General features: G+C 36.8%; 5 protein-coding genes across 5 annotated transcripts in view; 1 reads left to right on the top strand and 4 right to left on the bottom strand.

Annotated features, from left to right (window-relative positions):
- Positions 1-8,020: 8,020 nt before the first annotated feature.
- On the bottom strand, positions 8,021-10,411 carry LOC133871444 (pleiotropic drug resistance protein 1-like). The gene is made up of 3 exons (XM_062308895.1): positions 10,136-10,411; positions 8,539-8,793; positions 8,021-8,461 (listed from the first exon to the last, which is right to left on the bottom strand). Exons 1-3 carry the CDS (start codon positions 10,409-10,411, stop codon positions 8,204-8,206), a joined length of 789 nt encoding a protein of 262 aa, XP_062164879.1. The 3' UTR covers positions 8,021-8,203.
- An 8,562-nt stretch (positions 10,412-18,973) lies between these two features.
- Positions 18,974-24,761, top strand: LOC133870262 (putative wall-associated receptor kinase-like 16). The gene is made up of 3 exons (XM_062307347.1): positions 18,974-19,847; positions 19,932-20,096; positions 23,390-24,761. The coding sequence occupies exons 1-3, from the start codon at positions 18,983-18,985 to the stop codon at positions 24,592-24,594; spliced, it is 2,235 nt and encodes a 744-aa protein (XP_062163331.1). The 5' UTR covers positions 18,974-18,982; the 3' UTR covers positions 24,595-24,761.
- An 8,452-nt stretch (positions 24,762-33,213) lies between these two features.
- Positions 33,214-45,073, bottom strand: LOC133870264 (pleiotropic drug resistance protein 1-like). Its single transcript, XM_062307350.1, has 23 exons — positions 44,745-45,073; positions 44,324-44,444; positions 44,126-44,214; positions 43,955-44,039; positions 43,555-43,714; positions 43,383-43,459; positions 43,196-43,249; positions 43,026-43,116; positions 42,246-42,547; positions 41,841-42,122; positions 40,878-41,194; positions 40,630-40,790; positions 40,180-40,283; positions 39,915-40,071; positions 39,572-39,837; positions 38,693-39,025; positions 37,365-37,655; positions 36,518-36,601; positions 36,274-36,407; positions 35,378-35,605; positions 34,962-35,133; positions 34,014-34,268; positions 33,214-33,471 (listed from the first exon to the last, which is right to left on the bottom strand). The coding sequence occupies exons 1-23, from the start codon at positions 45,071-45,073 to the stop codon at positions 33,214-33,216; spliced, it is 4,350 nt and encodes a 1,449-aa protein (XP_062163334.1).
- Positions 45,074-49,877: 4,804 nt separating this feature from the next.
- LOC133870263 (probable xyloglucan endotransglucosylase/hydrolase protein 23) lies at positions 49,878-51,120 on the bottom strand. The gene is made up of 3 exons (XM_062307348.1): positions 50,811-51,120; positions 50,523-50,716; positions 49,878-50,421 (listed from the first exon to the last, which is right to left on the bottom strand). The coding sequence occupies exons 1-3, from the start codon at positions 51,090-51,092 to the stop codon at positions 50,031-50,033; spliced, it is 867 nt and encodes a 288-aa protein (XP_062163332.1). The 5' UTR covers positions 51,093-51,120; the 3' UTR covers positions 49,878-50,030.
- Positions 51,121-65,065: 13,945 nt separating this feature from the next.
- Positions 65,066-71,789, bottom strand: part of LOC133871390 (probable protein phosphatase 2C 57) — a 7,565-nt gene continuing 841 nt past the window's right edge. The window contains exons 2-4 of the mRNA XM_062308838.1: positions 67,805-68,011; positions 66,506-66,717; positions 65,066-65,818 (exon numbers count right to left, since the gene is read on the bottom strand). Coding sequence (XP_062164822.1) covers positions 65,254-65,818; positions 66,506-66,717; positions 67,805-68,011 — 984 coding nt within the window. The 3' untranslated portion in view covers positions 65,066-65,253. The remainder of the gene's footprint in view (positions 65,819-66,505; positions 66,718-67,804; positions 68,012-71,789) is intronic.

Raw genomic sequence — 71,789 nt, forward strand, 5'->3', positions numbered from 1 at the left:
ACATCTCGGGCTCGGACGAAAAGGTCTGACGACTTTGTGGATCTCTCTCCCCTGAAGAGTAGGGTGGAAACAGCCCTTTTTGCGAAGCATGAGGGTGTCCTTCGTCTGAACTACGAGATTCCTCCAACGGTGACGATGTTCTATCAAGCGCCTGGAGCTCGGATTATCAACGGTGGCGACGTTACCTTGTATGAGAGGATGTTTCTCGCTGGGCTACGGTTACCGTTCCTGGAGATTGCTCGGGATTTTGTCCTCTTCCTGATGGTTGCCCCCAGTCAGATTATGCCCAACGCCTGGAGGTATCTGTTCGCTTCTTACATCCTTTGGAGGCTTGTGTTGAAGAAGGAGATGGATATCTTGCAATTCTTCAACATCTACAGACGGAGGCAAACTTCAGAGGGGATGATTGAACTCTGTGTTCGTCACCCACCCGTCTTCATCAAGCTCAAGAGCGGGCTAACGAACAACAAATTCTGGGAAATGCAATTTTTTAGAGTTTCTGGAGAGTGGGAATGCCCTGAAGGCACTCTTCTGCCTGAAGACCGTAGGATGCCTCGGACTTGGCAATTGTTGCTACCTGACCGAAGCGACCCCCCTTCACTCAGTGTATCCGACCTGGTGGATGTCAAGGAAATAAGTGGGTGGTCTGCTGCTAGGGTCAAGGCTGACAAGTTTGAAGAAGTTGATTTTGATAACCTTGACACCGAGGAGAATTTAAGGCAGTTTCTCGGATATAACATCCCGAGAGACAAACAGCTAATTACCAAGAGAGGGGCTATTAAGAAGAGGAATGACGCCCCTCCCTCTCCGAGGCCTGTTACTAAGAAGAGGACATTCAAGGGTTCCGAAGAAGTTCCCAAGGATGTCCCTTTGCGGAAGAAACAGAACATCCCTCTGGCTGCCTTGGGTGCCAGGAGAACTCCCCCCTCGGTTCCGTCATCTGGAATGAACGTTGAAAAGGGATCTGCAAGTTTTCGGGGTTTCATTCCAGAAGTTTCTCCTTCACCAGAAGCTAGTGCTGCTCCTTCCATTGTTTTAAGGGATGAGTTTGGCTCCGAGGCCTCATATCAGGGTGAACAGGGTGCAGAAACTTCTTTTGCGGAACCTCCTCTCGGAGCTTCGATAGCGGATCCCTCGGAACCTGAGAGATTTGGAGAAGGAGATGAGACTGTTCCTGAGGCCCAAGACATACAAGTCACGCGCAGAGTGAAACATCCGGCCCGGAAGCGGAAGTTCACAGCCCAGGACCGAATTGCTGCGAAGCTCTTGGAGGCCGAGCGGATGTGGGGCAAGGCGTTTATAAGACCTTCTGATGCCGAGGAAGTGCGTCAGGAGCCTGTTGCTTCGTATGATGAATATTTTGAAGAGAGGGATGAGGAAGCTAGCACCCCCCCCAGCTGAGCCTCTTGTTGGGGAGTTTGAAGTCGAAGCTACTCCCCGAACTCCTTCTTCGGAACGTCTAGAGACTCCCTCACCTCCCGAGGAAAATCGTGAGACGGGGCATAGCACCCCTCAAGCTCCATGTTCTGCAGCCGTACCACTTGAAACCCGCAGCGGAGTACCTGAGGTTAAAAATATTGAAGAACCTAGAACTTCTCGAGAAGTGGTTGATCAGGAGATGCCGGGCTCTGCCTCTGAAGTTCAGGGTGTAAGCCAACCCGAAGTGGCTCCCAATCTCGGAGTGCCTGAGGAGTCTCGGATCGACTCCGAGAATGCCATTCCTGAAGTGAGTGTGCTTCCTGAGTCTTCCACTAGGAGTAGGTCTCGTGTTGAGGCCAGCCCTTCTAGATTAAGATCTGATGGGTCCGAAGCGGCTCCGAGTGCAGGGGATGTTCCTCCTGTGGGTCCTAGCTCCTCTTCTAGGGTCTTAGCTGGTTTCGAGGTCTTGGGCAGAGGCCTTCTGGGTCATCCAATGGAAGCTATAAAGAACCTGATTCCCGAGGGGTATCTGGAAAATGCAGGGGCGTCTTCTCCCGAGAAGATTGCTCAAGGCATTCTTATTTCTCATTATCAGGTAAGTTTCTAAAACCAGGCTTTTCATTCTATCCGTATCTTGATTCTGACTTTGCTTACTTTTCTCTTTAGCTTCTTGTGAAGATGACCGCCCTTTGGCAGAAGTATGAAAATCGTCCGGCGCCCCCACCTGCTCCTGCTCCCGAAGTGCAAGCTCGCCTCTCGGGCTTAGAGAATGAAGTTACGGCACTGAAGGCCCTTCTTCAATCTAAGGATGAAGAACTCGCGTCTCGGGACTCGACTATATCCGAGATGCGTTCTGCCAATGCTCGTTTGAAGAAAGAAATTCTGGAGGCCAATGAAAGGTACACACGTTTTGTTGCAAGTCTTTCTACCGAGTTAGATCGTGCAGATTAGTTGTCCCTTCGCTTGTCAGCCGTGCAAAACGAATGCTCCGAAGCGTGCAAAAATGCTATGAATGCCGAAGCTGAAAAGGACAAACTGAAAGATGAGGTTGAAAGACTTGAGGCCGAGAGGAATAAAGCTGTTAAGGCGCAGGATCACTTGGAGAGTCTCTTAATTAGGCTCAGGCCTAGATATGACACAGATCGGGCAAAGCTCAAGCGTTATCTGAAGCAGTTGAGCTATGCACCCTACCTTCGGGATCAGAGTTGGGCTCGGGGTTGCCATTGGGGTTTCGAAAATTTTCGAACCTTGGTAACAAACCCTCAATATAAATTCAACCCCGAGACGGTTGGGACGATGCTTGTGGGCTTTCCTGACGAAGCCATCTTAGAGATGGAAGAATTCGGTAAGAACTTCTTGCCTGATGTCCCGAGTTGGGGCGATGACGCGCCAGATCCTTGAGAAGATCCCCTTGATGGTGCCGCGAGCTAAAAGCTTCTCGGGCTAATGCCGGAATTTTTCTTTCTTTCTATCAACCTGTAATATGAAATGAAATCTTTTGAATGAAACTTTTACCTTTTAAATCTCTTTTTTCTGATCATAGCATTTGGAGGGGCCTTTTACTTTGATATTCTTTCCAAGTCATCTGAGGAATAGACTATCTTGAATGCTCTTTTCCTTTTCTTGTTCTCGGCTTTGGACTAACCGAGTGGCTTTTCATGCTCTCGGTGTTGGACTAACCGAGAGGCTTTTCCTGCTCTCGGCGTTGGACTAACCGAGAGGCTTTTCCTGCTCTCAGTGTTGGACTAACCGAGAGGCTTTTCCTGCTCTCGGTGTTGGACTAACCGAGAGGCTTTTCCTACTCCCGGTGTTGGACTAACCGAGAGGCTTTTCCTGCTCTCGGTGTTGGACTAACCGAGAGCTTTTCCTGCTCTCGGCGTTGGACTAACCGAGAGGCTTTTCCTGCTCTCGGCGTTGGACTAACCGAGAGCTTTTCCTGCTCTCGGCGTTGGACTAACCGAGAGGCTTTTCCTGCTCTCGGCGTTGGACTAACCGAGAGGCTTTTCCTGCTCTCGGCGTTGGACTAACCGAGAGGCTTTTTCTTTTAACCCCTAATCGAGGGATTTCTTTCTATCGCAACCTTTCCAGGACCATCTTGGGTTGTTTGAGGAAAGGATGCGAGTGAGTTCTTTTCTGAGTATAATTCAGATTGATTCTCGTATTTCTGCAATTGTCAATATATATTGGAAGTAGAAATTCTTTATTGAATATGAAATTGTTTGAAAAAAGCTAGAAAAAGCAATAAATTACATAAAATATTTCTTCAGGTGCTCGGCGTTCCATGATCTCAGGAGTATTTTCCCTGTCTCGGTCATTAAGCGATAAGCTGATGACATCCTATTACCTTATAGGGACCTTCCCATCCGGGTCCCATTTTGCCTTCCGATGGATCTTTCGTCATTAAGCTCACCTTCCTGAGTACCCAATCTCCGAGCTGGAACTTTCTGGGCACCACCTGTTTGTTAAAGTACCGAGCCGTTCGATTCTGATATGCCGCCCATGTGACATGAGCGTCGTCTCTTTTCTCCTGTAAAAGATCTAGGTGTACCTTAACATTTTCGTCGTTGAGTCCTAGATTATAGTGAGCCACACGGAAGCTTGGAGATCCTACTTCCACAGGTATCACCGCCTCGGTTCCATACGTAAGTGAGAATGGTGTCTCGCCCGTTGGAGTTCTTCTGGTGGTTCGGTATGACCACAGCACCTCTGGAACATATTCTACCCATGCTCCTTTCTTCTTATCAAGCTTTTTCTTCAGAGTCTTTACCAGGGTCTTGTTCGTTGCCTCTACCTGACCGTTCGCCTTTGGGTATAGCACTGAAGCATAATGGTTTCGGATACGGAGCTCCGAACACCACTTCCGAAATGGTTCACAGTCAAACTGCTTCCCATTATCTGTGACGAAAGCATGAGGAATCCCAAACCGGCACACCACCGACTTCCAGAGGAAGGTTATAACATTCGCCGTAGTTATAGCTGCTAATGCTTCTGCTTCCGCCCATTTAGTAAAATAATCTACAGCTACAACCAAGAACTTCCGTCCACCTTTCCCTACCAGCATTGGACCAACTATATCCACCCCCCATTTCGCAAATGGCCATGGAGAAGTGAGGGGGGTGAGCTTCTCGGGGCTTGCTTTCATGATTCTTGCGAACCTCTGGCACTTGTCACAGGTTCTGACGAGAAGAGCTGAATCTCTCTTGATCGTAGGCTAATAGTAGCCTGCTCGGATGGTTTTTTGTGCCAGCATCCTTCCTCCTGAGTGGTCTCCGCACACACCTTCATGAATTTCCCTGAGAACATAATTCGACTCGGCCTTGGAGAGGCATTTGAGCAGGGGTTCGGAATATCCTCTTTTATACAGTGTCTCCCCGAGAAGGCAGAACCGTGCTGCTTGTATCTTCACCCTCCGAGCCGCGACCTTATCTTCGGGCAGCAACCCATTTCTAAGGAACTGGATGATGTCCCTTGCCCATTCTGGCTCATCTGGTGCTGAATCTACTTCCATAACCTTGGTCCTCGGGGCTATCGAAGGCTCGGTCAGAACAATAATTTGCCTTCTTGATGCTTCAATCTCTTCTTCCGTTCCTGATGCAATCTTTGAGAACCCATCGGCTCGGATGTTTTCCTCCCGAGGTATCTTTGTGATGATGAACCTTTCGAAATAGGATTGGAATCGCTGTACCTCTTCCAAATACCTGGCCATTCTATCTTCTTGTGCTTCGAATTGCCCTTGGACTTGGCCTACGACCACCTGAGAGTCACTCCGGATTTCGACATTAGTTGCCCCCATTTCTCGGGATAATGCCAAACCCGCTATCACCGCTTCTTACTCAGCTTCATTGTTCGTTGTAACGAAGTCCAGTTTTACAGCAAAACCGAACTCTTGTCCTTCAGGATTCCTGAGGAGGACTCCTACTCCGCTTCTGCCCTGTGTGGAAGAGCCATCTACAAACACAACCCAAGTTGACTCCTTAGGAAGTTCTTCTGCTTCAGGAACGTTGCAGAATTCTACCAGGAAATCTGCTAGAACCTGTCCTTTGATAGCCGTCCGAGGATGAAACTCGATATCAAATTGTCTGAGTTCCACCGCCCAGTTGACTAATCTTCCCGAGAGGTCAGGTTTTTGCAACACCTTCTTCATCGGATACTCGGTTAGAACTCTGATAGCGTGAGCCTGAAAATATGGCCTCAATCTTCTGGCTGAAATAATCAAAGCGAACGCCAACTTCTCGATCCGAGGATACCTCCCTTTCGCGCCATGCAGTGCTTTACTTGTAAAGTAAACCGGTTTCTGAACCCCTGAATCTTCTCGGACTAGCACCGAGCTTACTGCTGAGGGAGAGACTGCCAAATAGAGATAAAGAATCTCTCCTTCGGTTGGGCGGCTCAACAGTGGTGGGTTGGCTAGATATTCCTTCAACTTCCTGAAAGCCTCCTCACACTCCTCACTCCACATAAATGCTTTTCGTAGAATTTTAAAGAAGGGAAGGCACTTATCTGTCGACCGTGATATGAATCGTTTCAGGGCCGCGATTCTTCCTGTCAGTCGTTGGAGTTGTTTCGTTGTTCTCGGGGCTTCCATCTCGAGGACAGCTCTGACCTTCTCTGGATTAGCTTCAATGCCCCTCTGCGACACCATAAACCCCAGAAACTTGCTTGAAGAAACTCCGAAAGCACACTTCGCGGGGTTGAGCTTCATGTTGTATTTTCTTAGAGTCCGAAAAGTTTCTCGGAGGTCTTCTATGTGTTTGTTTGCCCTAACACTTTTAACCAGCAGGTCATCTACATATACTTCAACGTTTCGGCCAATTTGACTTTGAAACATCCGGTTCACAAGTCGCTGATACGTGGCTCCCACATTCTTCAGTCCGAAGGTCATCATCTTATAGCAGTAAAGTCCTCGGTCTGTGATGAAAGCATTTTTTTCTTGGTCTGCTTCCTCCATGTAGATCTGATTGTATCCCGAGAAGGCATCCATGAAGCTTAAGAGCTCGTGTCCGGCCGTTGAGTCAACCAATAAATCTATTCGAGGCAGAGGAAAGCTATCTTTCGGGCATGCTTTATTCAGGTCGGTGAAATCTACGCACATCCTCCACTTGCCGTTAGACTTCTTCACCAGCACCACATTGGCCAGCCACTCGGGATAATCTACCTCTCGGATGAATCCAGCTTTCAGCAACTTCTGTACTTCCTCCGCTACAGCCGCGTTTCGTTCGGCAGCAAAAGCTCTCATTCTCTGCTTCACAGGGCGATAATTTGGGTCCACATTTAGCTTATGGACAATAACCGAGGGATCAATCCCCGGCATATCTTCATGGCTCCAGGCAAATACATCTTTGTTGCGCCTCAAAAATGCCACCAGATCTTCCTTCGTAGGTTGAGAGAGTTGTGAGCCTATGTGAACTTTCTTTCCCGAGTCACCTATCTCGAACTCCTCCAAGGCTTCCACAGGCTCCCCCAACGGTGATTGCTATTTTCCATCTTCCTTGGTTTTCTCCCCCCGACTGTGCTGCCTCGGGGTGTCTTTTAAGGACAGATTGTAGCATCGCCTGGCTTCCCTCTAGTCTCCCTTCACCTCTCCAACTCCTTCTTCGGTCGGGAACTTCATGCTTAGATGCGGTGTTGAAGTCACAGCTTTGAAGTCGTTGAGAGCTGTCCGTCCGATAATAGCATTGTAGGCCGAGACTTTATCAACTATCAGGAACTTCACCATTATGACTTTCTGCCTCGGATAGGTCCCTGCCGTCACAGGAAGATCAATAGAACAGAGAGGCAACACCTTTTCTCCAGCAAAACCCTGTAACTGGCATGAGACCGAGACCCATTCCAGGAGATCCGCCCACGCGTTTGGCTCACAAATACTGTGCCTTTCATGACTCATTCGGTCATCTGACCGAGCAGTGTGTATCATTGAGGCAGTTGATTGAGAAGTTCATCGAGAATGGGAAATTAGTCCGATTTCTTGCCAATGAGAGGAATCATCAGGAGCGAGACCATTATCCCCAGCCTTGGAGGGAAAAGGATCGGAATGAAAGGAGGAATTATCAACCGAGACAAGAAGACAGAAGAGGAAGAAGCCGAGAGCCAGCACCTCGACCTCGGAGGGATGAAGGAAGGGAAAGAAGTAGGAGCAGACCTCGGGTGGCGCAGCAAGGTAATCTTAACTGTTAGGGATAAAATCAACCCTAGAGACACGTGGATTCGAGGACATCTCGGAGTTATGTCTCGGACATTTGGTGGATTCAAAGACATCTCGGAGTTATGTCTCGGACATTTATTCCGCCCAGCAAAGAAAGATCGTCTAGGTATAAAGACTTCTCGGACATATAAAGACATCCCGGAGGTATAATGACGTCTCGGTCTTCGCATTCCAGGCAACGGTATATCCCGGGATCTCCTAGTCTAGATGGAGCAAACATATCTCGTGTCTCGGAGTAATAACGCTTCGGGGTAATAGCGCCTCGGGGTAATAACGCCTATTGATTTGTTTATTTACTTCATTCTTTCTCTTAGACAAATAAACTTTGTAACAAATGAAGTCCCTAAGAAATTTTCACCAAGTCAAGCATATTCATGACTTAGATCAACTGGAACTAGAACCATTAGTCCATTGATTGGTCTCATCACTTCTCTTTGCATTTTACAGCCTAATATGCTTTGAAGTGTCTTTTTGCTTGAGTAAATGATCATCTCATTGTATAAGAAAACAAGTAACATTTTACTCTTAGAATATGCATTTAGTATGAATGAAGTTTTGCGAAATTATGACCACCTTCCTCGATCACCTTTTCTGGAAGTTGAATGCCTTGATAGAAAAGGCAAAGCTGACTCCGAAGAAAACTGTTATCCCAACAGTCACAATGGAAACCACTCCTAGGAAGTCATGTCTAAACCCAAAAAAACTCGTAATAAATTCTTCCACTGTTTGACCAGACTCAAGCTTGTCTTTGAGGTCTCCATACTGTGAAGCAACCAATCCATACAAGGTCCAAGCAAAAGGACATGCCCAGTAACACCATCTCCACCACACCGGCATATACTGCAAAAACAAGGAACCTTTAGTCGTCCTTATGACATTGCTTTGTAGATAAGTGGATAGGGTCCATACATACTTACCATTCGTGGAAGGACATAGCCTGAGAAGAGGTTCCAAATTCCATAGAAGGATGAGGCAACTACAGCAGCTATGTTTTGGTATGGAGTGATGGCCACTGTCATCATCCCAAAGAAAGTGAAGTATAAGAAAGTGAAGAACGTGAAGAAGAGACTCCAGAAGAACTTGGTAACTATCCACTCGTATCCAATCATGGCATATATCATTCCTCCATATATGACAGCCTGAATGAGAATGTAAGCGACCTCAATCATGAGCTGCAGATGAAACACAATAAAATCTTTGAGAGTTGTTTTGAGTAATATCTCCAGATCTTGCATAAGTAATCAATCTTCATGAGATCAATTCAAGCATTCTCTGATACAAAGATTAGTATTGCCGATCTTCTAGTGACAGAGCTGATTGTGGGACTGACTGGAAAGCATAGTAATTGTTTTATCTTATACCTTGATTTTGACTACAAGTCCATACTGTCAATCATTTTTCAAGTTTTCCCCATATCCCCTTACCTTCATGACTATCAGTTAAGCTGCCATTATTGTCACGCCCCCAATTTGGGAAAATTAACAGGGAATGAAACTCAAGCGTTCGTTATCAGAGTATAGAAATCTTAAATAAATATTCTCACGACAATAAGAGTACATCTGGAAACTTTTTATGTATATTATATTCTTTTATACATAGTGGTCTTGACGGACTATCGTAGTCTCATCATGTGGTCGTAGGAGCTGCCAGCAGTGGAATTTCCTGGGTAAATGCCACTCGGCTGATAGCCCACACATGCAATAAAGTGTGGTTTGCTGAGCTATATGTGAATCATACTTATAGTCAACTTGTAACATGAAATCCGATTCTGGTCATAAACATCATATCATAGCTCGGCAAAACATGTCGTGGGTAAACGTGGTGCACATGCTCTTTCATAAGCGTAACATGATTGAGCTCATAATCTTCTTCAATGCTCTTTCATAAACATCATAATTGAGCTCATAATCTTTGGTGCATATCATTGCATGTAAATTTTCATGAATCATTATAAAAATGTTCATGGTATCACAACATTTTCATAAAATATCGAAGCATGTAAGAAAAATTTTTCATAACGTCATATCATCATCTTTAAAATAACACGACGTATTCGTGTAATTAATTGTGACTTTAAAAATATGAAAGAAAGCATTAAAAATGCATGCATCAATTACAAAATTTTCCAATATTTTAAAAATCATTAATTTATGCTTCGTTTGTTTCGACGTAAAATGGTTTTCGTCGTAAAATGGTTTCAGGGAAGTCATTTTTCTAAAAAATATTTTTCGCCGAAAGCATTATTCTGTGTTTAGCGCGTACGAAAAATCACAAATATTTTTTTATATTTTTATTCAATCATATTAACCTATAAAAATCAATTTTTATTCAAAACATATTAATATTAATGTAAAATAATATAAAAATTACCGGTGACAAAATTTTGTCATTAACCGACAGGATTCCGGCCACTTTTACCGAATTTCAGCTACTATAGCCCAAATCCGGACAGTTTTGTCGGAATTTGGGTTGGCCAGATTCCGACAAAAGTGGCTGAATTCCGACAAAAGTGACCGGATTCCGGCCAAAACCGCAAGAATTCGGCATAGAACGGCCGGATTCCGGCCGTTCTAGCCAGATCCCAGCTAGTTGGTAAGGATCCGGTTGTTCTGGCCAGGATTTTCTGGCCAGATCCATCCAGTCATTTTGGCCAGATTCCGGCCAGATAGCCGGAATACGACCAGTTTGGTCGCTGGATTCCGGCGACATTAACCGGATGTTGTCAGATTTTGGAACCGGCAAGATTTCGGTGATGGTCGGCTGCTTGAACGCAAAGGTCGACTGTGTCATTTGAAAATGGTCGAATACGTCTGGCGTCTTCGGAAAATGATTTACCCTTTTAAAAAGCGTAAATCATTTTTCGAAATTTACTAAGCATTTTTGGTAAAAGCGTAAATCTTTTTCCGAAGACGCTAGACGTATTCGACCCCTTTTAAACGACACAGTCGACCTTCACGTTCAAGCAGTCAACCATCACCGAAATCTTGCCGGTACCGAAATTCGACAACATCTTATCAATGTTGTTGGAATCCGGCTATGGAATTCGGCCATCTTCTCCGGAATCTGGTCAGCCCAGATTCCGGCGACCAAACTGGTCGTATGCCAGCCGGCTAGTCGAATCTGGCCAGAATGGCCCGGCTGGCCGGACAAATCTGGCCAGAATATGTTCTGGCCGGCCGGACAAATCTGGCCAGAAAATCCCGGCCAAAACGGCCGGATCCCTGCTGACTTGCCAGGATCTAGCCAAAACGGCCGAATTCCAGGGGTTCTGGCGGGATTTCGGCCAGTGGGCCGAAGTCCGGCAATTTTGGCCGCAATCCGGTCACTTTTGCCGAAATCCGGCCACTTTCGTCGGAATCCGACCACTTTCACCAGAATTCGGCCAACCCAAATTTCGACAAAACTGTTCAAATTTTGGCTATAGTAGCCGGAATCCTATAAAAGTAGTCAGAATCTTGTCGATCAGTGACAGAATTTCGTCACCAGTGATTTTTATATTATTTTATATTAATATTTATATATTTTGAATAAAAATTGATTTTTATAGGCTAATATGATTGAATAAAAATATAAAAAATATTTGTGATTTTTCGTGGGCGCCAAACACTAAAAAATGCTTTTGGTTAAAAAATATTTTTCAAAAAAATTATTTTCCTGAAATCATTTTACGGCAAAAACCATTTTGGGAGTTTTAAAGTACGTGTTCACTTACCTTGTTGCCCGCACGTGGAGAACTGTTGCTTCACTTGGACCCCACAATATATCACATAACTTTGTTTAGAAAAGCTCTTCATTAATCTAAAACTCTTCAAAAATTAACTAATGACTACTATATATGTCCAAAATTCTATTTTTCTAAATGCTAAAGTGACCAAGATTGCAATCTTTGGACAGTACCTTTTTTTTATTTTTTATTTTATGGAAATCTTCAAATGCCACATTAGCACTATTAATAAGATTATGACATGTGTTTTACCCATAATAATAATAATCAAATATAAACACACACAGACATATATATATATATAAACTACAGTGTCATTCTTTTTTGGTTGTCCACTATTATTAATAATAATAATTAAAAAAAATGCTTTTTATATAAACTAGCATATAGTTCGGGTTTTTTTTTTTTTTTTTTAATTATAATTTACTCAAAAGTTCTTTAAATCAATTAACTAAATATTGGCTACCAAGAATGAAAGGTATTCCTAAGATCATTTTTGAACCATATTTCTTTACTCAATAGCATAAAACCCACATATCAAATGAATTTAGAAATTCATAAAGTTTAATCCTTAATCCTTTAAATATTTGTTCCCAAACATATATGTAGTTTAAAATGGAAGGAAATATAAAGGATTTTTTTTTTTTTAATCAAAATGAAAACCTGGATTAATCAAAAATAGAAAATGAACAAAGTCACAAAAACCCAACCTACCAGAATCCTACATATCCCAACAGTAATAGCACTTCAATTCCCCTCTATAGTACTTTCTTTCTTTCTTTCTTTCTTTTTTTTTTTTTTTCTCTCGAATATTAATATGGTAAATCTTTGAATTTCAACAGTTGAACTTTCTCCTCATCAACAAATGCTTTTAGGAAATATTTCTACTACACTCACAAAAATAAATAAGTGTACTAAAAAAATATGAGAATGTTGATTAGCTTACTCAGTTAGCTTACTCCGTTACTAAACAAAAAGAATGTAGCTAGTTGGGAGAAGTACTATAACTGAAGGACAATTAAACAGGAAAAAAGAAAAAAGTGTAAATTTAAAAATTGTCATACCTCATACCAAAATTAATGACAGAAAACTCTCTCTCTCACACACACATTATCATTTTCTTGAATTCAACGTGAAACTTACAAAAGAAAAAACAATCAATTTGAATAAAAATAATATATAAATTAAAACATCTAATAAGGACAAAAAACGAAAACAAAAGAACAAACCACACACAAAAAAAACGAAAATGAAAAATAGTAATATAATAGAAAAGAACAATCTCTTTTTGTGTACTCTTCCCATTTCCAATATTGTTCATCAATTAAGCACAAAAACAATATGTATTATGCACAACAATCTCTTTTTGTGTACTCTTCTTGTCTCTCTATACTGTTTTTCGGATCCAATGAAATTCATAGGTATAGAAAGAAGTCCAGTCAAATAGAGAATTTTTCTTTTAAACATCATTCGCATATATAACGTAAAAATAGAATAAATTACTTCTAGAATAAAAAAAAGAAAAAAAGAAACTTACTCAATGAACAATAGCGTAAAGTAAGAAATTATCATACCTCTCACAAAAAATGACAATAGAAAACTCTTTTTTTCTCTCTCTCTCTCACTATCATTTTCTTGAATTCAATATAAATTAACAAAAGAAAAAAAAAAAAAAAACCAATTGGAATATATATATATATATATAACAAAAATAAGGACAAAAAATTGAAACGGAAGAACAGATCACAAAAAAGAAAAAGAAGAAGAAGAAGATTAAAAACGGAAAATAAAAAATACTAATATGATAGAAAGAAGTGTCTTTTCTTTATACCTTTTCCGGTTCCAATAAAACCTTGAAAGCTAGTGTTCTCCATCAATTAAACATGTAAACAATGTGCATTATGCACGGAAAAAACTACTCAATGAACAACATAAACTAAAAAATCATACCTCGTACCAAAAAAAAGAAAAGATTAGAAGCTCTCTCACACCATTATTTCCCTGAATTAAATGTAAAATTTACAAAAGAAAAATTAGCACTTTGAATAAAAAAATATATATAAATTAGAACAGAAAATAAGGACAAAAAAAACGAAAACGAAAGGACAAAGCTACAGGAAATAAAGACAAAAAACAAAAAATAAAAAATACTAATATAATAGAAAAGAACATTCTTTTCTCCATACTTTTATTGTTTCCAATAAAATTCATAGGTATAGGAAGTAGACCTATCAAATAGAGATTTTCTTTTACCATCCTTTAATTTGCATATATATAGTAAAACAAGCTATTTTAGGACGGAGACCCAAAAAAAAAAAAAAATAAATAAAAAAAAATCCTATTCAATGAACTACCATGTCAACTAAAAAAATCTTTATATCTTATACCAAAACCATCTTTTCCCTAAATTCAATGTAAAATTTAAAAAAGAAAAATAAGCAATTTAAATAAAAAATAATATATAAATTAGAAAAGAAAATAAATAATATTTGCAAGGCAATGCTAATCTTCTAATCGTGTAATTAATCAAGAAATAACTTTTTAAATCAGAAAATAATACACTGTTTTTTAATCAAGAAATATCTAGTTAAGAAAAAAATTAAACCAAAAATAAGAGAATCGAAGTGATGATCCGGATTTAAAAAATATCTAGTTTATGAAGCAGACCGATCAATGGTTCATTGCGACTCATGCTATCAACACCTCTGTCATTGACTCTTACAAGTCTTACGAAGGAGGCGTGCTTGCTGTGTGAAGATGGTGAAGTGAAAAGAAGATGCTGCTAGGGTTTTGGATGGTTGGACGCGGCTTGGACCTAAAGAGGCTTAAAAAAAAAAATTCAAAAAATCGTGTGATAATCATGTCATAATCGGGTTGACTTGAACCCGATTATCCCAAACCCAAACCCTGTATTTTGATGTAGTGTTCATGCCGGATTCACGAGTCATGTCAAAAATTGCCAACCCTACTCGGCTCATTTAAATTTATCACAAGCTCAAATCGAGCTCGAGCTCATTTATCACGAGTTCAAGTCGAGCTCATTTATCACGAGCTTGAGCCGAACTCGAGCTCATAACGAGTTTTAAAATTAAGCTCGGCTCGGGTCGCAAAAAAGAAATACTGATTTTTTGTGATAAAGTGATCCAGTTACCACAAGTTCCTAAATTTTATAGTTTACGTTACTATGAATTATATACTTATGAATTAGAATTTAAAAATTGTGTGACATTACATGGAGGGCTGATATATAGAGGATGGTTGTTTATCCCCACAAATCATTTTCCCATTATATGACTATAGTTTATAGAGAATACCTTCTATTCGGACCATCTGTTAAACTGGTATTTTACAACATTCCATAAAGATTTGACACATCATTTAAAACACACTAAATATACTATAGCCTAATACACCAGACTATCATTTTTCTTATTTCTATTTTCCTTTTAAGCTTAGGCCTGGTGAACCAATCACATACCACCCCACCTCTCCCAGCCGAATGCCACCGCCAAAATCCACAGATTCACCGCTTGAGGAGGATTTTATTGGAGACGATAGTAATCCACGAAGTCACTGCAATGAGAGATCCGTCAAGCGACAGACCCCTACCCCAACCACCGACCACTGGCGATGTGAAGCGAGCTCCCGACCCTGACCCAAATCCAGACCCCAACCATCGGTGAGCTTCCGACATCGACAAAAACCCAAGCACATCAACCACCAAACCCACGCCGGTGTGCGTGGGTTTCCAGCCAGATCTTGCCTAGATCTGGCCAAACCAGTGGTGGGTGGCTTCGTTTGGTTTTCATTGCGAAAATGGTGATTGTTGGGCCGATCACTCCTAGACAAGTACGACAACATTTTGAGCTGTCTGTGAGCGTGTTTTCAGATCTTGCTCTTGGTGTTTTGTGCTCCAGCAGTGGCTACTGAACAATGCTTTAGATTGTTGTTGATAATCATCGCGCTAAATTATTGTGAAATTTGTTCTTAATTAGTAATGGTTTTGAAGATATTTGTAGTAGGAGTAATTGTAGTGCTACGTGCGGTGGTCGACGTTGTCCCGGTGGTTGAGCGGGACGGTGTGGCAGTGCTCCTTTGGTGGGTGTTGGCAACAAGTCCTGGTGGTCAACATTGCAGTTACCGGTGGTTGAGAACGGTCAGAGTGTTCATATCTGGCTAGAACATGAAGGAAAAAGACGAAAATATGCCAATTAACTAGGTGAAGGATTGGCTGCATTCATCTCTATTCTATATGTTGGTTGTAGTTGATATGGCAAAGTTTAAGTGGAAGCTATAAAATATTACTTTTATAGTTTACCCTTATAAAAGGAGTTCTCTAATTTATAATAAGTTTATTGTGCGAGGTGTTTGTAATCTAATAAGTCATTGTGCTAGGTGTTTGTCATCATGTGTAGCGTCATGAACATCACGTGCAGCGTGGTCATGACGATAGGAGGAGACTTTCACCATAATTGAAAAGGCCCCACCGTCATTGGCTGTTGTTGAAAAATCGAGGCATCACGACGAACTTATCAACAGAAGATTAGAATTAGACCAAGCATACATTCAAGTAGGATTGAACTATCATATCTACCGAAAAGAAAAGAAAAAAACACACACCCACACATCACACTTGGATGAATATCTCTCTCAAATCTGTGACCATAACTTATGGGGTTAACTAATCTAAATCTTTGCCATAACACTTGGATGAATATCTCTCCCAAATCTGTGACCGTAACCTACGGGGTTAACTAATTTAAGTCTTTACCATCACATGTAGACCGTGACTAATTTTATTAGTACTTTAAATGTCCATTAAGTATCTATAAAAATTAAGATAACTTTTAAAATTATTATTTGATCAAAATAATCATTTGATTAACATATGTCCAATAGTGATTTTAAAAGCCATCTTATTTTTTGATGGACACTTAATAGACAATTAATATACTAAGAGAACTTGATGTCATAAGGTTATCCTATGGGTCGATTTGGTGTATATATATATATAAAATACATGGAGAACTTTGACTTTGTCACCATCCACATTTCGTCTTTTTGCCTTTGTATTGTTTTTACTTCTAATCTATTACTTATAAAATAAAATAAAAAATCTCATAAATATAAATATATAGAAAACAGAATCATATAAAAAAAAAAAAAAAAAACCTTGGTAGACGTACTAAGGGTGCGTTGTGATTTCAGTTTCGTAAATAAAAAGTGAGATCTTAAACCAAATTATAGAAAATGAATCATTTAGGAATTGAATTTTTTAAAAGTTGCGATTTGAAAATGCAGAAAAATTCTTTTTTCAAATTGCAGGCAAGTGGGTGTTTTTTTGAAAACATAAAATTTTAAAGACCAACCTACAATTTTAAAAGCCAAACGGCCATCACTTTTTCAAATCACATATTTTTAAACCGTACATTTTGAAATTGCAAACTCAAACGGACCCTAAAGTAGAAAAAGGAAAAAAAAAAAGTGGGCAATAAATAGCAGCTCCCTTAAAATGATTCATTGTTTTAGGTTAAATCTAATCATTCCTGTTGGTAAAGAAATTGCATGTTGAGGTTTAACAGTCTCATTTTTCTTACATAAACGGCTTTTAGCATATGCTTTGTGGGATGCAATTATGAATGTCATAAAAAACTTTGGATTTCTTCATTGGATACCAATTGATTTTTAAAATAAGATAGTCAAAAAGCTCAATCCAACAAAAGTAATCATCATGAGTTCTCCAAAGAGTCACTCCCTCACTCAAGCATATCCTATTGAGGTTAAGTAAAATGGAAAAATTACCTCTATACATTTATCATTTTAAAGGAAAATAATTTCTTTAAGACACAATATTTTTACAAAATTAGGTTTTAAGAATCCTCCCAACTCAATTTTTAAAAGTATCACGTATTTTTTAAGATGTAAAAAACATATATAGGACTTTGTCTCATAGTTTCATCCAGGACTTATAGTTATAGCCTCATATATATATAAAGTTAAAGAAATTGAAAAATTAAAGAATTAAATTAAATTTTTTTAATTAAAGAAAAAAAGAAGAAGAAAAAGAGTGACTTGGCAGCCACCCTTAAATGTGGCTGGGGTGGTCCGCCTCTACCCTCATCCCACGACAACTATTGACACAATTATTGACTTTTGTTATTTTATTTTTTATTAAACAAAAAATTACAAAATCATGTAAATGAGTTGGGCCTGGTTTTGTGTTTTTCATTTTTTTTAAAAAAAATAAATAGAAAATTTAGAAATAAAAAATAAAAAATATTAATAGTTGTGTTAATAATTGTGTATTTTGCTGGTAAAATACAATTTCTCTTTGACAAAAATAACTTTTTTAGTTCACTTTAGTAGTTGGAACTTATAAATTCAAGAGACTATTTTTTTTTTTTTGAACATAAAGCTCGACTTCTTCATAGATAGAATAAAAACTGATCACAACATTACAACAAAATTAGGATCTAAGGACTTGAAAGTCCCTAGTAATAGTCTCCAAAATACAAGGAGGAATTTCTTCTAACCAAACATCATCAACAACATTAGTAATCGCAGTCTTAGCTAGAATATGAGCAGCTTCATTGAGACCTCTGGCTACATGGACAAAAGAATATGTTATCAAAAAACCCACCTCATTTCGAATGCCTTCAACCAAATGACCAACGCTCGAAAGAAAAGGTGAATTAGAATTCACCTCCTTAATAACATTCAGTGCATCGCCTTCAAAAATCACTTCAAAAAAACCTACCTCATTACTAAAAGATACTGCATATGTTGCTGTCAGCACTTCTGCTGTACGAGGATCAATAAATATATGGATAGAAAAACATTTAGCACCCAATAGGAAGCTCATTGAGTACCTTGCCACCACACCAATCCCCACCATTCCTTTCTCTTAATTTAGTTTAGGGACTAAATTATAATTTTTTCATATTTATTTTTTGAATTAAATATCTTTTCGCTCCTTGAGTTTTAATAACTTTATTTTTTTTCACTTTGGTTTCATTTCCGGTTATAAGTGATATCTTGCTTATAGGCATGTACAGAAATACCATTTCCGTCCATCTCCGGTCATGAAATCGAGTTGAAAAATATATATATATATATATATATATATATATAGTTAAGGGCAAAAAGATATTTAATTTTTTTACTATTTAGCAGCCACCAAACCGTCACATGCACGGCCACATGTGTTATGGCACATCACATCACATTACTTTTCTAAGAAAAAAAAAAAATTAATACAAACAAAAACAGCAACGATGATAAAAAAATAAAAAAAATAAAAAAAATAAAAAAAAAAACAGAAAATTGCAAGTGAAGTAACAACGAGCATGGGAGAAGCTTTAATCTAATCATTCAGTTGGTCCAAAAATTACCATCACGAGTGGTCGCCGCCAAAGATTCACACTCAAGAAGCATTCTATTGAGTACGTATGACTTTAGAAGACTTTTCGCTCAAAAAAAGAAAAGATAAGGACTTGATATAATTTCATGACTGAGTCTTGCCCAAAAAGAAAAAGAAAAAGACCGACTCTCATTTAAGAGGTATTTCCCCTCTATAAAGAGGAGGTCATTCAAGCATTAACTTATACAAAAGAAGAGAAACACAGAAAAGACAAGCCATGGCTTTGCATGGAATGCTTTTGCCACAAAAATTGCTACTCGGGGCCTTAATTTTAGTAGCAACAGCCGCATCTCAACCCGATTCAAGCTGCAACAACACATGTGGAAATCTTAGCATCCCTTACCCATTTGGAACAAGCAAGGGCTGTTATCTTGATCATTCTTTTCTCATCACTTGTAACCACTCGTCCGGGACTCCAAAACCATTTCTGCGCAGTAGTACTATACCTGTCCTCAACATATCATTATTGGATGGTGAATTGCGAGTCCCAAGCCTGGTAGCCCATGATTGCCATAGTGAGTCAGGGCTCCGTGTCGACGATTTCTATACCTGGTTCAGAATGTCAAATTTCACCTTCTCATATACGAAGAACAAGTTCACTGTCGTCGGTTGCGACACTTATGGGTTTATTTACGGTTCAGGGAAAAAAAACTACTCGACTGGATGTACTGCATACTGTGACCGCGTTGACAGTGTGGTTAACGGGTCTTGCTCCGGCATGGGCTGTTGCCAGACTCCTATCACAGAAGGCATACATAATTTTAATCTTAATGTGTATAGCTACAAGAACTACTCCGCAGTACGCGACTTCAACCCATGTGGTTTTGCTTTTCTAGTGGAAGAAGAAGCATACAAGTTTTCCTCCTTAGATCTTAAACAATTGCAGAACAGAAAGTATGTTCCCGTGGTGCTTGATTGGGCAATCGGAAATCAGACATGCGAAGAAGCTCAGAAAAATATGACAGGCTATGCATGTAAGGCGAAGTATAGTTATTGTTACAACTCCACCAATGGTGCTGGGTATCGTTGCAATTGCTCCACTGGTTTTCAGGGGAACCCATATCTTCCTCATGGTTGCACAGGTAATTAAATACCTTTCCTTGTTAAATGAGCATAAAGGTTGTACGTAGTATCGCTACCTTGTGACGGGCTGCACTGTGTTTCAGACATTGATGAGTGTAAAACTCCAAACCGCTGCGATTATACTCAAACATGCAACAACTTTCTTGGGGGTTTCAATTGTTCTTGTCTCCAAGGGTACGAATACGACGGGAGAGGAACAAGTTGCCGTGCTAAAGTGAACCAATCTAAGGTTATCACTTTTGCACTGGGTAAGTAATTAAGACTTTCATTATTTATTTTCTTTTTGCTTGGTAATTTATTCAAGTGTTCCATCTAGCTAGCTAGTATATCCCATATATATGCGAGTTTTATTAGGTTTATTGAATTTCATAAATATTTAGATAGCATAAGAGAAGAGAGTTTAATTTGAAGCTCACCTTCACCGGACACATGCATATGTTTCACGTCCTAATTAAACTATGAATAAGATATTCTCAGTTTCAAATAAAGTGTATCGTATTTATTTAATGATCAGGATTTAAAGTTGGTAGATATAACATTGTGATTTATGCTAATGCTGACATGTCTTTTAAAAATTTTAAATATTTAAATGCATGAAATTTCATATATACTATTAGATGCATTAAATCTAAATTTTTTACTACAAAGTAGATATTATTCATTTTAGATGAATTTGAGAGAACCTGTTCCTACAAAATGAATTGGAGAGGATACTATTTGGGATAGATCAATTTTGTAGGATTATGATCCCTTAATTACAATTTTAAAGAAATGGTATATTTTAAAATTATGTAAATTTAGGCGTTCTTTGCATCAAACGGCACGAAAAATGCTACCTATTAAAAAGATGACATGTTAAGAATGCAGCGAAAACGAATTTTCCTTACAAAATGTTTTTTCTTCACTTTTGAAGAGGTGTTTCTTCTTTAGAAAACCAAAAAATAACTTTTGATTCAAAGCTTTTCTACAACATAAAAGCACAAAAACCTGATAAAATATACTCAATTCTCATTGATAACATGCCACTTTTTTAATAAGTAATATTTTTTAAATTATTTGATACAAAAAATAACATGAATTTAAATAATTTTAAAATCTATAATTCCTTTAAAATCAAGATCTATAATTCCTTTAAAATTAAGGGAGATCCTTATCTCATTTTAAAAATTCCAGCAGCCTAATAACACCCCATCTTCGTCCATCCTTGCTGGCGTACGTGGAAGTATGGTTTGGTTCAAAATTGTTGACTTTAAGACCAATCATAGAGGAAGTATCGTTTGGTTCAAAATTGTTGACTTTAAGACCAATCGTAGAGGCTAACTAATTAGCTAGATGTATATGAGGTGGAGATGCACTCTACCGTAGGCTCGTCCTCTGGCCCTTGATGTATATGTGGTGGAAATTTAATACTAGCTAGACTTGAGGTCTTTACTCGCAGAAAGGTCACCAATCTCATGTTTTATTTATTTCCCCTTTTTTTTTTTCTTTTTTTTTCTTTTTTTTTCTTTTTTTTTTTTTAATTCACCGTAATAGATTAAGGCAAAATATTTACAAAGTTCATTAAATGAACATATATATATATATATATACATGGTTAATTACTACTTAATTTAAAATTTTAAGCTTTTAAAATAAGTGATGATTTAATTCGAAGTGAAGATTTTAACTTTGAACCTTGTCTTTATCACTTACATCACATTTCAATTAAATATTTCACGTGTCATGTTTCACTTATTAAGGGAGAGTGTTAAAAATTATTAATTAAATGTTTAAGTTTACTCTTTCCTATCAGTTTAAGCTTTTGAAATAAGTGGTGATTTAATATAAAACAAGAGCAAAGATCTCAAGTTTGAACATTATCCCTATCATTCACCTCACATTTCAATATTTTATATGTTGAACCTTACTTAAGGATAGTTTAACCCTACATGCATGTGAGGGATTTAAGAATTTGGTACAAGTGTTTATTTAACAAGATCTTACAGTTGATAGCAAAACAAGGAGACACTACAAAAAAAAAAAAAATTGCAGACAGGTTTTCCAAAACTGTCTGTAAAAAATTTATTATGGACGGTTTTATTAAACTGTCCATAAAATTCCAGACGGTTTTGGATGAAACCGTCTATAAATGTTATTCTTAGAGAATTTTATAGACGGTTTTTACCAAACCGTCCATAAAATTTAAGTTCTAGACGGTTTCAAAAAGAAACCGTCTGAACATTTTTTTTTCCCACGCCATGTCATCAATCCGCGTGATGCCCCCAAATTTCACCACATCGATCCAATTTTTTTTCCAACCAAAATCACAACTGTTCGTTTCTTTTCACAGCCAAAATATTTGTATAAAGAAATAACCCAGAAACATCACAGCCATCCAAGACCTAGCTAACCCTTAATCACTTCTGGCCCTTTTGAATCAAGCCGATCAAAGCAACCGCCTCAGATCTCTGGTGGCAGAGTCGTCAACGCTCGGAGCTTGAGGCGCATGAGGTTGCGACATTTAAGCGAGATGAGGATGAGTGCGTCGTCGCCGATGCTCGCGGATCTGCGATCGTGTTTCAGGGCGAGTTTGGTGACGGCATCGAATCGGGAGAAGAGGGAAGGAATCATAGGGAGGAGATCTGATTGGGCGTTGAGGGAGAGACGGTGACGGCTCTGTCCTCGATTCAGATCCACCGGCAATAGACGAGAAAGCAGTGTTTGCAGTCGTCGGAGCTGAGAGACTGGCAAATGCAAGTCGGGCTCTGTCCCTCGATTCGGATCCACCGGCTATAGACGATCCACTCGTAGTCTTCAATGACGTCGCCCGTCAATCGACCCTACGGCATCGTTGGCACCGTAGACAAAAATTAACTCGAAGGCACCTAAACCCTAAACAAAATAATATCATTATATAATTAATTATATTAATATAAGAAAAAAGGGGACCGAAAGCAAAAGAAAAAGAAAAAGAAACAGAAAAAAAAATAAAAATAAAAATAAAAATGAAAATCTGGATGGTTTGGTTCCAATCCGTCTGGAATTCCAGACGGTTTTGCCTAAACCGTCCAAAAATTCATTTAACGACATTATATTCTAGACGGTATTAAACCGTCTGTAATTGATTCCAGAAGGTTTTCTGCATTTCTGGACGGTTTAAAAACGTCCAGAATTTGCTTCTTCTTCTTTTCTTTTTTTTCTTTTTTTTTTTTGTAGTGAGATAACGTCGTATTACGTACTATTAGTAGTATCTTTGGCTCATTTCTCTATTTATTTTTTTTTTCCCTTCCTATTTAGTATCGGTATCGGGGTAGAACACCTCAAAACTTGGTTCACCACAACTACTTTGGTAAACTTCTATTTTATAAACTATGTATGTTTTACTTTGATATATAAAATTCGACATGAACCACATTAACTATTCGCTCATGGTAGTCTAGTAGATGTATGCTTATGCGGCTTCACTAGATACGCTTTAGAACAAATTTTGATTGAGTCATTTTCATATAATACACATTTCGTTTTCATTGATCAAAATGCATGCATGTTTGAACATATGCAGGTATCAGCATAGGCCTCTTAGCACTGGTCGTGGGAGGTTCGTGGATATCTTGGGCACTTAAAAGAAGAAAGCTTCTCAAGCTCAAAGAGAGATTTTTCAAACAAAATGGTGGATTAATGTTACAACAAAAACTCTTGAGTCATAGAGGGTCTAGAGAGACGGATAAAATCTTTAGCGTAGAAGAGCTTGAAAAGGCCACCAACAACTACGACAAGAGTAAAGTCCTTGGCCAAGGAGGTTATGGAACCGTTTACAAAGGAGTGTTGCCAAATAATAAAGTGGTTGCCATTAAGAAGTCTAAAATCAGTGATCAGAGACAGATTGAGCAATTCATAAACGAGGTGATTGTGCTTACCCAAATTAACCATAGGAATGTGGTTAAGCTACTAGGTTGTTGTTTAGAAACAGAAGTTCCCTTACTAGTTTATGAATTCATCACAAACGGAACTCTTTCTGACCACATCCATAACAAAAGCCTAGCATCATCACTCTCATGGGAAAAGCGTTTGAAGATAGCAACAGAAACTGCAGGAGCACTTGCATACTTACACTTTTCAACTTCTATGCCAATTATACACAGGGATGTGAAAACTTCAAATATACTTTTAGATGATAACTACATAGCAAAAGTGTCTGACTTTGGAGCTTCGAGACTGGTACCTCTTGATAAAAAACAATTAACCACTTTGGTGCAAGGAACTTTTGGGTACTTGGATCCGGAATACTTCTATACTAACCAACTAACAGAAAAAAGTGATGTCTATAGCTTTGGTGTTGTTCTTGCAGAGCTATTAACGGGAAATGAGGCACTATCTTTCAATAGGCCCGAAAGTGATAGAAATCTCGCATTGTACTTTGTTTCTGCAATAGAAGAGGATCGCCTACTTCAAATTCTTGAGGATAACATTGTGAATGAGGGCAATATTCAAGAACTAAAGGAAGTTGCTAATCTTGCAAAAAAGTGCTTAAGTATCAGAGGGGAAGATAGGCCGACTATGAAAGAAGTGGCAATGGAGTTGGAGGGATTGACAATTATGGTGAAGCATCCATGGGAAAAGGTTGATCTCCACACAGAAGAGACTGAGTTCTTCCTCGACGGCAATACACGCTCTTTCAACATTGATGTTGACATTGGTTGTTCTTCTACTACTAGGTACGATAGCATGATGAACCAGGTACTGGAACCACTGGATGATGGTAGATAATTTATAAGTCCATGGTGATGCGGACAATAAGAGTTAATTGGGTCTTATAATTTTATTTTGGTTTTATTAGTTCTAATTTGTGTTTATTTTAATTTTCAAAAGTCAAAGATATTTTGTGATTCAATAAATGGAAACAAATGTCAACGTTTCCTAGAGTGTTGCCTTAAGGTTTAGTCGAGAGTCTATATAAGCATATGTACTTTAATTTGTGCTCCAATGGAGACAAACTTCACTCCAAAAAAGTTGGCATTTAGCCACCTACATTTAGAGAGGTGGATGAGTGTGAACCACGTGGCTAACAGTTCGTCATGTGTCATTAGTGACGTGGGGCCCACGTAGTGAATCAAGGTGTTGCAAAATGCAATTTAGCCAAGCGACATTCGAAAAACGTGGTTATTTAGCGACGTGGGATTTAGCCATGTGCCATTGACATTTGGCTAAATGCAATTTTAATTTTTTTTAAAAAGGAAAATAAATGCAATTAGCCACGTACCCCTAACCCACGTCTCTAAAAACATAATTTTTTTTTTGTTCCCTTGTCGGATAACGTCGGGATCCCAGTGTTATTGCTTTTTTTCTTTTTTTCTTTTTTTTCTCTCTCCCTCGCCGGAAACTTCTTCAAGGGCCGATGAAATCTTCCCCTTCCTCCCCCCATGAAATCCAACCCAAAATTAAAATCTAACTCCCTGGAGAGACCTCAATCCTTCAACTCTGTCACCGATAGAAAGGACCAAAAATCACCCAAAAAACACCAACTTCGGTGACCAACAAAAAGGTCCAAAAAGGAGCAAAAATCACCATAAAAAAGGCCTCCTTTGTCCTCGGATCTCCTCCCTCTCTCGATCTCGATCTCTACTTCTCTGAGTCGCCCGATCTCCCCGGATCTCCTCCCTTTCTTGTGTGGCCGGGCCGGTGGGGGTGAGTGGTCGATCGTCTTACGGAAAAAAAAAATGCAAACAACAAAATAAGATCAGAAGATAGTGAGATCAATCATAGAGACGAGAGAGAGAGAAGAGAGTTTCTTTTTTCTTTTTTCTTTTTTGATTTAGGGGAGAAGAGTCTGAAGAGAGTTGAGAGAGAGAGAGAGAGAGTAAATGCATTAAATGTGAGGCCAGGTGACAACTTTTAGGAAGAAAAAAAATGAAAAAAATTAATAAAAAAAGTCAAATTTGAAATTCCAATACTAGTGCGCGTGTCCACGTACACCAATTGTTTTTTAATTAATTTTTTTAATATATATAGGCAAATGGAGACGTAGGTTGTTTGCCATGTGGCTAATTGGCGACGTAGCAAATAATCTACGTGGCTAAAATTTTAAATTCTTAAAAGAATTAATAAATTAGCCACGTGGTTGATTTGCCACGTGGTCAATTGGCGACATGGCTAATCAAGCACGTGGCTAAAATTTCAAATCTTAAAAAAAAAATTGAAAAAAATTTCAATTCCTGAAAAAATTGAAAAAAAATATGAATATTTTAGCCACGTGGCATAATTGGCGACGCGAAAATAATCCACATAGCTAATTACACACACCAAACATTTCGCTATGTGGTGGATTACCCACGTGGTGAAATTGTGACGTGAGTAATCTACCACATAGCGAATCGCCGCGTGGCTACAGTACCGATTACTGTAGTCACGTAGTGAAACTACTTGTTTTTTTGTAGTGTTTGGAGACACCAAAGACAAGCTTGAGTCTAGCCAAACAGTGGAAGAATTTATTATGATTTATTTTGGGTTTAGAAATGACTTCCTAGGAGTGGTTTCCGTTGTGATTGTTGGGATAACACTTCTCTTCGGAGTCAGCTTTGTCTTTTCCATCAAGGCATTCAACTTCATTGATACCAATGTAACCTAAGATATTATCCTCAACCTATATAATATACTATATTTAATAAATAAATAATATATACAATATTATGGTTAACCTAGCTTATAAATAGAGTCTGTATACATCATCAGTACAACAATACAGTAAGACATAGGTTAGAAGACGCCTAACTGAAAGTAAGCCAAAATCTTCCTTTTAATTTTCCATTGTTATAATGTTGTTATTAGCATAATAATATTGTTCAAATGCTGCCGTTTTGCTTAGAGTTATTTTTGCTATGCATTATCAATGTTGAATCCTGTATTTTATTTTGTGAATATAATTAAATTTGTTGTTCACTTAGTGTTGAGAAACCATGAACTTTGATATGGGTATTTTTCCATTATCAATATGCTGTGTATTCTGTGATATATTGTCTATTTCGAATTGCTGTGAAATATGGTATGGATATTTTTTATGTATTTACTGTTTTGCCCTTGTATGCTCAAGAAACCCATGGAGACCACCGTGAAAAACACCTCTTAAAATGCCAGCCACCCTACTCCCTGTCACCGGCGGAGGATACGCAGCTGGGCACGGCGGAGGATACGCAGCTGGGCACAGCGGCGTCGACACCACACGAAGAAAGGCCGCTCCCTGCGGCCTCTACTCGTCGCTGTAACAGGCGGCCCGCAAGGACCGCCAGTTATATTAGCGCCGGCCCTCTTCAGACATCTAAAAATGGAGCAAGCTGTGGGTGGTCGTTGGTCGCCGAGCAGTTGCCAAGAGTGGCCGCCGAATGAGGTCTCGGTTGGGGTTCAATGGGTGGCGGCAGCTAGGGTTAGGGGATTTTTGGGTTGAATATATTAGGAACCGGGTAGGATTTCAACCCATTAAGTCTTCGGGTCGGGTTTTTTTTTTTTGTTTTTCCTTGGTTATTGCAACTATACTTGCTGGATTATTTGATGGTACTTTTCATGTTCCGAATCTTAATGCTAATAATTTTAATGAATGGAAAGAGAACTTTCTCTTTACATTGGGGTATTTAGAATTAGACCTGGCACTCCGGACGGATGAACTACCCGCTATCATAGCTACAACTACTACACTAGAGATTGCTAAACATGAAAGGTAGGAGCGATCTAATCGCCTCAACTTAATGTACATGAAATCTCATATTGCCAAAAGCATTAAGGGTTCCATCCTTGAATGTTCTAAGTCTAAGGATGTTTTGAAAGTCGTTGAATCACAGTTTGTGAGTTCAACTAAGGTCATGGCCAGCACCCTAATGAAGAGACTATCAAGCCAAACCTTTGATAGTTCCAAAAATGTGTGTGAGCACATCATAGAAATGAAGGATATTAAAGCTCAATTAAAATCCCTAGAGGTTGAGATTTTTTATTCCTTCTTGGTCCATTTGATTCTCAACTCTCTTCCTCCTCAGTATGGTCCCTTTAAAAATATCATACAACACTAGCTCTCTATTTATAGGCTAGGTTAGGGACCCTTATATTTGGTAAACTCTGTATTATTCCTCCCATCAAGAAAATAGTAATTAAATTGATTTCTAATCAATTTTTCTAGTCCTATATGTAGATGACATTTTACTTGCAAGCAATGATTTAGGTTGCTGCATGAAACTAAGCAGTTACTCTCTCAAAGCTTTGAAATGAAGGATTTTGGTGAATCCTTTTATGTCATTGCGTAGAGATTCAGAGAGATAGACAACATAAAATATTAAGATTGTCTCAGAGGACCTACATTGAAAAGGTTTTAGATACATTCAGAATGAGTGACTCTAAGTCTAGTGTTGCACCAATCACTAAAACAGAAAAATTCAGTAAAGACTAGTATCCTAAAAATGTATTGGAACAACAACAAATGAAAAGTATCCCATATGCATCTGCAATAGGAAGCTTGATTTATGCTCAAGTCTGCACCAGACCTGATATTGCATTAGCAGTTGGAATGCTTGGACGATACCAAAGTAATCCAGGATTAGAGCATTGGAAAGCTGCCAAGAGGGTCATGAGATACTTGCAAGGAACCAAGGGTTACAGTTTGACTTTCAAATACACCAATCGTTTGGAGGTCTTTGGGTATACAGATTCAAACTTTGCTGGGTGTGTAGATAGAAGAAAGTCTACTTCAAGATATATCTTTCTTCTTGTTGGAGGGGCTATATCCTAGAGAAGTAGGAAGCAAACTATAGTTGCTACATGTACTATGGAGGTAGAGTTCATTGCATGCTATGAAGCCACTACACATGCATTATGGTTGAAAATTTTCATTGGTGGACTAAAGATTGTCGATTCAATAGAAAAACCCATTAAGATTTTTTGCGATAATTCTGCAATTTTCTTTTACAAGAATAACAAAAGGAGAAGCAAAAGTAAGCACATCGACATCAAGTACCTTAGTGTTAGAGATCACATTAAGAGACATGAAGTTTTCATTGAGCATATTAGTACTGAATCAATGGTTGCGGACACCATGACAAAATGTTTACCAGTAAAACAATTTAAAGGTCATGTGGATCATATGGGACTTGTTGATTCATTTTGTACTCAGTTTTGATCTATAGACATAAAGTTATTATAATAAAGGATTATTGTACACATTTCTTTTATCTATGAAGATAAATAAAGTTCGACCTAAATGATTTATAAAAAGTTCATTCATAAAGCTTGATTATCTATAAGGTACTCATGTAATGAGTGTTTTATATTGTGATAGATGAAAGGGACGACCTATTTTATAATGGTTTTATTGCTACGATTCATGTGAAATATTTTCTTATCTGAGTGGGAGGATTTCATAAGTGATTAGCCAAACTAAAGAACCTATACCATAAGGACATATGTCATAAAGGCCAAGTGAGAGAATGTAAGATATTATCTCCATAAATGGCCTCTATGCCACATATACAATATTTATTATATTTAATAAATAAATAGCATATACGGTATTACGGTTAGGTAATTTAAATTTATTAAACTATTGTAATGGAATCATTAAATTGATTTCAAATCAATTTAATTATTGTTTCCTTGATGGGAAGAACAATACGGTGTTTACCAAATATAAAGGTCCCTAACCTAGCCTATAAATAGAGAGCCTTTGTTGTATGATATTTTAAAGGGACCATACTGATGAGGAAGAGAGTTGAGAATCAAATGGACCAGGAAGGAATTGGAAATCTCAACCTCTAGGGATTTTAATTGAGATGCAATATCCCTCATTTCCATGATGTGCTCAAGCACACTTTTAGAACTATCGAAGGTTTGGCTTGATAGTCTCTTCATTAGGGTGTTGGCCATGGCTTTAGTTGAACTCACAAACTGTGCTTCAACGGCTTTCAAAAAATTCTTAGCCTTAGAACATTCAAGGATGAAACCCCTAATGCATTTGGCAATATGAGACTGCATGTACATTAAGCTGAGGCGATTAGATCGTTCCTACCTTTCATGTTTAGCAATTTCTAGTGTAGTACAAATAGTTGTGATAGTGGGTGGTTCATCTGTTCGGAGTGCCAGGCCTAATTCCAAACACCCCAATATAAAGAGCTAGTTCTCTTTCGATTCAGTAAAATTATTACCATTAAGGTTCGGAACATGAAAAGTACCATTAAATAATCCAGCAGGTATAGCTGCAATAACCAAGGAAAAACAAAACTACTTAAGTGCTATGAAGTAACTATATTTAAATTAGCCAATGCCAATTTAATAGTAAATTTCAACCTACTTTTGGGCAAATGTTGCATTACGCATAAATTTTACTCTTTATTATTAATAAGACTAATAAAAATTTAATTATTAATAAATAAAATTCTCCATACCTTTGGGCCTAAAAGAAATTTACTTTTAATACTAAATTTGTTATCTTATTCTTATTAAGTCATAAAAATAAAAAATTTCCCTTTGAGGATAAGTAATTAAATTTATGAATTAATTACAACACGATGTTAATTTTTCTATATGAAGTTCATGTGTTTTTAAGTCTTGATGCAATTATCATTCAAAATTAGAATGTTTTGGCTCTCCCAAAATTATCATAGTAATTGTGACTTCATTAACATCTAACAACTTTATTGATGCCCATAAATAGTCCCAGGAATAAAACAAATCAATATGAAAATGGGGTAAATGGTGTTCTCCAAGGTACAAGCAGGTGAGTTCTTAAGAAAGTGAGGGAAGTCAAAAGGACATTCTTAAATCTCAAGACTTTCCTTGCCAGAACTTTTCTAGAAATTGCATTCTTGGATAGTGCCTTAAATACACACCAGCATATATGGTATTGTTAATTATTCTTAGGTCCAGGCATAAAACAGTTTATATTTAAACAATTAAAATACATTCCTTAGTTCATGTATTAAATAAATAATAATTTTAATATAGAACAATGTAAATCATAAGAGAAATAAAATTGCAATATGAGGACATATAAAATAGCATAGCCTAATGGACTTAGTGAATAGCCTTATGCCCTTTATATTTGGAAAACTCAAGTTCTAAACCTTATATATGCCCAATTTATTTTTAATTCTATATGGGCTACTGTATTGGGCTGGCCCAACCAGTTAAACACACTAAAATGCCTAGTCTTCTTCTTTTTTCTTTTTCTTTTTTTCTTTTTTTTTTTAAAAATCCGGATGGGCTACACTATTGGACTGACCCAAAAAGGATCAGCCCTCTTAACCCATTCGAGTCAGCCAATCTGAATCAGGCTTCTTGAATTTCTGGATTGGGCTGACCCCGACCCAGTTAAGTGGGATGATCCTTTTCGAGTCAGCCCAATACTGTAGTCCATTTGGATAAAATAATAATAATAATAATAATAATAATAATAAAATAAAAACTGGGCATTTAAGTGGGTTGAACTGGTTGGGCCAACCCAAGACAGTAGCCTATCCAGAATTAATGTGTTATGGAGTGTTTTATTTTTATTAAGTTACAGTGTTTGGTATTGAATAGGAAAAAAAAAAATGTGTAGTGTTTGCTACCATTGCTTATCTATGATGTTTCATTACTTTTGCAATCCTATCATCAATCTTTAAAAAGTTACAATGTCTGGTCATTATCTTTGAAAACCCTGCAATGTCACCCCTACTATTAGTATTTCAGGTTAAATAAGACAATATACAGGTGAAATGTCTTTTATACCCTTATAAAACTTTTAAAAATACAAAATACTCTAATGAAAGAATTATTTAAAAAAAAATGGAACCGTGGGTGGGTCGTGGGTCAACAAACTAGTCAATTACTTGTTATTTTTATTTTTTTTATAACATGAATATTTTGAGTATTTCACCGTCTTTCATTAGAATTTAAAGAGTGTGTTGCTTGTGCTCTAATATGACAAAAAATATGATGCTATAGAAATGTAAATTGAAAAGCAGAATAAAAAAAAAAATAAGAACAAGAATTTTACGTGGTTCTGATCTATAACTTACGTTCATAGAATAAAGCCCAAATGGCTATATTGTTGCTTTTATTCTTTTTATATAAAATGTACAATAAAATAACATATTATAGTTGAATGAGGTCATGAATACAATAATTACATAATCAATATGTAACCTATGAGAGTTAGAATAGTTACGTAATCAATATGTAACATATGAGAATTATAAGGATAATGCATGAGAGTTATATAATCAATATGTAACGTATGAAAATTATGAGAATAAATAATAAATTAACATAATGCTCATTGAAAAACTAAATCAGGACCTGCTTTGGTTTACTTACCAAAACAGAGAAGATGTGATCATTTATATATAGCAAGGACTTAGAGAGTCTTTTACAATGTGATTTACAAGGAGTTTAGATACTGTTAATCTACAAAGGAAAATTCACATGTTATTGTTATGTGGAACAACAAGGCAACTTCAAAAGAAACTAAGAAAAGCTAGGCCTCTAGCTATCTGCAGCTAGCTGACTTCTATCTGCTGTTTTCACAAGGAAAACTGGGATTGGAGTGGACCGTCTCTGTGTTGAGCATGAGCTCAGCAGTGAAATAAGGACAGCTGCTCCTCTGCAACTGTTCGTGATTTATGCAAGGAAACAAGGAGTGAGGCACTTGTCATTCTCGTTATCTTCGTTAGAAAATTATTTCATGAAAATTTAAGCTTTCATTTGATTTTAGTATTTTTATTTTTTTCAATTACTCTTTGTCCCATATTAAAAAGTTATAAGTTTTTTTGTATGCTTTATAAGCATTTATCTTACCGTTGCACGCACGCACGCGTGTCACTTAGAACGCTTTAAATGTACTTAGCACGTACGCATTGTAACACATGAACCGCGAGCTTATTTTTTACATGTGTATTTTTTTTTTATGTGTACAACTGCTATTCTAACAGACATTTTTAAATATTTAACTATTTTTTACCCACCAAAAACTACATTTTCTAACTGCTTTTTCAACGGTCAGAAACGGTATTTTTAACGGTTATAAACTGTAATAAACTACTTCTGTAATTTATAAAATATATTTTTCTTGCATATTTTAAGTGATCTTTTTTTTTTTTTTTCTCTTCTTCTTCTTTGCTGCTACAGAATTTCTTATTCAAAGTAGTATTCAAAATTTGCAATCTAAACGCTACATTCGAACAGTATTATATCCTGATGATAAAACTATTGTATTCTCTTTTGTAAAACTTATTGTATAAGTGATAGGCAATATTTATATAAGAGAAAGATTAATATTCATCTTTATTGTCCAAGAGTTGAATAATTTTTCATTAATTTCTGTAGTTCTAACATCTTCTGCAGCTACTAGATGATGTACATGAAATACTTAAACACTCATCTTGTTTGAAAGTTAAATGCCTTGATTGACAAGGCAAAGATGAATGCAAAAAACAATGGGATCCAAACAATCACTGTAGCAACTACACCCAGAAAGTCATGTCTATACCCAAAGTAACTCCTGACGAAATCTTTCACTGTTTCACCAGACTCAAGTACGTCCTCTACATCTCCATATTGTGAAGCAACCAATCCATACAAGGTCCAAGCAACGGGGCAACCCCAGTAGTACCACCTCCACCAAATTGGTATCCTCTGTCATAAACAAATTAAGTTTAGTCACAAGTTCATTCTGCGCGTGCACTTGTCTATATGCTGCAAGCTAACAATTTGTGCTAATGTGTTGAATTTGTGTCGAATTGATTTATAGGTCAATTTAATATGGGTCAATCTGAACCAGACTTATATAGTAAAATGGGCATTTAAATTAGTGAGTGGCACCACACCATACGACCCACTAACCTGTTTAATAAAAAAGTCTTGTTAGGTTGACCCGACTCGCATAACCCATTTTATAAACAGATCGTGTTGGGTTGATTCAAACACCATCTGTTTCAACTTGTATACGAAGAATTTTAATTTATATGAATTTTAGCCTTTTAGAGTTTTGCATGAGTTATGTGGGTTTTCCATGAATTAAGCGAGTTCATGACCCAGAATTGACTTGTTTATTTAAACAGATTATATAAAATCAAAACACACTTAATTCGTGTTGGGTTTGCTTGTCAATCATGTCAAAAATTGTTAGCCCTAAACATGTGTATGTGTATGTAGGCATGTAGAGTTGTGGTAGTTACCGTATGGGGGACAATGAATCCTGAGAAAAGGTGCCATATTCCATAGAAGGCAGTTGAAACTATGGCAGCAATATTGTAGTTGGGAGTAAGGGCCATGGTCATCATCCCATAGAATGTGAAGTATACCATGGTGAAGTACATGAAGAAAAGATACCATAAGAACTTGCTAAGCGTCTGTTCGAATCCCATCATGGCATATACTATAAACCCATAAACCACAGTCTGAAGGAAAATATATGGAAGCTCAATAACAACCTACGAAATAATGGCATATGGTTAGATGATGTTAAATCACTACTTATCTTAAAAGTTTAAGTTGATAAAAAAAAAAATGAATTTAATCATTTAATTAATATTTTAACCGCTAATGAGTTTCATAACAACAGCCTTGACGAAGTCTTTGCTCTTTTTATTCTTTTAGTAAAAGGAGCTTGTTTTTAGCATGCGTGATAGTTGAATTCTTAAATTCTTCCATAATATCATCCAATATTTTAAATAATATGTTAAATATATGGTTTTTCCAACAATGTTTATACCATCATGCATGCTTGTCGTTGGCTTTTGGATTGCTCACTATATTTTCCTATGAATTTTTAATTCCATATAATTTTTTACGACAAAAATGTGATTTTAAACCAAATCATAAAAAATGAATTATTTGGGTTTGAGTTTTGAAAAAATTACGGTTTGAAAATGTAAAAATAAATAAATAAATAATAATTGTGTTTTCACATTGCAAGCAATGTGGTGATTTTTTGAAAATGTATAATTTTAAAGACTAAACTGTGATTTTAAAGGTCAAACTGTGATTTTATCAAATCTTTAACTGCGTTTTTAAAAATCGCGTTTTCAAATCGCATATTTTAAAATCTCTATTTTAAAATCATATTTTTTGAATTCGCAAACTCATACAGACGCTTCACATATATACTAAAACAAGAAATTTACCTGTCCAATGGCATATGGCAGAGATGAATACATTCCAGCTGCTCTCTCTCTGTAAAAGACTATTCTCTCAATTGCCACAACTGGCTGCACAGACATGCCATTTTGTACTCCTATAAAGAGAACAGCAGTGTACATGGAACCCATGGCATTGAACAGATCTTGTTGCCTTCTCCTGTCATTCCCAAAAAGTTACTACAAATTAGTCATTACTAAGAGATGTTTAACGTTCGTTCGGTATCATTTTTAGAACACCCTTTTGCTTTTAGTAAAAAAGTAAAAGCATTAACAAAAGACTCAAAACGCAAAATACCCATAAAATACTTTCATCTTTATATCGCATCACAATCAAAAAGCAAAAAATACCATCTAAAAAGTTTTACCAAAAGAGCTCGAAATGGGTTTGTTTTGCCATATACCTCTTGGAACCGAGATCCCAAAATACCACCCCATACAACAGAGCTATGAATGTTGTAAATAAGAGTCTCACAGCATTATATGATGGGTTTCTCCAATAAGACCAACGTTGTTTCCATAGACAAGCGATGCATTGCATGGAAAAAGATTGAGAGTAGCGAGTATGGAAGTATATATCTTTGGATTCCGTTGTAGGTGTACTTAGTTCCTTGATCCATGCTTTGTTTCTCCTGAATCATTGACCCTCAAGTATTAATAATGAAATATGGTATCTGTAGCTGTATATTAATCTTAAATTATTGAAAAAATTTCACTTATCATCACTAATCTTTCATTACTTTTACAATCATACACATAAACTTTAAAAAATATCAATTTAGTGTATCCATCTTTTAATTTTTATTTTTTTTTCAATATCACCTATCAGTTAGAATTTTTCATTAAATCCTAATGGAATGGTGTCAAAATTCCAAAAATACCCCTCTTTTTTTTTGTTGAAAAAAAAAGGAAAAAAAAAATTACGAGGATTTAGTTGCATGTTGGTAAGGATTTAACGAAATTTGTAAAAATACTCATACCTGAATCTTTGAAAAAGAATATATATATATATATTAAGAAAGATATTTTGAAAATTTTGACATGATTTAACGGAAAATCTTAAAGAAGGGTAAAAAAAATTAAAAAAAAAAAAAAAAAAAATTGACAGATTGATACACTAAAGTGACATTTTTTAAAATTTAATAGTATAATTATAAAAATGATGAAACATCAGAGGTTAGAGGTGCACAGTGAAGTTTTCTCTGAATTGTTATAAGCTTTTGGTTTTCTAATGTTTCTTAGGATCTTGCTGGGATCATGACCAAATAATGAGAAAAAAAGATATAACAAAAGTTTTTACCTGTATAGTTCTGAGTTTTTGAATATGTCACTGAAGTTAAAACCATGAGCTGCTTCTTGTGTAGCTGAAGTAACCTCTAACATCCAAGTTGCAGGATTATAACCATCTCTAATCTTAGGAACTCCATTGATTTCCTTACCAAAAAAATTTTATTTTTTATTAAAAAAAAAAAATATTAATGTTGGTAATTATGTGACAAATGTGGGTTGATATGTTCAAAATCTCATTTGTTTATTAGCCTAACCTCAAAGTACTTGATGAGATGGGAAGAATGGCGGCCTAATGGACCAGCATATAGTTGCTCCCCTCCCTCTTTCAAAAGAAGTAACTGAAAATGCATCATTGAGGCACTCAATTCATGTATATTTTGTTCGAAATAAAGACAAAAATTAATGAAAGCAAAATAAAAATTATATTGAAATCAGTGAATTCTTGGGCAGTAACTCGAATATGAATTTGTCTATTAGACAAATATTGTCTCTCACTTATATAATAAGTTTTGCAATAAGAAATACAACAATTTTGTCATCAGGATACAATATTGTTCAAATGTAGTATACAGATTGCAAATTTTGACACTACTCTAAATAGAAAATTCTATAACAGCAGAGAATAAATAATATCCATAAAATATGCTGAAAAACATATTTTCTGACAATTGAAAAGACAGTTTCTAACTGTTGAAAAACAGTTTGAAATGGCAGTTTCTAACTGTTGAAAAAGCAGTTAAATACTTTAAAAAATATGACTGCTAGAATAGTAGTTGTACAGATAAGAAAAAATGCACACATAAATAATAAGCTTTTGGCTCGTGTGCGACCGTAAGCGCTAAGTACGTCTAAAGTAACGCGCGTGCGAACGAATAGTGTGAAATACAACTAGCATGTGTTTGCCCAAAAACTAATCTATATTTTGTAAGATGACTCCTTATAAAACACACAAAAAAAAACTCATAGCTGTTTAATGTGGGACAAAGTATAATTGAAAAAATAGAAGGGAAATTGAAATATTGAAATTGGACGGAAACTTAATTTTCCATGAAATAATTTTCAACATCTTTCAGTTCAGTATTCATGACAACTATATCTAACCTCATCAAAGGCATCGAATATATCAATGCTTGGCTGATGAATGGTGCAAACCACTGTTCGTCCTGTGTCCACTGTGTTCCTCACTGTTCTCATTACGATTGCTGCTGCTCTGGCATCAAGGCCAGAGGTTGGCTCATCCATGAATATTATAGATGGGTTGGCAACAAGCTCAACTGCAATGGTCAGCCTCTTGCGCTGCTCGGTTGAGAGGCCATTCACGTTGGGCATGCCAACTAGTGCTTCCCTTAATGGGGTCATCTCTACAAGCTCTATGACTTCCTCAATGAACATCTGTGGCCATAAACCATTGTTTCACTCAATAACTTGTCATATCTTGTGTTAAAGTATTGATTAAATAATTAAATTTACTCTCTTGATCTTATCAACTTAAACTTTTGAGATAAATAGTGTTTTTAACATGCTATCAGAATAAAGGTCCTATAAGTTCGAACCTTGTTCACTTGTTTAGGGGGAGTGCTATAATATAATTTAGGAAAAACTTAACTTACCCCTCGATGTTCAAGTGCCTTTGCAATCATACCCTCAAAGTTTTAAAATTTGCAATGTTGGTTTCTCATGTTTTAGAATTTTGCAATCACTCATCCATTAGGATTTTCTATTAAATCTTAACGGAGGACGCCAAAATACCAAGCTGTGGGTCACCAGGTTCCATGTTGATATATATATATATATATATATATATATATAGGATAATTAAGTATTTTTATAAGTTTTACAAGGATATAAGGAACATTTCACTTGTTTACCATTTAATTTAATCCTTGACCCTAACTGTGAGGATATAATTAAAATGGGTTAAAACATGGAAACCATACGTTGTAAATTTTTAATCTTTGAAGGTATAATTACAAAAGCGCCTAAACATTAAGGCGTAAGTGAAGTTTTCTTTATAATTTAGATGATTAAGTCCATCATTTCCTATCAGTTTAAACTTTTGGAATAAGTATTGATTTAACATGATATAAGAGCAAGAGATCATGAATTTGAACTTTGATTCTATAGTTTACCTCCCATTTAGATTAAATATTTTACGTGTTTAGCCTCACGTATTAAGGGAGAGTTTGAAGAAAGTGTTAAAGTATTGATTAAATGATTAAATTAATTATTTCTTATTAGATTAAGCTTTTGAGATAAGTCTGATCGATGATCATATTTTTTTAGTAGTTTTTTTTTTTTTATCGTGGAATAAGAATGTGCAATCCTTATCTGACTGTTGTTAATTAGTACTTTAATTTTACCTGCATTTGGCTGCATATATGCCATGCCTCAAATTAAGAGAAAAATGAAAGAAAAATAGGAAATAATACCTTTCTTGTTGCAGAATCAACCCCAGGGGCTAAACGAAGCCATGCAGAATATAGCAAAGACTCATAGACTGTAACATGAGGAGAATGAATATCAGTTTGCTCACAATAGCCTGATATGCGAGCAAATGTTTCTTGCTTCTTTGGGTACCCCGATAACGTGATGCTTCCCTCAATATATCCACCCGTTTTCCTTCCAGACAAGACATCCATTAGAGTGGTCTTACCAGCACCAGTAACACCCATAAGAGCTGTTAGGACTCCTGGCCTGAAAGCACCACTCACACCCTTCAAAAGTTCAATTTGATCCTCAAGAATACCTTCAATTTTCATTTCCTGTAATCATGTCAACAAATTCATCTTGCAGATGCTATTATTGGCTTTGCAGTGACTTAAAACAACATATTCAAGTATGTTGGTGTTGGTTGTTGCAGTACAAGAAGAAGTAACAAAAACGACATATTGAAATGCTAGTGCCATCTATAACTGGGTAATTCTATAAGTCATTTTTGTGCCCCTCTAATAATCCACAAGACATTAATCGTGCAAAAGAAAAGGGTTAAGAAAGTCAAGAGAAAAAGCATAAAATCAAGATTTTGTACACATAAACTACCAATGACACAAAATAGCAGGAACTTGAGCACTTCAGTACAAATAGGCCTCGTTTGCTAACGCCTTATTTCTTTGCCTTTTGCTTTATATTATAAAAGTAAAAACATTAACAAACAACTTTAAATACAAAAAACTCAATACTACTTTCACTTTTCTGTCAAATCAGAACACTTTTTCAACCAAAAAATACCTTCTAAAAAATATTATCAAACGAGCACTATATCCTCCCAGTTACTTCAAGGGTGCCCTTTAATTGAAACTAGAAGGTACCTGTGGCATGTCTACAGCATATCTGATTTCATCAAAAGTGAGGGATAGGGGTTCAAAAGGAAGAACCATTCCCCTCTTCCTGTTTTGATAAGATTCATCAATTCTGCCTACACTTCTTCGAACTTCAATCCCTTCTCCAATCCAAGAATCTGACCCGCCAGGAGAGCTCTTTCCTTTAGATGATAGCTCAATGAAATCTCTAGATCTGTCAGCATTTCTCTCAGCCAATGTCTCTTTGGATAATACTGCCTGAGGCTTACCAAAAGCTGCAGCAAAGTAATCCTTTTATCAGAAAAATCAGTTCAATTTTGAAACTCGAAAAGACATATATTATGGTACTTACGATTGAGATACTTTAGAGCCAAAGTGAAAAGGAAATTGAGCAGAAAAATATATCCAATCAAAGCTCCTACTCCAATCCAATACCAATCTGCTTGTGGAAAAACACCACGAGACTTCATGACCAAAACTCCTAATGGTTCTGAGGAATTAGGAGGTACCTATAATATAAACATATCCACATACTCAATTATGGATCAAAATATTTTTTCCAATTCTTTCCTTTAGTTTTGTTATTATTTTGTCAAACTTCATGAAAGGATGATTACATGTCTCCAACTCTTCCCAAGAAATTCGTTCACAGCTATAGCATTCTGTCCATACATCAGTGGTGAGACCAAGTAACCCCAATACAACCATTTCGGCACATCCTCTGAATGAAAAAGAAAATATAATCAGAATTTATATCAGATTGGCATGTGTTAGAATATATTCAGAGTTGAATAAATCAATAATATTATATTCAAAATATATTCTAACAGCATGCATGAAGAGTAGAAAACTGTTAGAATATTAATTAAATCTATCGCTTCCTATAAGCTTTAGCATTTGGGATAAACGGTGATCTAATATAGTATCAGAGCCGGAGGTTATGAGTTTGAACCCTGACTCTACAATTCACCCCTCCTTTCAATTAAATATTTCACGTGTTAAGCCTCACTTGTTAAGTGCAAGTTTGAGCTCACACGTGAATGAGAGTATTAGATAAGTTAAATCACCTCGAGATATGATGAATCCTCCCAAAATCTCCACTGCAAGTAAAGCGAGTGACGCAACTGTGCTAGCAACAATCAAATTCCTTCCTAATGCAGCCAAAAATCGGAACAGTCCAGATGCCATCTGGTTAATGCACAGGATTATGAGGTACTGCTTGAAAAACCTGCCATTAATTAGGACCTTTCATCATATTCTAAATTCCAAAATTTTAACTTAAATTTGAACAATTCTGGTTTCTTTCTTTTTTCACCTTCCAACGTCTGGATCAAAGCCAATGACATAATAAGTCATCACCACCCAAATGGCAACTTCTACAAGAGTGATTGGAATCTTTAGGATCCATGTGGGTAGAGAGTATGCCCATGAAGGATAAAAGAAAAGGTCTCTTTGCTTGTAAAAGACAGGAAGCTTCATGATGGCCATATTCAGCTCTGACATTCCGTTGAACATAGCTACAAGTACAGTGAAAAAAAGAGCACCCATATAGATACCACCGTCCTTCACTGTATCTCGATGCATCTCAGTTCTTAGAAATAGTGTCATGGTTATAAAAGCTACCAGAGTGAGCTGAAAATGCGAGAAAATACAAGGAACAATAAGCAATAATCACTTAAAATATCAATGCTTAAATTGAATTTTGTACCATCGCTTAAAAAAGGTTATCCACAATCTCAACCTTCTTACAAATAATAGTACTAGAACAAACTTCAAAATACTTCATTTCAATTTTGAACAAAAATGAAACTCAATTTCATCCCACTCTTGGTCTAAAGCGAAGCTTTTAATGCTTTATCATATTTTCCTTTCGGCTTTAGTTTTTGAAATAAATGATGATATTTAGTAAAATTCTATATGACTGCCATAGAGTTGGGGAACGTGGAAGGAAAAATCAATTCTTGCTTCTTTTTTTACAAGTATTTATTCGGTGGCTGATTTTTACTAGCATATCATCAAATTGTATGGCACTAGTATATCAGTCTACTAAATAACATTACTCTTAACATGAAATCAGTTCAATCAAATATTATAGGGTTTCACTTACCGAGTAAAAGAAGATAGTTTAGCATCACCATACCAATCAAGTTTGTAGGAAAGATTGGTGTTGAGCCCACAATTAAAAAGATTATTAAAATATTAATTAAATGAGTAAATTCATCGTCTATTATGAGCTTACGCTTCTGAAATGGATGGTGATTTAAGAAATACCACTCACTTGGCTCATTTTGAAGATGTAGACAAATGAGTTCCTCTTCATAAGCAAGAATTCTCTCCAAACACAAGCTCTGAATAACTCTTTCTCGCTAACACCATACTTCTTAGTGGTTAAAACAGCAGGGTGGCCTTTGGAGCTGTTGAAAGGAGTGGCAAGCTCATTATTAAGTTTGCGACCAATGTCGAAGAAGTGAAATGCTCGGGCAAATTCCTTCACAGCAACAAACTTGTAAGGTTCATCTTTACGTGCCCAGTACTGCTCTTGATCTTTCCTTGATGTCACCTGTTGCAACCCCACAAGGGAATGAGAAGAAAGATTTTTATTTTTATTTTTTTGTGACACTAAAATGATAATTCCAATATGAATAGAGTAAGAACACAGATAGAGAAAACTAGCTAGAATTACTTCTTGTAAGAAGTCAGCAACTCCTTTCCTCTGAGGACATTGGAAACCCATGTATTCAAAGAACTCAAGCACATTTTCACGGGGACCTTGATACACAATTTGTCCGTCTGAGAGAAGAATTATATCATCAAATAGTTCATAAGTTTCTGGAGGTGGCTGGAGAAGAGAGATAACTGCTGTTCCTTTGAGAATATGGATGGATTGCCTGATTGAATTCACAACCCGGAAAGTCGTTGAGCTGTCCAAGCCAGTTGATATCTCATCCATGAACAATGCACTTGCTGGGCCAACCAGCATCTCACCTGTGTCATATTGAGAGTTGCATATGGCAATTTCAGAGTTTAAAATTTGAGTGTTAAATCACCACTTTTTTCAAAAAGGTTAAGCCAATATAAAAGAGTAAATTTAATCATTTAATTAATAGAGAACATGTGGACTATTTTCAGAAAATGGGGGATAAATTGTATAGTTAGAATTGAAGACCTCAGCTCTAATACCTTAAATCACCACTTGTCCCAGTATCTTAAGTTTTTGAGATAAGTAATGATTTAAAATGGTATTAAAGTCAAAAGTCTTGAATTTGAACTCTAACTTCACAATTCACCCTTCATTTCAACTAAATATTGTAAGTGTTTGGTCTCACTTATTGAAAGAGAGTTTGAGCCTATATGTGAAGGGGAGTGTAGAATATTAAGTAAATTATTAAATTCACCAATTTCTATCGGCTTAAACTTTTAAGATAAGTGTTGATTTAAGATTGAATAGGCAACGAGAGTGTACCTGTTGTGACTCGCTTTCTCTGTCCACCAGAAATTCCCCTTAACATTTCATCTCCTACAATAATATCAGCGCATCCTTCAAGCCCCATAATCTGCAATGTTACAAGAGCAGAAACCTTAACATTTATAAGATTTTCCACGTTGTCTGTATTTTAACTTTTAAGGTGGTACCTTGATAACATAGTCAGTAACTATACTGGTCTCCAGTCCTTCTAGTGCTGCTGCCTGAAGAGAATTTAAGATATCAAGATTGTCAAGTTATGAGTAATTAATTTTCTCCCCTTGGAACGATTACTGCAAATATGATCTCTCAATAAGTTATTCACACAAGAAAGAACAAACTTTTTTTTTTTCCAACCTTCATGTAGATATCAACATCTGGATCTGGCTTAATATTTGCTGCCTTCTCTCTTTTTAATAGTTCTGCCAATATCTCTGCAAAATTTCCAAAATTTAAAATTATAGACTCAAACCCTCAGAACTCCTTGGACCAAACAGTATATCTTAAAAGTGATGGTGTTTTAACTGACCATGACGTGGTCCAACACCTTGACATCTTGCTGCAAAAGCCAGTGTTTCTCTCACTGTCATTTCTCCTATGTGGAGATCATATTGACTTATATAAGCTGATGTCCTCTGCGGCACAAACTCTTCCATTCCATGTCCATTGTATGTAACTCTTCCCGAAAACTGAAGTTCATAAGTTACCATATTAGATCAACCCCCAAAACTAAATTAGACACATCTAATATTTAGCCGAGTAATGTTATTTAGTAGACTACTAGACGACTGCAATAGAACAGGAAGGACGTGACAGTAAAAATCGGCATTTGAATTAACAAGGGTTGATTTTTATTGCCACGTCATCTCAGTTATATGACAATCGTATAACAGTTTATTAAATATCATTTCTCTATTTAGTTTCCTTACTTTTAAATCTTTACCAAGTTTTCCAGCCAAAGCCAATAATAATGTGGTCTTTCCAGAGCTTGGGGGGCCTAAAAGCAATGTCATTCTGCAACAATTGGAAGAACAAGATGGAAGATGAACTGTTTGGAAAGTTTAAGGAATAATAATATATGAGGAGGTATATATAATCACCTTTGAGGCTTAATGATGCCACTCACATCTTGAAGGATTGGTAAGGGTATCTTTCTACTTTGATGAATGTGAAGATAATTCAAGAATCCCTTGGAGAGGAAGAATGGGAGAGAAATTGCAGGGTGAGTATATATATATAGAGAGAGATAGTAATTGTGGTTAAAAGATAGAACTATCTACTTAAGATCATTAATTTACCTCGAACATATTGATAAAGAAGTTATATATTGTAGGCAATGCTCTGCTTCCAACATGAACCTTTGCCTCTACATTTAGGTGCTCAAACCGAACTTCAACAGTTGGAATATCAAGTCCAACTCTGAGTTTGAATTCCGAAATTAAATAATAAACCATCAGAATTACTTTATGAAAAGATTCCAAACAAATGCAAAGAAAAAAAAAATATATATCTTTTACATGCCAAAAACTTTGGAACATAAAAATGATTCAAGGAACATAAGAACAAGAGCAACCAATCCCATCTGTATACTTGGACCAAACAAAAAACAACTTAAATCAAGTTCTTTGAAATTGCTTGAAACACATAAAAAACACAAGAATATGAATTACCCAGATGGGTGTAATGATCTGAAATGAAACATACATTGATGGAACTCACCGATCTATGCGGTCCTTGAGCTTTAACAGGAACTTCTCATTATCTTTTTCTGCAATTTTCACCAGCCTATTTAACAAATCCTTTCTCGCCGGTAATACAAGAGCCCTTATGTCAATCTCTCTGGCTTGGCCCTCTGTATAAGTGAGCATACCTCTCCTTATATGTGAATATGTAGGCGGTCTCTCTAAAGTAACCGATTCGAAAGCTTCTTCATCGTCTTCTGCTCGAGAAGAACTTAAGAAAATTTCCATGGCATTGTTGTTCCTCCAGATGTTAGGACTGCTTATGTGTAAACTACTACTACCTGTGTATGTTCCACCACTCTCCATTGTTCCAATTATTGTTATGAGTTTCTAACTTTCTAAATATAAGTAAACAAAACCTGCAGACTTGCATGCAATGATGGAAATTCAACTCTTAGCTAAACAGCTCACCATCTCAGATGGCTCTCTCTCTCTCTCTCTCTCTCTCTCTCTGTGTGTGTGTGTTATGTTTTATGAATGGACAGAGAGATAAAGCAACGTCTGTGTCTCTTGTTCTTCAGTATTACATGAGATACTGAACTTCCTTGTAGAGGAGGGAAAATGTATTCTTTGATAGTCCAATTTCTTCCGACCAATGAAAATATGATTTGGTCCCTGTAAAAAAAAAAGTACCAAATCTACAGTCAAAGTAATAAATGAAAGAAAACATTTGGTAACAAAGTGAAAACGTTTTTAAAAATTCTTCCAAAGTAAAAAATCATTCCCGAGGCCAGTCAATCTTAAAGGTATTCACGATAAAAGACTTGTGTTCCACATTAATATCTGAATTACAACGTGTTCACATTTTCACTACGGTGGCTCTAAAATCTCTAACCTTCTTCTTCTATTGAATTACCTTCACGAACGACCCTCGTTTTAGACCAACAATATATACTCAAGGTCCTTCTCCACCTACAGCCAATTACCACAAGCTAGGGAAGCTGAGCTTTGGAAAGATTTAGGCGAGTGCCTGAAGCCATCCTCTGTTGTTTAACTCTGAACATGCTATTATGATAACGAAGCTAGAGTTAGAGATATGGAATAGGTGGTCAACGTTTGTTCTTGGCAACCTGGGTTGTGTTTGAAAATATATACACCATCAATTCTGTGTCTTAGCTATTAACAGCAACAAACTCTCCATGTTTTCCTCTTGGACCACTTCTAAGGTTTCTAGATGTTCCAATTCTCGAGAACACTCGGTGGCAAAATGGGCGCTTTCTACTTGGTGTTTGGAAGCATTTCCGAAAATTATTTTTTATTTTTTTCTACTTTAAGGATTAAGAGTGGTAAAAACCTTCGTCCTTTGTAATTTTTCTCTTTCCTCCTTTCTTTTCAACTTGAATTACTACAACAATAAAAATAAATAAATAAATAAAAAGAAGAAGGCCTCAGAAATATAGTGGAGCTCGTAAATCTTTTGGGATAAATAGGGTATTGGTATCTGTGATTTCATTTTTTTTTTATATATTTTTTGACCATTGTGCTTCATCTTTTATCACAACCGGAAAAAAAGGAAAATTGTACTTCCGTCCAAATTTCAATAAAAAAATTAACATCGGTCAACATCATTGCCACGTAAGATACTTAAAAATGCGACGCCTGTCCAGATACCATGCACATAAGTCGCCACATCAACGCTGATGTGGCTGTCACATTTTTTTTTTAAGGCTTTTTTTTTTTTAAAAAAAAAAAAAAAAAAAAAAAAAAAAAAAAAAAAGGAAGAAGATTGAAAACCCATCTCAGATATTTGTATAAAACACATACAATCGACTATATAATTTATTTTATATATATATCAGAACAACATCCAAACTTTAATTTCAAAGAAATTGAATGAAAAATAATATTAAAACACGATAAAGTCATCACCAGGACAACATCCAAACTTTAATTTCAAAGAAATTCAATGAAAAATAATATTAAAACACGATAAAATCATCACCCTATTTTCTTCTGAGGGTGAAAAATCATACCTTTGACACAAAAGAGAGAGAAAGCTAGAGGCAGCTCAAACGTACCTACTTTACATTATAATTATAAAAACCTAAGTTTTAATTGTCTCACTTAAATACACGCACCCTTTAATTAAGTCTTAAACGCATAATTAACCGTTTCACTTAACTCCCAAAATAAAATAAAATAAAACCCTTTTAAAAGCATGAGCTCCCGTCACTGGTTGCAATTCTTGGGAAATTAATTAATTGTCATATATATATATATATATAAAACCCGAGTTCTAACTTAGAGTTGGCCTATAATTGTAACACGTGGCGTGAACCCATCATTTTTAAATACTGAACTGGTCTTTTAAGTAAAAAAAGGGTAAATTTTAAAGGTTGAACCGGTTTTGTCATGATTTTAATAAATTTATTGTGTTTAAAAGAAAACATCATGGGTGTGAATCTTACCAAAATAAAGACTTTTTCGTATTATAGCATTAAGTGGTGTGAATTTTTTAAAAAAATTTAAAATTAAAAACTTTTGCTTATAGTCTCTCACTCACACACACACACACACACATATATATATATAAAAGCCGAGTTCCAATTTAGAGTTTGCCTAAAATTTTGACACGTGGCGTGAAACCATCAATTTTTTTTTTTTCGTTCATTTGCCTTTTTCGAATGTTCAGAATCATATAGGATTAAAATATAATAGGCATCACACCAACAATATAAAAAATTCCTACTAATTTTCTATTTTATGCTTTGGTAATCAAAATCACGGTTTTCTTCTTACTATTTTTCTTCATACTCATTTTCATTCTGAACTACACCTATGGAAACAAAGATTTTAACATGTTTTAATTTAGCGAAATGTTTCTTGCACACATTGTACACAAAGTCCTACTAGTCCTGCGTAGTACACACTAAATAAAATTAAAAAACGTAATACTTATCACACTAACAATATCAGAAATTCTTGCTATTAATCCTACTATTATACTTTGATAATCAAAATCCTGGTTTTTCTCTTTACATTTCTTTCCATTTTAAACTACACATCTGAGAATATTTTAAATGCTTTAATTTATATAGATTAAAACTAAAATTATAATTCTTTTGATAGTAAAATTTTATGTGATTTATATGTTCATGCAATGAAGATGTTTTTTTAAGTTTCAAAATTAAATTATAATTAATAATACGCGGGTTATGAGCTAGTTATTATATAATATGCGTTTTCAGAAGAGAGCTAAGTGCAAAATTATTGCTGCTCAGTTCCCACAACTGGCCCATCTATTATCCCAGCTATTATAATAATCTATTTTTTATTTTTATTTTTTTTTGTGCAAGTGCCAGTTCTAACCAATAGTCCCAAACCACAATGACCTCCACCACTGGAGTCTGGAGATTTAGCCAGCACCTTAAAAAGTGAAATATCACACGTTTACATTTACAGGTGTGACGTGGTGTCTCCATCTCTATCTAAAATATAGACAAGCTAATTCGCACAATTTACCAACCAACTAAACATTCACCAAAATAAGGAAAATTATAAAACAATTAACCCAAGTAAATTTTGTGACGAAATGAAAACCTTTTAAATTAATAACTCTTCAAAAATAAATTCACTCTGACACAGTTAAATCCAGGAAATCAATCCAATAATGAAGAATACGCGAATTACAAGATGTTAATACTTACAAAATATTTACAGTCGTCACACTCTTGACTTACAACAAGTGACTCACTCACAACAAGTGACCCACTTGTTTGTTTCTCTCTCAAAATTTATGGAGAGTTCTTTTTCTTAATCTCCTTAACCGGTATTCCGGTTGGCTTCAATTGTTCAAAATTGATGGTTAAATAATAACCAAAACTCTAACAGACATATAACGTTAACACTCTAAATATAAAAGCCCTTTCTTAGCACATTGAATTTTAGAGTAGAATTCTTAACCAAATCTTGTCTAGAAGTCTCCTTAAATAGTCTTTAGACACCCTAGTTCTAGTTAAAAAATAGATTACTAGGCGGTGACATTCGGACAGGTCACTCAAGTGTTTGAGCGTAGATAGATGCAAGATACTGAATGCACCATGTGTTTGGACAAACAGCCGCAATGTCCGAACATCTAAACAGGAAGGAAAGGAACTTTCTGTAAAACCTATCCAAACATGATTATCAACTGTCTGAACACAAAGGGATTTGGAGTTCTTTCTAAAAGTTTTGTCCGAACACAATCACAAGCCGTCCAGACGGGAAGCACCTTTGATTTTTCCTATTTCTCGAACGGGCCTCCCACTTCATACTTGGCACCATGGATTCTCAAAAAAGAAATTAAGTCCTCTTTCCCTCCTTCTCTCTCTCTCTCTTGCTCTCTTTTTAGAGTTATGGGTGTTCGGAGTATTTAATTTTTAGCCGAGATCTCTTTGCAATTTGGTTTAATTTTGGGTTTATTTTTCTGAGTGTTTATCTGATTGGGTTTCTAAAATGTTTTGCAAAATATCACCCTCCATAGTAGTTAGTTTCAACCAACTAAAACCAATAAAAAATAATATTTAGTTAAAGTAAAAAAATATATATTTGTAGAGCTTGATATTTAGTACTTGTGAAAAGTAGTACTTAAGCTAAACTAACAAAAGCATATTTTCTTAGCTAGCTAAATTAACTTTAAAGAGCTCATATTGGGGATGCTCTTACACATCTTAATATCTAATTTTTAACGAAAAACTGGATTTTTTTTTTTTTTGGCACATGATAGAGTAATCAAAGAAGTGTGTAATTTTCCACGCAGGATCGGGGCATTTGGGGCACTGCATATGGGATTGTGGCAGATCGATGCATAGCATATATAGCCCACTAGGAAGAATATTTTATAAACTCTTATTTATATGATTGTCGGTAGGATAGATTAATAAATACTTTATTTGTATTTCGTTGACAACTATCGCAGCGTCAACATTTCTTATGACTTCTAGTTTTGGTCAAAATGCTGTGGATCGGAAGACATTATTTGCCACTTCTTCAAGTTTTACGCTATGCGTATTTGTGTGCATGAGCTTCCAGGCACGGTGGTTTTCAATGGATACAAGTTATAAATTTAACTATTTTAACAATTCCCAATAACTAACAGCAGAGGAATTTAATGGAGAAATTACATGGTATATATAACAAATGATTTTTTGCCATTGCAGTGATGAAAAGAAGCAGAAAAAGAATGAAAGAATTGGATCCTGGCTAGAAAGTACAAGGTAGACTAGTATTTAAGTGATGGGCGGTGCAAATAATAAAAGAATTTGAGGGATGCTTAATCGTTTCTCTAGGAGGTGTTGCATTCTGGAGGGAGGCCTTGGGGAAACCTCTTAGTGTCTGTGCAGTAATTATAAATCATGTAGTTCTTTTGCACCCATTTTAGCCTGTCTTGATTTGAAGAGTCCAGCTCTTGTGAAAGCCAGGAACTACTGGAGGAAGAAGATGAAGAGCAAGAAGATGCTCCAGAAGACCAAATGCAAGCATCAGCTTTGAAGTTTCTGTAGGAAGCAGTAAATGGGGCTTGGCTCCAGTCTGTCTTTACAAGCCCACCTCTTGTCGCCCAATCATCAGCATTCCAAAGACTGGAGTATATTCTCATCGGCTGGTTCTTTGGAAATGCAACACCAATCGATTCTGAGTTCTTGAACTCTCTAATGGGAGTGCCATCGACTGAGAATCTGAATTATGAATAAGAAAAGATGTAAGGAAACAGAAACACAAGTGATGTATATATAGGAAGAAGCATGCATGGATAGAAGGAGTACGTTGGTAATCTTACATAATGCGCTGTGGATTCCAAAGGATGGAATATGTGTGAAAATCAGCAGTTGGATCAAACCAGAGATAGAACTGTTGCTCTCTGTTGCCCTTGCCTTGGCTGAATACATTGGTGTGAAGGATGTAAGGATCGCCACTCAAATTCCCCAAGAACTCGAAGTCTATCTCGTCCCACGCTGATCCTTTTGAGGATAACTGCATGAATGTAAACACAGTCATTCAAAAATTTGAATTATTGATGGTTTTGAGGAAAACATATACGTACGGATCGGAGAGCAGAAGAACTTACATAGTAGGCAGTGACGGTACCAGCAGAGTTTCCAGGGACAAGCTTGAGCTGCATATCAATATTTCCGTAAAGAAACTCGTTGTTGGACTGGAAGCCAGAGCCAGAGGCTTTGTCGAGTGAAAGGCTAAGAAGGTCGCCGTTGTTAAGCATCTTCCCTCGGCCATCTCCCCACGTGATGTCGAAGTCTTGGTAGAAGTTAGCAGCAGCAAGAGCCACGGAAGAGCTAAGAAGGGTAAGAGCCAGAAACACAAATGGAACACTTGACCAAGTGGAAGAAGTCATCGTAGTAGCTAAGCTATGGAAGTCGATCGAGAGAGATTGTTTGGTATTTATATACTCAACAAGTGGAGGAAATGCATGGGAAGGTCCAGTTAGCTAAGCTGTAGACAGTTGTACGTTGGCACCTGGAAAAGAAGAATAAAGAAGCTCTAGGCAGCCAGGCAGCTGTTCTCTATGAAACAAGTTTGAAAAAAAAATAGCAGTCAAGATCGAACTACCAATTAGCTACCGCAACCAAACCCAAAACCATTTACTTTTGTTATCTAATACGTACGCGTTCACCTCAGTTTGCTTCTCAGTTCTCACAAGTATTCTTTCTTTTGTGGGCACCAGCTAGCCTGGCCTAGCCCCCTGGATTTCCAGCTAATATATACTCTCTTTCTCTGTGCAAGTGCCTTCCAACCCACAACGACCTCCACCAACGGAGATATCACCTAAAAAAGTGAAATATCAGACGAATACCTTTGCTGGTGTGACGTGGTGTCTCCATCTCCATCTCCATCTAAAATATAGACAAGCAACTTCGTTGATGCTGCTTAATTGGCACAATTTTGGGCCCATTTTTATTTCTTCCAACTTCCTCCTTGGAAACATGAAGATACTTCCTAATGAAAAATCTTAAGCTTTTAAATTTTTTCCTTTTCTTTCAAAACTTGATTTTCAAGTGACGTGGTGGCACATTTCTTAAAACATATACAATAGATCTTATAAGATAATGATACATTATTTAAAAATCAATTTTTTTTATTAAAAAAAAAAAAAAAAAAAAAAAAAAAAAAAAAAGTGTAGCATTTTTCTTTTTTAATTGCAACAACGATGAAAAGCGCATAGGCTTCTTCTTCTTCTTCTTCTTCTTTTTTTCTTGATGATGAGAATATTTACAGTGAAAGGGGGGAAAAAGTTCACCTTAAGCTTGTTATAAACGGAATTAGATTAAGGTGATGTGAATAAATTATAACATATGTAATTTCAAACTATGGCAGATATGGCGTAATTTTTTCAACGGTTTATGTAGTTTTAAATTTTTTATGAGAAAGATAGAGTTGATGAAGACATCACTTTGAATTTTTCTAAGGGCAAAATTACATTATCCTGGGTTTTGTGAAATTAGGCTATGTTTTGGAGTCTCCTTCGAATTGGATTTTTATTTTTTACTTTTTATTTTTTGAACTCCTTTGACTTGAAAAATATTAATGTGATGATCTTCTTCAAGACCCTAATCGCCTTTACATTGAAAAATATAATATTTTTAAAAAAAAATCTTTTGTTCTTTTTATTCATAAAAAAATGCCTTGTTTTTTTCCTTTAGTTTCGAAGTTTTGATAGTTTTATTGAAATTAAACTCAAAATTTTGAAACAATTTTACATATTTTTAGAAAAAGAAGAAAATCGTTTGAAATTAAGATAAAAGAGTTGAGAAACTAGAAATTAAAGGTCTAACAACAATTATTTTGGTACATAAATAAGTAAAATAACAAAAGCAGTGGCTAGTGGTTTGAAAGTGATTGATGAGAACATATTAATTTAAAACAAGAGAGAATCCAGTTTAATTTTGCAAAACTTCAAAAAATATAAAAATATTATTTTCCTTCCAAAAACTCATTTCAGCTCATACTTTCATGTCATAATCGAAGTTTTTAAACTACCCATTTTGGTTAAAGAAACAAGGGACAACAGGAGTTGGAGGAGCTGCACAAACGCTACCTTCTGAAATTCACATTGCCCCAGTAAAATAAAGGTAGGACAAGAGTATAGTATCCAACATTACTTTTCCTTTCTCTTTTTTCTTTTTCTCTCCCCCTTGGGGCATGTATCATATAAAATGGGCTAGACCGGCCTAAATGACATGGGCCAAGTCAAAAGGCACGGGCCGACTTAGAGAGGCAGGATCAAAGTTAGTGCTAGGGGTGAAAACCCAGCTACAGTTATAGGTTATTAGCTAAAACTGATAACTGTAACCGGAGTAGCTGATTAGCCAAAATCTCTAATTGACTTCAGTTACCGGCAGTTACCAGTTGGTAGCCGATTACCCGCACGGTAACTGAATTTTCAACCTTTTTTTTTTTTTTTTTTGAGTGAAAACTCATATTTACTACCTGTCATGGGAGATATGGAGTATATAGTAGTGGGGTATAGGTAATAAGTAACAACTGGTCTATACCAAAACTCCTCATTTAGATAGATGTTGAATGTCCTGTATTGGCCGACTTAGAGCTTTTCAAGTTCAGCAAAATGCATATAGACATAATATCCAAGAGCATCATTGGCAGGGATGCCAAACTGGAAATCCAACAAATTATTTGCATTTGCGGGAGTCACAGTGGTACTCATAACTACAGACAGTGATTCATAAACTACTGCCGTTATAAAGCTGCCAGATGCGATAAAAAATGTCACCTAATAAAGTAAAAGTGTAAAACCCTAAGGCTAATTTTATTATTTTAATTTTTTAAAAAATAAATAAATATATTTAAATCCGGTTAAAATAATTTCTAAAATTGGTAACCGCTCCGGTAGGGTCGATTACCGGTTATTTCTAATTGGGTAACAAAGCGGTTGAACCAACCGACTTTATACCCCTAGTATCATATAAAAAGAGAGTTTTGATTTTTATCGTAATTGGACCGTGCTTCAAACTAAAATAATCCCTTCTAAATTATATATATATTGATCTATCCTTTATATATATATTTGATGACCAAAATTGATACATCTAAATGGGGCAAGAAGCTCTTATCAACGGATATTTCATGCTAGGTATGAAAGGTATACATAAGGATATGATATGAAATCAACATTGGTGATTGATAAATAAAAAAATAAAATAAAAAAAACTACATTGGAGTTCAAGATTTTAAGAATTACTCAGAAAAAATTGGAAGAATCTTGATCACCAACCTTAGGCTATAATACGGTTTTTTTTTTTTTTAAATAAAATAAAAATCATAATCCTTTCACCCTTGTTTGATCAAAGGGTTACCATGACACTAGAAAATTAGAACACTTTTTCTTCGAACTGGTTTAAAGAAATTTTTTCTAATTCAATTTATTAAAGGAACACAAATTCAATTCAATCTATTAAAAAGATTACCATAAGTTGAATTTTAATATAACATATTGGTATAATAATTAAGAAGGGACCTCTTGGTGTCCAAGTCAAAGAGCTGGTTGGGAAAGGCCATGCCAAAAGGTACAATTGTTATAATATCCAACAAAGTCAATACCCTTTGGCAGTGCCATTAATGCATGCCAAAAACTTATTTGAGATTTTCAATAATTATGCTGCATTTATTTCGACGTAAAGTATTTTCTATCGTAAAATATTTTTAACGAAATCATTTTTCAGAACATTTGAATGGACAAGCCCACAAACATCTGAATGAAAATACTGTCACAGGTCCACAAACATCTAAATGAACATATTCGAGAATACATTTGCTTGTATGAGCCGCCACCTTAGCACCTTCAGCCATTTTTATAATTCCATCTTTGGCTAAATAACTATACCCCAAAATATCAAGTGTGCCTAAGGATATCATATTTTTCTTAAGGTCTAGAATATATCTAACATTAGTAAGTGTCCTCACAACCCCATCATACATCTTGTCATCTTGACTTTTATGGTACCTATTCCAATGGCCTTAAACCTAACATCATTATACATCACAACAATCCTAGCATTACAAGATTTAAACTTGTCAAACCATTACCTATTCAAACACATGATATAAGCAAGTAGAATACAAAATCCAAAAATCTATGAGAGAATCTGTACCTAAGAAAACTAAAAGAATGTCTACGCTAACTTCATTGTCATTAGACTTATCATTGGCAATACTGACTGAATTTGCGAAACTTTTGTAATTCTTTTATCTTCCAAATCTTGTTTCAACACCTTGCAAATATTCTGTAGTGCCATTTCTTATGATAATAGTAGCACTCCACATCATTTGAATTTGACCAAGATTCTTCATCCTTTGTCGATCGTGACTTAGACCGATACTACTTATCTCTGTCATTCTTCCCCTTAGACTTATTCCTTTCTTGCTTTGGCTCAAATCTCACCACAAGCCCATTAGTTTAATCATTGGCAGGTTTCTTCTTGTCTCATGTGACGAGAGCTCTAGTCACCTCTTCCAACTCCAAAGTTTTTTTCCCATACGATAATGTCATAAGCATGTGATCGTATGAATAGGGAAGTGATGCCAACAAAAGTATCGTTTTATACTCTTCCTCAATCTTCACTCCAAAGTTGAACAAATGTGTATTCAAAATGTTAAACTTGTTGTGGTGCTCAAGTAGATCTGTATTTTCCTCCATCAGTAAACCATATAACTACTTCTTCACGTGCAACTTATTTGTTAAATTCTTCTCTACTTACAGACTCTCTAATTTCTGGCAAATTGTCTCTACCTTCTTTTCATAAATCATATTATGAATAACTTTATTTAACAAATTAAGACAGATGGCACTGGCAGCCTTGGTATCCATCTCTTCCCACTCATTATCATCCATCTTTTTGGGTTTCTTCGCCTTTTTTAGTAGCGTCTTGTATACTCCTTGCTGAATAAAAAAATCTTGGGTTAAATACCCCAGAGGTACCTGAGTTTTACGTGTTTTTAAATTTAGTACCTCAGTTTCATTTCGTATCACAGGTAGTACCTGAATTTGGAAGAAAAAAACCCTAGGTAGTACCTGTCAGATTTCTCGTCCAAATTTCAACTTCTCGCCACGTGTCAACCGCTGAGGTTGACACGTGGCACCACATAAAAAAAAATTAAAAATTAAAAATTACAAAATTAAAAAAAATTATTAAAATTAAAAAAAAATGAAAAAAAAAAAAAGAGGGGTGGCTGAGCCACCCCCCTTGGCCACCATGGGGGTGGCCTTGGCCGGTCTGGCCGGTCTGGGGTGGCCGAACCACCCCATAGGGGGTGGTTCGGCCACCCCACAGTTGAAAAAAAAAAAAAAAAAAAAAAAAATTGAAGGGTTTGGCCGGTCTGGGGGTGGCCGAACCACCCCCATGGCCCTAGGGGGTGGTTCGGCCACCCCACAGTTGAAAAAAAAAAAAATAAATAAATAAATAAATTTGAAGGGTTTTGGCCGAGCCACCCCCTAGGGCCACGGGGGTGGTTCGGCCACCCCCTATGGCCAAAACCCTTCAAATTTTTTTTTTTTTTTTTCAACTGTGGGGTGGCTGAACCACCCCATAGGGGGTGGTTCGACCACCCCAGACCGGCCAAGGGGGTGGCTCAGCCACCCCTCTTTTTTTTTTTTCTTTTTTTCATTTTTTTCATTTTTTTTAATTTTAATCATTTTTTTAATTTTGTAATTTTTAATTTTTAATTTTTTTTATGTGGTGCCACGTGTCAACCTCAGCGGTTGACACGTGGCGAGAAGTTGAAATTTGGACGAGAAATCTGACAGGTACTACCTAGGGTTTTTTTCTTCCAAATTCAAGTACTACCTGTGATACGAAATGAAACTGAGGTACTAAATTTAAAAACACGTAAAACTCAGGTACCTCTGGAGTATTTAACCCAAAAATCTTTCATCATTCTTTGCCAAATAGAGAAATTGTTATGCCATTAAACTTCGCCACTTCATTCTTGGTGCTCACCGTATTTACTGTAATTGTCAATCTGACTAACAAACCTATTTTTGATACCACTAGTGCAAAAATCACAATTACGATAAATAAACAAAACAATCACAAATAAGAATACAAGATTTATATGGTTTTCTCAACGTGAGGTATGTCTACAGGCAGAAGCAATCACGAAGAAATTCACTATCAAAGATAGAATACAAAAATCGTGAAGAAAAAAACACTCAAAATCCATAGATCCAAGAGACCCAAATCTCACTTTAAAAAGATTATTTCCCAAAGAAAAAAAAAAAAAAAAAAAAAAAAAAAAAAAAGATGTGCAAACATCTCTTTTAATTTACTCGAAATAAGTGGTGAATGCTCTCTTTCTTTTTCTCTCTCACAATCACAACCTCTTTTTTTTCTTCTCTCACCCAACCAAGAAACAAAAGGCTTGTGCGTTCTTTTCTTATTCTCTTTGACATTTGTGAGGCACGTCAAAAACCAAAGAGAAATTAGGCTTCTTACTAAGATCAGGATCATTTATAATTATTTGCCTGAAGGTCAAGGGCTAGGAGGAATACTTGGAAAATGATTGACATAATGGACTTGTAGTCAAAATCAAGGATTAATAAGATAAAGCAATTGTTATACTATGCAATCTATCCCACTTTTGGAATATTGAACATGCTTTATTGATTTGTTTATTTACTTATTCTTTTTTGTTGACGTGACTGACACGAACCCATCAAGTTGGTGGGATCCAACAATTATGAGAGATTTTTCTTTCACCGACTTTAATTTCATATTAATGTTGGTATCATATTTTGATTTGACCCACTTTATGTACTAATAAAAGAAGAGCATTCAGTCTCATAATAAGAAGGATTAGGATCGTCTACAATTATTTGCTTGAATTTGAGAGAATTCGTGTATGTGATTATGAGATACTACTTATGGGACCCACCTGACCAGATAAGTGGCTGGGCCGCTCAATTTTTATTTGGTCAGGTGAGTCCCATAAGTGGTCTCTCATAATTACATGTGCGAATTCTCTCAAATTCATGCAAATAATTGTAGATGATCTTAATCCTTCTTAGTATGAGACTGAATGCTCTTCTTTTATAAGTACATGAAGTGGGTCAAACCAAAATATGAAACCAACACTATTATGGAATTAAAGTCGGTGAAACAAAAATCTCTCCTAATCGTTGGATCCCACCAACTTGATGGGTTCATGTCAGCCACGTCAACAAAAAATAATAAGTAAATAAACAAATCAATAAAGCATGTTCAATATTCCAAAAGTGGGACAGATTGCATAGTATAGTAATTGCTTTATCTTATTAATCCTTGATTTTGACAACAAGTCTATTATGTCAATCATTTTCCAAGTTTTCCTCCTAGCCCTTGACCTTCACAACTATTATGCTCCGTTTGTTTCAGCGTAAAATGGTTTCCGTCATAAAATCTTTTCGACAAAATCATTTTTCAAAAAAAAAAAAAAAACTTTTCTGAAAAATATTTTTCGGTATTTGGCTCGTATAGAAAAAACATTAACCGCCATTTGTGCCGAATTCCGGCCAGATTTGCAGGAATCTAGGTTGGCAAGATTCTGGAGAATGTGGCCAGAATCTAGCACAAAATAGCCGAATTCTGGCCATTAGTTTGGGATTCTGACTAGATTCGCTAGAATTTGGGCTGGCCGGATTCCAGCGAATATGGTCGGAATCTGGCATTAATTGCCAGATTCCAGCCGTATTGGCCAAATTCCGACAAGATTCATCGGAATCAAGACTGGCCGGACTCCGGCGAATGTGGCCAGAATCTGGCCAATTTTGCTAGAATTCGACTAGCAAAAGTGTCCGGATTCCGGCCAGTATTGGGCGGAATTTGGTAGCTGGAATCATGTGACGATGGCCAGTCGCGCGGCGCCAAAATTTGGTAAACGGGAATGAAGCGTTTAAATTCGGAAAAAGATTTACGATAAATCGTTTTCCAAAAATTAAAGAGGTTTTTACGGTCAAACTGAAAATAATTTCTGTTGACCATTATTTTCTCCCCCACCAAATACCGGAAAATGCCAAAATCATTTTTCAGAAAACATTTTACGCCGAACAAACGGAAGATTGTTGGTAGCTGGAATCATGTGACGGTGACCAATCGCGCGGCGCTAAAATCTGGTAAACGGGAACCTTCCGCAGTAGATTCGAGCTACCAACAAACTCCAATGCCCGGCAGTAGAGGATTCCTACAAACGTGCATGTAAGAATGAAGTGTTTAAATTCGGAAAAAGATTTACAATAAATCATTTTCCAAAAATTAAAGAGGCTTTTACTGTCAAACTGAAAATGATTTATGTTGACCATTATTTTCTCTCCCACCAAACACCGGAAAATGCCAAAATCATTTTTCAAAAAACATTTTACGCCGAATCAACGGAAGATTAGTTAAGCTGCCATTATACCTAGCAACAAAATTTACAGTTCAATGTCCTGACTCGTAAAGTTTTCTTATATATATATTCAAGTAATTGATATATTATTAAAAGTGAAAAGTGCAATGTAACGACCCACCCCAACGACATAATATTGCTCGCTTTTGGCTCCCCCGAACCAGACTTCCCAAGAGGTCACCCATCTTGGTATTACTCTCGCAGAAACACGCTTAATTGCAAAGTTCTGATAGGTTTATAACCATCACACCTTTAAAACGCGATGTGTAAAAAATGGTGCAAATATACATATAAGCACATACTCATTCCCATACCCAAGCGATGTGGGACATTACAATCACCTCCTCTTGGAACCCAGCGTCCCCGCTGGCAACCCTCATGGGATCTCCCCATTCTTGGCGTCCCAACAAGTGCCCGCTGGCGACCCTCATGGACTTGTGCACGCTCTCCTAATCTCAGGCTGGGCAATGGCTTTGATACCATTTGTAACGACTCACCCCCAACGACACAATATATAACAACCCACCTCCAACGACACAATATTGTGTCATTGGGGTGGGTCGTTACAAATGGTATCAGAGCCATTACCCAGCTTGAGATGAGGGAGCGTGCACAAGCCCATGAGGGTCGCCAGCAGACACTTGTTGGGACGCCAAGAATGGGGGGATCCCATGAGAGCCGCCGGCGGAGACGCTGGGTCCCAAGAGGAGGTGATTGTAACGTCCCACATCGCTTGGGTATGAGAATAAGTATGTGCTTATATGTATATTTGCACCATTCTTGACACATCGCGTTTTAAAGTCGTGATGATTATAAACCTATCAGAACTCTGCAATTAAGCGTGCTTATGCGAGAGTAATACCAAGATGGGTGACATCTTAGGAAGTCTGGTTCGGGGAAGCCAAAAGCGAACAATATTATGTCGTTGGGGTGGGTCGTTACATGCAACCTAGGTACACATTAAGTATATAAGAGAAACACCTAGTTAAAGGAGAAAAAGAGCAAGGAAATCATTAAAACTAGAGTTAAATACCCCAGAGGTACCTGAGTTTTACGTGTTTTTAAATTTAGTACCTCAATTTCATTTCGTATCACAGGTAGTACTTGAATTTGGAAGAAAAAAACCCTAGGTAGTACCTGTCAGATTTCTCGTCCAAATTTCAACTTCTCGCCACGTATCAACCGCTGAGGTTGACACGTGGCACCACATAAAAAAAAAATTAAAAATTAAAAATTAAAAAATTAAAAAAATGATTAAAATTAAAAAAAATGAAAAAAAAAAAAAAAGAAAAAAAAGAAAAAAAAAGAAAAAAGAAAAAAAGAAAAAGAAAAAGAAAAAGAGGGGTGGCTGAGCCACCCCCTTGGCCGGTTTGGCCGGTCTGGGGTGGCCGAACCACCCCCTAGGGCCATGGGGGTGGTTCGGCCACCCCCAGACCGGCCACGGGGGTGGTTCGGCCACCCCCTAGGGCCAAAACCCTTCAAAAAAATTTTTTTTTTTTTTTTTTCAACTATGGGGTGGCCGAACCACCCCATAGGGGGTGGTTCGGCCACCCCAGACCGGCCAGACCGGCCAAGGGGGTGGCTGGGCCACCTCCTTGGCCAAAATGGGGGTGGCTCAGCCACCCCTCTTTTTTTTTCTTTTTTTCTTTTTTTTTTTCATTTTTTTTAATTTTAATCATTTTTTTAATTTTGTAATTTTTAATTTTTAATTTTTTTTTTATGTGGTGCCACGTGTCAACCTCAGCGGTTGACACGTGGAGAGAAGTTGAAATTTAGACGAGAAATCTGACAGGTACTATCTAGAGTTTTTTTCTTCCAAATTCAGGTACTACCTGTGATACGAAATGAAACTGAGGTACTAAATTTAAAAACACGTAAAACTCAGGTACCTCTGGGGTATTTAACCCTTAAAACTAAGAACTAAAGGAGCTACAAACGCAGATGTCTAAATATAAAGAATATAAAAGAAAAAGACTTAAGCTTCTCCAACGTCCTCACACACTCCTCGAAACTTCTATTGTTTTTTTCCCTCCATTGACACCACAAAAGGCAAGAAGACACTATCTTCCACACAACATTACTATGAGTGCTACCACTAGTCCACCAACAAGCAAACAAGTCAACAACTCGAGTAGGCATAACCCAGGATAGTGAAAAAAAAAAAAAAAAAAAGCATTCCATATAGCACAAGCAACCTCACAATGAAGAAGAAGATGGCCTACGGTCTCCCCATTCCTCTTGCACATACAGCTCCTATCAACTACAATGACATGCCACGTCCTAAGGTTGTCTATGTTAAGAATCTTCTCTAAGGCAGCTAACCAAGCCAAAAAAGTCACTCTCAAAGGAAACTTAATTTGCCAAATACTCTTTCAAGGGAAAGAAATGCCATCATTACAAACAATGACACTGTAAAAGGACTTAAGAACGAACAACCCTTTTTTGGAGGGGGGCGACTAAAGCTTGTCTTCATCTTCTCATTTCACTCTATAGGAATACAACAAATTGAAAAATAAAGCAAAGACATCCACCTCCCAATCGTAAACCACTTTAATAAAGCTTATGTTCCACTATAGGGAACCACTAGACAAATGAATTGCTACAGAAGCATCCTTCACACAAGCAATGCTATATAAATCCACAAAGCTTCCTAAAGGACCTTCTCTCTACATCACACATCATACCAGAATCTAATCTTAGAGCCATCTCCCATATCAAATTTGGTATGACTAGAAAACATCATCCAACCCCTCCTGATATTCTTTTATAACCTCAACCCATACGGCCCAAGAGGCTCATTAGAACACCACCCAGCTCACAAACTGTCAAACTTAGAATCCACCAAATCTCTCCACCAAGCCTTTCTCTCATGTGCATCATGCCACAACCATTTCCCTAAAAGAGCACAATTGAAGATCTGCTAGTTTTGCCTCCAATCCTCCCTCAAAGATGAACAAGCAAACATTGGACCAGCTATTTAGGTAAAATTTTGACTCTTCACCTAGCCCACCCTATAAGATTTCTCGATGAAGATTCTCTATGCGGTGTAACATCAATGGAAAGAGGGAAAAGCGACATGAAATGCATAGGTAAATTAGAAAGCATTCTCTTAATAACGGTAACCCTACCACCTTTAGACATTACACAATTTTCCAACTAGCCAACCAACGCTCTATCTTTTTAACAGCACCATCCCAAATAGACTTGGCCTTATAGAAGGCCTCGATGGAAGACAAAGATACTTCAAAGGCAAAGAAAAAACCTTTCAACCCAAAATGCTAGCCAGCCCATCCACATTATCAACATTACCAGCCCCTAGAAACCAATTTCGACTTAGCCAAATAAATCTTTAAAACATAAAAATAAAACACGCAAAAATCGAAGGTGATCAAGATTGGCCCCACAAAAAACCAAGCGCCTTTATCACCCTCTTTTAGCCATAGAGCCCTTGACTTTTGTCTCCGTCTTATCTCCTCTAATGAAGTAGCTTTTTCCAATTCACCGATAACCAAGATTTTCCTCTACTTCTATTTAGCAACTAAAGCTTTCTTTTTCTCCAATCCATCAAGAACATGGAGCTCTTCCAAGAGAGCTTTTTTATGAAACTCCACATTACCAAACATCTGCTCGTTCTATATTTTTTATTCAGGTTTCAAGGCCTTAAGTTTTCAAGCCAAAATGAAGTTAGGGGAGCCTTGAAAGTAATAAGACAACCACCACTGCCTCACCCTATCCACAAAGCCTTTCCAACCTTTAACCACATATTCTCAAACTAAAAATATCTTTTTGGCCCCCTGAATACCACCACAATCAAGGAGAATAAGTAAATAATCTGAACACAATCTAGGCAACTTTTTTCTTAAATAAACCGAGATACTTAATTTCCTATTCTGCATAAATAAGAAACCCATAAATTCTTGACCAAGAGCGGGAGTCTTGACTATTAGACCACTTAAAAGATTCGCTACAAGAGGAAGATCCATGAGACCTTGCACAAAAATAAAATTAGAAAACCCCACCATAACAGAAGAACAAGCTCCACCCAATATTTCAGTAGGAAAACGGGCGACGTTAAAATCACCTCCAATGCACCACGACAAATTCAACCAGCTAAGCAAGCCAACTAACTCATCCCATAAAAACCTTTAATCACAGTCGGAGTTAGGCCCATAAAACCCCACAAAAGCCCACGAGAAACCATATTCGACATTTTTAAAGAAACAGGCAACGAAATACTCCTCCACACACACTTCAACATTCTCGACAACCCTCATATCCCACCTAAGCAAGATTCCACTTAAGGCACCTCATGAAGCTGAGCAGCACCACTCCACAAGCTACTTACGACACTGCTAAAAATAAGCCCTAATTAGGGATCCGGATCCTCTCCATTTCATGTGAAATGGAGAAGAGCCTGTTCATGGCTCAGATCCTTTTAAAAAGATCTAAGGGTGAGAAATTGCAGTGCTTAAAAAAGAACAAACAGCCGTTAAAAAAAAAAAAAAAATTTCTGCCGTCAATTTCTTCCATCCCTTCCCATCCATTTCTTCCATTGTTCCCTCTCCCACGGAAACCCTCCTCCCTCCTCCCTCTCCCAAGTTCAGCCTCCGCCACCGACAGCCATCCTGACCCGCCGACACCACCACCGGAAGATGAGAATGGGGGAAAACTCAGTCGATTTGGAGACGCGCATCGTGTTCGAGATGCCCACAGGTTACAGGTTCATGGCGTTGCATCAGTATTTGGGTTTGATTATTCATCGTGTTAGAGATGCCCACAAGTTGTGGATTGTAAGGATTTTACAGTAGAATTCTACAGAAAATTTTTACTGTAATATCTGGGTTTGATTATTCATCCCTTTTCCCTTTTGCTTTGATTTCTGGTTATTCTAGACGTGGATGAAAAGGGACGCCCACACTATCAGATTAAATAAAATGGAAATCCAGATCTGTGTGCCAGTTGTAGAAGGTAGCGGCGCTCTTGTCTTCCAGTGGTGCCGTCGGCGGATCAGGTTGGCTGTCGGTGGCGGAGGCTGAACTTGGATGGGAAGGGACGGAAGAAATTGACGACAGTGGGTGTGTTTTTTTACCGGCTGTTTGTTCTTTTCTCACCCTTTGAAATTCCTCTTCCTTCCCGATAATGGAGCTCTTCCACAATATTTCCTCTTTATGACCCTGTTTTTAAGGATTTTACACTAGAATTTACTTATAAAAGGCAAAAGGGAAAAGAAGATTTTTTCTGTACAAGAAGAAGCGAAGAAGAAAATGGTCTATCTGAAATTTGGAGTCATCACAGTGGTTGTGAAGTTACCTGAAAACGGACAAGGAAATGAGAGAGAGGACGAAAAAGAAGAAGAGGAGATGAAGGAGTGAAAGTCTGTCTGTCTCCCTCCTCCACGCGAAACTCGAGGTGACAACGAAATGGTTTTGGCCTTTGGGAGATGGTGATCGACTGACCGACAGAAAACGTTATAGACTATTACGAGCGTTAAGTTTACAAAAATAAAATAGAAATAAATAAATAAACAATGAGAAAGCAGGACAAAATGAAATGACAACATATCTGCAATGTTATAGTTGGAAGAACTGATCATAACCTTCACCCACAGGAGTAGGGGCTTTTCAGTGGCGCCTAGACAAAAATAAAATGTATAAAATTTCAAAAGGTAAATAGTTTGCTGGAGTGAATCCGGTTATGATCAGCTGTGTGGTGAACAGAAATTTCTTACAAACTGGTTTATAGAAAGTTCTTACAAATCGGTCTAAAAAGTTGCCAAGTGTAGAGAGAGAGAGAGAGAGAGAGAGGCCATTAAAATGCGCACAGCTGCTTGGTTAGCCCAAGGTAAAAAGCTCTTAGGCCTTTAGTCAGAAGATCACAAGACGGATCCCACACGGATATGAAGACAACAAAGATTTGAATAACTTCATGCAAAACTGAACTCCAAGATATCACATGGAATAAACAATTCCAAATCGAGAAATGCCAGAGTAAAAGCAGATAGATGATAAATAAACTTCAAAGAAAACAACAAATCATGCTTTTGACTTGCTGCCGCATATGTTACAGTTGGAACTCAAGATTCTCTCCCAACATCTAAACTACAATAAATTTTTGTCAACATGTCAATTTGCAAAGCTATCTAAGAAGCTTTGCAACTCCCTCAAACCTTCTGCAGAAAAGCTCCTATGCACTCGAGGGCGCGGGGCAACCAAGTTAGGGGGAGGCCGGTGTTGAAAACAGACCACAACAACAGCTAAATTATCCCCACTCTTCCTCTTCAAAGCCTCATCAATCAGATCCTTACAACATAAGACTGGGTTATTGTGCTCCTGAAGCCTGCGCCGAGCAAAATCTACAGCATTTTGGCTCCTAAACACATCCCAGATCCCATCACAGCCTATGATGAGGAATTCGTCGTCCGCCGTCAGTTTTCTAGACATAAGCTCGGGCTCTGCACTGAGTGGCCCACCATCCCTATCTTTCATTCCTTCCATGTGCCAGTCTCCCAAAGCACGAGCAACATTAAGTTGTCCATTAAGGTAACCATCATATACATAACCTCCAGAAGCCTCGATTCGCTTCCTTTCTTTGCAGCAGATTGGTTTGTGATCCCTTGACATTTCAATTGCTTTGCCACGGCTGCACAGCACTGCTCGACAATCTCCAGCATTTGCCACCACCAACAATCTGCCATCAGAAACTACAATCAAATTGATGCAACAATACAAGAAGATTTTAGACCTCAGACCAACTCCTTTAGTAGGCCAAAATAATCCCTGTATGTGATTTTGAGATGAAGAGCATCAGTGAATTTTTAACAAATAAAACCTTTTCACTATTAAGAAACCCCAAAAAGATCAACATATAACATGTCCCCACCTTCAATCCACCATGAGTTCACACATCATTGATGAACTCATGCAATTCAATAAGAATGCAGATAACTTTTAAGAAAACTAATTTATATGAACAGAATTTGGAAGGGGTTGCATAAATGTTAGACCAGAGGATGCATAGAAGATCCAAGACACCTTCAGGCTTATTTGCTCCAATACTGATAACCTCTGTTTATCATCATGACAAACATAACAGGAGGATTCAATAGTCTGTCTGAGCTTGCTTTTGACAACGGAAGAGTAGTCACATGTAACACACCAAATTCCACGTACATAATGACACTCAGGATCCAGAAATATAATTAAGATCTGGAGCATGACACTCAGTGCTCCTGAATCACTGAAAAAGGGATTCTGGAAAGCAAGCTAATGGTAAGAGTATACCAACCCCATGAAAGAATAAAATCAAAGATGATATAAATTATTATGAAAAAGAGAAAAATTTGTTTTTATATTTGGTGGGTACAAAACCCCTAACCCTCCAATGACGAGAGCCGCTAAAGCAGTAGTGCCGGAAGCAAGGGCCTCATCCAAAGAGCAAGCATCCGCAAAGGCAGTGTCAGTTTGCGAAAAAGCTGAAGCAACAACTCTTTCAATATCCTTTGGGAAGTTTTCATCCTCAACAATGAACTTTGGCAGATGATAGCAAGCAAAGTCAGCAGCATGCTTTCCTCCATGTCCATCAAACACCTGAACAGCCAATAGTATACTACTGTTGAATAGAAATAGTAGATTACCAAACAAAATCAAGAAAAATAGATGACTATTCCAATTTTGAAATAACTCTTGAAATCTGCGTAAAAACAAACCACAAAACCTAACTAGTAAATCAGGAACTAATACACAGGCATCTCCATTGAATTTCTTCAGCCATTGCAAGTGAAGAGAAAACAAAAAATTAGGTTCTGTTTGTTAATGTGTTTTGGGGAGTGTTTTTTGTTTCTTATTTGACAAAGTATTCTAATGTAACATAAAGGTAAAAACTGTTTCTATGTTTTTATGAGTGTTTTGTGTTTTGGGTTGTTTGTTAATGTTTTTGTTTCAAGAATAAAAACAAAAGAAAGAAAACGAAAGTCTTAACAAACAGAACCTTAGTTTTTTATACTAGCAACAAACAATCATCATCATCACCAACCCCACCACAAAGTTCAATGCACAAATACATCGACCATACCAACTCTCCTCCATGACCCACCATTTCTTCAAACCTCTATGATGTAGGGCAAGATTGAGGGTAGAGAAGATACAATACAAGTTCTCAAAGAGAAGGAAAGACGTGGAAAGAAGATGAACAAAGAAATTGGAATGGTGAGAAATACTAGCAATACCATTTTCAGCTCATGCATTGGATTTTATAAATGTCTGCATGTGCATCAAAAACTAACTTATATACCCTCATCTTTGCTTGATGGCCCAAAAAAGGGAAAAAGAAAACCCAAAATAGCATACACTTTGCTCTTATCATCACTTTGAATAGACTAGTAAAATGCCCATGTCATGATGCCTCCACTGATCTTTTAAGTACATTGCAGTTTTATTAAATGTGACTAAAAGACATTACCATATGAGATACGATTGCTAAAGAAATAAAAATCAAAAGATAAATAAATGAAAAGAAGTAATATTGGAAAAACACAGATAATTTGATTGTTAACTTATAAAAATGAGGCATATAACCACTCTACAGGGATCATATACAATAAGGTGAAAATACACAAGTGACACAAGTGTGGCATACAGTATCATGTGCAGTCATTAATAGTAATAAGAGAATTACCCCGTAGAAAGCACTGGGCCCATCAGTCATATTCTTGAGTCCATACTCCAGTATAAAGTCGTCAATGCAAACGTATACATCTTCCATTTTTGTACGAAGCCCAATGTCGGCACATGCTCCAGAGCGGACAACTGGAATAAACTCAGACTCACAATCCTCTAGGCTAGGCCCTGGTTCAACAGAGACATCTGAGGTCTTGGTCTTCATCTGCAAAAATACCGATCAAAACCTTATATCACACCTAGACCAATGAGAACACTCATGAAAATAGATAAATAGGAGAAACTATACAAAGGCACAGGGGCATACCCCAGAAGGCAAAAACAACACAAGGGACTAGTCTAAGAGGGCATCACAAGGATTTTGCGTCAATTCAAAGACCTGAAAAGGTTTTACAAGATTTAAAACTGTCCATTGAGTGCCTCATGGCTATGTCATAATAGATCCGAACACTTGCCCTAGACCAACGTCTACTTTCTCTGGCTCGAGCACCCTGGAAGAAGTTCTTCGTTCCAGCCTTAGCCTCAGCCTTAGAGGGACCGACTCTCTTTGGCTTTGGCTCGAGAGAAAGAAGATGCATCCATCCCGATCACAATTCTAGAGTGGAAAGCCCTATTCTTTTTAGACTCATGACTACACACTTGATAAATTCAACGAAACTGAAAGTGAGGACACACTTGTGCAAAATTTGGGCAACAGCTACAAGGGATAAATCGAAAGGAAACTGTACCGAACCAAGGAAGCACATTCCGTTTGGGCAGACCATTCTTGTGAGAACAAGGGCTGGTCCAATTCGGGGTATCTCTTAAACCAACCAGCTCTCTAGGGAAAATGACTAGCTAGACATCAACAATAGTAGCATGGCATCCAATGTCAAGCCAAAGATCCTCTTGGAAGAAGATCTATTTGTCTTGTGGTGGTCATCTTACCCTTATCAAGAGCACGCTTTCTAGCCTGTGTATGTATTTCTAGTCCCTTTTTCCCTTACCAGCCAGTATACCCAGAAGATTAGAGCGCATTCAAAGCGAGCTTGATGGTGATCATAAGCTCCATCTAGTAAAATAGAAGATTGTTTGCTCCCCAGTTCCAGGAAGGGTTGAGCATGAAAAACCTCAAGCTATTTAATAAAGCTTACTGGGTAAATGGTTTTGGAGATTTGCTCATGAAGAAAACTCCTTATAAAGACGGGTGATTGTTGAAAAGTACGGGATTAAAAGAGGGATGGTGTTCTAAAGAAACTCGAGCGCCATATGGTCTGGGTCTTTGGAGAAATATTAGGAATGGATGAGGTTGTTACTCGAGCTTGGTCCCCTATAGAGCAGGGAATGGATCTCGCCTTCATTTCTGGCTGGACGAGTTGTGATGATAAGCAAATCTCGAGCCCTATTGCCAGAACTGTTCTCTATAGCTCGAGACAAAAAGGCTTTAGCATTCGATTACTTAGACTCTTCCGGCTCTTATGTTCATTGGAACCCAAGTTTTCTCAGGGTGGTTCGAGATTGGGAGCTTGAGTCTTTGGTTGCATTCCTTGATCTTTTATACTCTTCGAAGACATCTATGAGAGAGACAATACAATGTTATGGTCCCCAGCACATAATTTCAGGTTTGAAGTAAAGAGCTATTATAATACATTACAATCTGGAGAGTCTTCCCCTTTTCTTGGAAGAGCATTTGGAAGGTGTAGACTCCACCTTCTATTGCTTTCTTCACTTGGACAACAGTTTTGGGTAAAATCCTTACGATTGACAACCTTAGGAGGTGGGGACTTACCCTTGTCAACTGGTGGTCTTTGTAAGAAGAGTGAGGAGACCGTAAGCCACCTTCTCATCCATTGCGAGTTTACTAGAGAGATATGGCACTTGGTTCTCATTTTAATTGGAGTCTCATGGGTCATGCCAGGCAATATTCTAAAGTTATTTCAATGTTGGAAGACACAAAGGTGGAGATATCCCAAAGAGGCCATTTGGAAAGTCATCCCTTCTTTACTCATGTAGAGCATTTGGAGAGAAAGAAATAGGCGTCTTTTTCGAAGACCGCGAGACTAATGTGCTACAATTAAAAGTCTTATTCTTAAATTTGGTTGTTTCTTTTGTTCATAATTTCTCCTTCAATACTGTAGATTTTATTAACTTTTTAGATTCTCAACCCCAATAGAGTAGTTACTTCTTTTGTGTACTTTTCATGTACACAAGCATTTCTTCTTCAAAAATTTATTATTCCTCAAAGAAAAAAAGTACAAAAAACTTTCTCACCCAAGTAGAAAAAACTGAAGATATACCCATTCCAGCATCTCCATACACCATTGCTTCCTTTTTCATCGTTAGAACAAACAAGGGATTGAGCTTTAAAAAGCCGTTACTTTAGCACATCCGTTTACTTGCTGGAGTAGTTTGATTATAGCATCCGCTGGAAAAATATATAAAAGATCATAGGGCCATGCAGGTTTCCATAATAATGATGACCCATACCTTTAGCCAATTTAGCTCTTAATACAGGATCTGCAAGTCAGGTTTTTCAGTTATTGAGATAGGTGAATTATTATGTGTGATGGGTCATTGCACCAGAATAACTAATCGAATCTCCTAAGTATGCATTCTTAGGCGAGGTAGCCCAATTAGTGAGAGATACCTTCGTTGAGAATATACGTACCCCAACAAAATGGGGTTGCGGAGAGAAAACATTGTCATGTTGCTGAGATGGGTGTGTCTTTCTTAAGATCAAACTCAGCTTTCTAAATCCTATTGGCAGGAGACACATCTCTTGCACAATATTTGTTATGGAAACTACCACCAGGGGGGTTGGCTTAGAGGCAAAGGGCTTACTCCCAAGTAGTTTGGTGAGGGAAGGACATGGGTTCGAGTCTCCATGGGCAGGATGATAAAGGGACGAGACCCATGCCCTTTAATCTTTGATTATCGGTTTTCTACTACTATGCCCTTTGTGGGGTTGAGATGAGGCTATGGCTCAGCCTGTCTTGAGGGAGCGTCTGTGAATCCCCTACATTGCAGGCCCATCTTGGTTGATGCCCCAGCAAGTAAAGTGCTACTATGGTCAAGCCCAAGTAAGAAGTTCCAAATTCCAGTTGTTGCCCCCTTACCAGTTTTTGATCTATATATATATATATATATAACAATGGCAACCATAACTAACGTAAGTGTGGAATGAGAATAGGGATACGCTCGATTTAAGAAAAGGAAAAGGAAAAAGAAAAAGAAAAATATAGATATTTTGAAGCCTTAGAATCAAAAAGAATTACAGCAATCACATAGGAGGAAGTGGGTGAGAGAGAGAATTAAATTCAAAAGACTGAAATTTTCTGACAAAAAAAAAAGGTTAAAATAGAGTATATGATGAAAAAGTTCAAAGGGCATATCACACAAGTATAAGACATAAAGACTCAAATCAGCCATTGTAACACTTTAGGCTTTTTTGGTTCCCATGAATTTGAATGTGCCCATACATGTCTTTTACTGAAATTTAAAGTACAAATCCACCTTTCAAACGTGACATCAGGAAAAAAATAAAAAAATAAAAAATTGTTGGTATGAGTAATCACCACAAGTTCATGAAATACCCTCACTTCAAATTTTTTAGGATGATGGTCACGATATTAGAGAATTACCACTTTCAGAAAATGTTGGATTTGTTCATCAAAACCAAAAAACAAAATATGCAAATAGATATAAGAAATTCAAATTAATGAACATATAACTTTTCTTTTCATTGCCTAACACTAACACCAATTTTTTTTTTGACGAATAATAATTATATTATTGAAGAAAAATGAAATTCCTCGTACACAAAGAATATACAAGAGAATCAAGAGCACCAAAGAACTAGCTGCTATTACAATCTAGAAAACAAATCAAATCTACTAAATTCCCTGAAGATAAGTTAGGAACATGAGCAAAGGCCCAATCCAGAAGGGATGAAGGAGGATTTAAAAAGAAGGACATTGATCTCACCATCTTCAAAGAGCCAAAGA

The sequence above is a fragment of the Alnus glutinosa genome, chromosome 6, assembly GCF_958979055.1.
Source record: "Alnus glutinosa chromosome 6, dhAlnGlut1.1, whole genome shotgun sequence".
Taxonomy (NCBI): Eukaryota; Viridiplantae; Streptophyta; class Magnoliopsida; order Fagales; family Betulaceae; genus Alnus; species Alnus glutinosa.

What these genes read in the sequence shown, in the direction of transcription:
- LOC133871444 (XM_062308895.1), bottom strand. Translation starts at nt 10,411, where the DNA reads ATGACACAGTCGACCTTTGCGTTCAAGCAGCCGACCATCACCGAAATC. An exon ending in GCGGTTTTGGCCGGAATCCG is followed by an intron (nt 8,794 to 10,135) that starts GTCACTTTTGTC and finishes TTTCATCTGCAG; the next exon opens with CTCATGATTGAGGTCGCTTA. An exon ending in GCTATGTCCTTCCACGAATG is followed by an intron (nt 8,462 to 8,538) that starts GTAAGTATGTAT and finishes TTGTTTTTGCAG; the next exon opens with TATATGCCGGTGTGGTGGAG.
- LOC133870262 (XM_062307347.1), top strand. Translation starts at nt 18,983, where the DNA reads ATGGCTTTGCATGGAATGCTTTTGCCACAAAAATTGCTACTCGGGGCC. An exon ending in TCTTCCTCATGGTTGCACAG is followed by an intron (nt 19,848 to 19,931) that starts GTAATTAAATAC and finishes ACTGTGTTTCAG; the next exon opens with ACATTGATGAGTGTAAAACT. An exon ending in GGTTATCACTTTTGCACTGG is followed by an intron (nt 20,097 to 23,389) that starts GTAAGTAATTAA and finishes GAACATATGCAG; the next exon opens with GTATCAGCATAGGCCTCTTA.
- LOC133870264 (XM_062307350.1), bottom strand. Translation starts at nt 45,073, where the DNA reads ATGGAGAGTGGTGGAACATACACAGGTAGTAGTAGTTTACACATAAGC. An exon ending in GAGAAAGCGAGTCACAACAG is followed by an intron (nt 42,548 to 43,025) that starts GTACACTCTCGT and finishes AATATGACACAG; the next exon opens with GTGAGATGCTGGTTGGCCCA. An exon ending in TGGGATCTCGGTTCCAAGAG is followed by an intron (nt 35,134 to 35,377) that starts GTATATGGCAAA and finishes TGGGAATGACAG; the next exon opens with GAGAAGGCAACAAGATCTGT.
- LOC133870263 (XM_062307348.1), bottom strand. Translation starts at nt 51,092, where the DNA reads ATGACTTCTTCCACTTGGTCAAGTGTTCCATTTGTGTTTCTGGCTCTT. An exon ending in GTACCGTCACTGCCTACTAT is followed by an intron (nt 50,717 to 50,810) that starts GTAAGTTCTTCT and finishes ACATTCATGCAG; the next exon opens with TTATCCTCAAAAGGATCAGC. An exon ending in TGGAATCCACAGCGCATTAT is followed by an intron (nt 50,422 to 50,522) that starts GTAAGATTACCA and finishes TTCATAATTCAG; the next exon opens with ATTCTCAGTCGATGGCACTC.